This window comes from Vigna umbellata, chromosome 1 (assembly GCF_029865625.1).
Source record: "Vigna umbellata cultivar VRB3 chromosome 1, Vumbellata_1.0, whole genome shotgun sequence".
In the NCBI taxonomy this organism is placed as follows: domain Eukaryota; kingdom Viridiplantae; phylum Streptophyta; class Magnoliopsida; order Fabales; family Fabaceae; genus Vigna; species Vigna umbellata.
In genome coordinates this window covers 63,406,194-63,478,282 of record NC_142165.1, presented here as the reverse complement: position 1 = coordinate 63,478,282, position 72,089 = coordinate 63,406,194, and the positions used below count along the sequence as shown (strand labels likewise).

The following is a 72,089-nucleotide window of genomic DNA, read 5'->3' as shown; positions in this document are numbered from 1 at the left end:
TATTTGCAAATTCAAACCACTTAAACCCCTAATTTATTCATGAATTATTGTTGTTATTGTATCCCTAGTGCAAAACGCGGAAAAGAACGCGACTGATATGTCTCGGTTTCCAGAAAACCGAACTATATGTAAAGACGGTGGCATTTTTGCAATTTAAATAAATTTATAGGCCTCGGTTCCCCTTGAATCAAAGCACAAAGGTCAAATTACCTCGGTTAATTGTCTAACCGAGGCATAATCTTCTGTTATTTCCCACCTAACTCTGAGTCTTCCACTGACAACTTTTTGAAATTAACCAACAACATCGGTTCAATTAAACCCGAGGCAGTTGGGTGATGTATAGGCATCGGGTTTAGTAAAGAACCGAGGCAGTTTTTTATTTTCACCCTCAAAGGAAATTACTTTACTCTGTACTGTACTCTTCTTTTTCCTTTACTCCCGCGAACTCCTTCGCTCCGCTGCATCCAACCTCTCTTTCATCGCCGCCGCTCCATTATCGCCGCTGCTACAGGGTCACCGCTTCGTTGGTGCCTCTACAGTGTTGTCGCGTTGCCTCTTCTCGCAGTTTTCTTCTTCTTCTACGCTCCAATGTCGCTCCTTGTGCTGTCTGCTCTAAGCCGTGCCTCGCCACCATCGGGAGCCACCACCACCTCGTCGTGTGCGACGGCTTCGAGTGCAGCTTCCACCTCGCCTGCGAGTGCGTCGCCTCTGGAGTGAAGAGCAAGCGGTGGCCGTTGGGAGTGAAGAAGCTTCTCGATAACAACTTTTAGGGTTTTAATCCAGATCCAGATCTCGATCCCCTTTCTCCCGCTTTTCTTTTTGCTTCTTAGGTGGTGCTGTTCGTGGACCGCTTGGTGCGGCCCGTGCCAGTGGTGGAGTCGCTGGCCTAGCACCCGCTTGCCGCTTGTTGTCGGGAGCCACTTGCCGTTGACGATTTTCAGAAACTGGGAAATGGGGTTTGAGGCTGGGTTTGAGGCTGGGACGGATTCTATTGTTGAAGCATGAGAATGAGGAGGTTATTGAGTACTTTGAGTGTGCAATTTCAAAAGTATGAATCCCTGGTTTCTTTGATTTGTTTTCCATTTGTTATGTTGGTTTTATATGCTCTGTCATGTATCTGTTACTTTGAACTATTATGAATCCCTGGTGCCTTCAACTCCTAATTATTTTCTGATTTTCTGATGCGGAAGAACTAAACCTTTTGATTCTTTCATCCAAGTGGACTGGAGTTGCTTGTGAACGACAGCTTGTTCCTGACTTGCATACCCAAACCCAATACTGATTATCTTGTTACCTGAGTGAAAATTGCACCTCAATTCTGCCTAAAAAACAGATTCTGGGAGTTGGTTTGTGTTTTGGAATTAGTTGGCTTGGTTGGGACAGGGCTGCTGTATTAAAGGTTTGAGGAAAAGGACCCAGCAGGTTCAGTAGTTTTTTGAATTTTTTTTATTGATTTTTCTAAGGTACTGTCTCGGTTCAAAAGAGGACCGAGGCGAAAATCAATCCCTTTTTGACTCAGTTCACAACCGAGGCATTAAACTTATCCTTTTTACCTCGTCTGTATATGTCTCGGTTGTAGAACCGGTGCCTATAAGCGAAATTAACCGGTGTCATTTCCCTTTATTGCACTAGTGTATTATGAAAATTATGTGCTTAAAAGTTTATGTAAGATTCGGGATTATTCTGGGATGTTTACGGGTGACTGCAATTTTCTAGGACGAAAATTCGGGATTATTCTTTATTTTTATATTTTTGCCTAGGGGCAAAAGAGTCTTTTACCTTTATTTAATTCGTGTAGAAATTAATTAAGGGGTGATTTGGTGTTTAGAAACCCTAGAAACTCTAAATCAAAGAGAGAAAATGGAGGAAGAGAGGACATTGGCGTTTTGGGAGAAGAAGAGAGAGAGCGACGAGAAACTCTTAGTATGAAGGAAGATTGATGGTGTTTTAGGGTTGTACATAAAACTTTATGATTGGCCAAGGTATGGGAAAACTTACCTTTATTTTTTTATGATTGTATGTTATATGTGTTCTTGATTATCTTGACTGGTATTCCTTGTTTTGATACATGTGCATATGATTATAATTATCTGTGGTTATTGTTGGGTAAGAGTTTGTGTATGAATGAGCATATGATTTATGTAATATTTATGATGAGTTTTCCCTATGAATGTATTATGTATGTTTTGTTGGATTATTCCAACAAAGGGTTTAATGCTAAGAGAGAACATAGTTATGATGTTTGGGGATTTCCATGCAAATATATGTTATAAGTGTTGGGTTATTGGACTCCCTTCCTATGTAGAGAATAAGCCTAATAATGTGGACCATTATGTCTTACTTTGTTTAGTGGAGATGGGTCATATTAGTAGGCATATTAGGGTAATTTGAAGAGATGGAAAAACCAAAGTGAAAAAGAAAGAAAGAGAAGAAGCCATTCCCGCATAACATAAAACTTGCACTGGTGTTTTCGTCGTTGTGAAGTCGTTCACCGTTGGATCGGGCTGATTTTTGGACAGTGGGTTCCAAACGCATGGTTCTTCATTCTGAACGTTCGGATCATCAATCAAAGATCTAGTTTGGGAGAAAACAACATCGCATCAGCATCTCTATTTTGGAGAATTTTTATCTTCTTGGTTCTCATTTGTAAGCTTTATGCTTAGTTAGTTTGGCTGATTGAAAACCCTATTTGATGTTTTTATCGGAGACTCTTTTTCACCCTATTATTGGGGGTATAACATCTCAATGATTAGATTTGGACGATTGAAGTGATGTATTATATGTGTTTGAGTATGTTCACATTGGTATGTGATGGATGAATGCATGTATATGTTTCCACGTGATCTAGGGTTGATGTATGTATATTTGAATGCTTGAATCATGTCCAGGATGTGTTTCGATTTGACAATAATCGATTATCATTAGTTATAATCGATTATCTATGCATTGGTTTTGAGTGTGATTTTGGGAATAATCGATTATCCCTTCTTGTGTGATATTTCTGGGTAAATTTCACTGAGATAATCGATTATCTTAAGTGATAATCGATTATCACAGTGCATTTTCGTGAAAAATGGCGAATTTGATGAAGAATGGACGTGAACTAAGCTTGAGGAGCTGTGGAACATGATGATAATCAGAGATTGATGTTAATGGTTATGTTTAGGGTTACTTTGACTTGTGGTTGAGAGCGGAGCCTGAGTGAATGTTGGGATGTACATGAGTATATGATTGGTGAGCATGAGAGTGAAGGATAAGTCTATTTGTTGTACCTCGTAAATCCTGGTTCTATCTGCGAATATGTGCTTCTTTTTACTTTGTGTGCATTGGAAGGAGATTATTTGTAGGGGAGGCTATATATGTCCTATAGGGGAGGCTATAGGTGGGCTGTAGGAGCGGCTACATTCGATGAGGTAGGGTACAAGAGTGATATTGACTCTTTCCATTATGGTATTATGGTATGGTGATGCTCATGGTGTTGTTCTTGACTGGGATAGTCATGGTGGTGGTGTATCTATGATGATGATCATAGTACTTGAGATGCTCCATGTTATGTTATGTTGATAGTGGTGTTACGATAATGGTAATAGTAATTAGTTAGCATGGGTGCTAATGAGTGGATAGACCAGGGTCTATGTATGAGATGTTAGTGATGACATCAAGGGTTAGATATCAAGGATCGATGATCGAGGTTTAAGGATTGGGGATCGAGTAATTCAATATGATATAATTGTTTATGTTAGAGGATTAAGAATCCTATTGTTATTACTACTATGTATGAGGTGTTTGATTATGATTGATATAATCAGAAGGTATGTATCTTGTTGTATGTTTGATTATGGTTGGTATAATAAGAAGATATGTATTTTGTTGTGTGTTTGATTATGGTTGGTATAATAAGAAGATATGTATTTTGTTGTGTGTTTGATTATGGTTGATATCAACATATATGTATCTTCTTGTTATGATTGTTTTATCGGTAGCTTACCCCATACATGTTTGTGTTTGTGTGTTTGTGAATGAAATTATCGGCGATGATCGTATAATGTGTTATACGTGAGCATATAATGTTATAGATGTTCTAGAGGTGTGAGTGACTCGAGAGAGAATGAGGAATAACCTTGGATTCATTTAAAATTATTTTGTTTTACAAGTTAAGACAATATAATTGAAGTATTTCGTTCATTATTTTATTACTCGAAATAATGTAATTGGATAAAGTTTTCTTTTAATATGATAAATTTTGAATTTTACCTATTTTTAATAACCCATGACATCGAGGGATTACATTTATATATTTAAATAATACAAGAATTCATTTTCCATGTCGATTACAAATAATTGTCATAAAATATATTATTTTTTATATCATTTATGAAAGATTCTTCATGCAGTTTTTAAAAAATATCATATTACACCAGTTTGCGTCCCTTTTGTGTTTGTTATAAAAGAATCGAAACAAAAAGTAAATGATTTTAAAAAATATTTTAGTCATTTTTCTACTTGTACACATTATTCCTTGCGGTACAAACAAAATTCAAAGATAGATAAATTAAAATAAAACCTTAGCCATGTATATAATAAATAATTTATTTATTATTTTTAAATAATATAATATATTCAAAATAACTTGTTAACCATCATTTCTAAAACATGGAAATTTCATTAAAAAATAAAATAAAAGAAAAACATAAGAGAATCACATCAAATCCATAATAAAAATACATTGCACATAGGGAAAAAATACTTATTATGAAAAAACTAAGTAAATTCAGTGATGAAAAGTATTAACCAAATGCAACACCAAACAATAGGAAACATAAGTTTAGTAATCAAATTTCTTAGCATATTGTCGCAACCGGAATCGCGACGGGACGACGATCCAAAAAAGGAACGGGTTTTGAAAAGAGATTTGGAGTCGCCACCATAGTTTATTATGGAAAACTACGGAAAAACCTCAAAACGATAAAGCACGGTCCACGAAAACCAAAGATTGGGTTCGGGAGTCGGTTACGCGTGGGGAAGGTGTTAGCACCCCACAACGCCTGCCCTAAGGCAGTACCTTTAACTAAATGCACGAATATGATGTGGTTTTCAAAATGTTTAACTATCCCCTAAAATAAAATTCTAAATAAACAAAACATATTTTTTAGTTTTTTGGGCCCGACAAGGATTGACCTTGCTCCTACGTATTCTCATTCAAAATGAGAAATCAGGGTTACGTAGTTCTTTTAGAAAACTGCTTTGAAAATTGGTTTGAAAATTGTTTAGAAAATTTTGTTTGGAAAATGATTATGGATAAATTTGGATTTTTGGGAAAGTGAACCTGACAAGGACTGGTCTTGCTCCTACGTATCTCCACTTTTGATGGAGAATCAAGGATCACGTAGTTCTGGTTGAAAGACTGTTTGTTTGTTTGAAAATGTTGATGTTTTTAATTTTTGAAGATTTTATGTTTTTTTTATATTTTCGAGAAAAAAAAAAGAAGGTAATGAGTACTAGGTCGACGCGAGCGGTCGCACGAATACTCATACCTTTAGAATGATATTTAAATATTTTTAATTATTTATTTTATTTATTATTTATTTATTTATTTTTTTAAAAAAAAAGAAATAACGATATTAAGCACTAGGACGATGCGAACGATCACACGAGTACTCATACCGTTATCTACTTATTTAGGAAGACTTGAGAGTATTGAGTGCTAGGCTGATGCGGACGATCGCACGAGCACTCATACCCTCGTTTAATATTACGTAACTAAGAGAGAAAAGTATTGAACACTAGGACGATGCGAACGATCACACGAGTGTTCAACCTTTAAACGTATTTTTTTTGAAATTTTATTTAAGAAAAGAAAAGGTTTTTAGCACAAGGACGACGCGAGCGGTCACACGTGTGCTTAACCTTCAAAACGTATTTCTTTTGTAAATTTATTTAAAGAAGAAGGAAAGGTTTTTAGCACAAGGACGACGCGAGCGGTCACACGTGCGCTTAAACCTTAAAATATTTTTGTAATAATTTTTATAAGAAAGAAGAAAAGGTTTTTTAACACAAGGACGACGCGAGCGGTCACACGTGTGCTTAACCTTTAAAACAAATTTTTGTAAATTTCTATTTTATATGTGTATATAAGTAAAATTATTATATATATATTTTGAGATAAGTGGATATTTAAAAGAAATAAACAAAATAAAGTAATAAAATAAAAATGAAATGAAATAAGATAAATAAAAAGGCAAATGAATAATTAAATAATAATAAAAATGGGGGTACCAAAATAAAAATAAAATAATGTCTAACGGTCAGCCGAAAAGCTTGGATAACGAACGGTCCGTGGTAAAGGCCGAACGTACGTTGGGAAAAGACTCAGAGTCACGAGCGCTCGTACGTTGAGAAAAATAGACTGAATGACGAGCGTTCGTTGGGTGATACGACGAACGTACGTTGAGTACAGGAAGGTAGATGACGAGCGTTCATTGGATGATGTGACGAACGGAGGCTGAGAAGAGGAGGGTAGTCTACGAGCGCTCGCTGGGGACGAGCGTTCATTGGGTAGATGAGGTGAGTGGAGGCCGAATGACGAGCACTCGTTTGGGACGAGCGTTCGTTGGGAAAATGAGGTTGGATGGCGCACACTCGTTATGGACGAGCGTTCGTTGGGATGATGAGGCGGGATGACGAACGCTCGTTATGGACGAGCGTTCGTTGGGAAGATGTTGGAAGAGGAGACCGAATGACGAGCGCTCGTTTGGGACTGGCGTTCGTTGGGAAGATGTGGCTGGATGACGAACGCTCGTTATGGACGAGCGTTCGTTGGGAAAATGAGGTTGGATGACGAACGCTCGTTATGGACGAGCGTTCGTTGGGATGATGAGGTTGGATCACGATCGTTCGAAAAAGGACAAAGGTTCCTGGACGTACGCTCAAATTTGGGCCTGGCCCAATTGAATGGTTTCTAACCTAGAATTTCCTAGGGGTTCTACCTTCCCACTCTCACTCACTCCTTCACGCCGGCTTGTGCCCTCTCCAGAGATCCAAGATCTCCTACTCAGCACCACGACTCACTGCCATCTCCGTCAGAGCCGGCCACCGTTGCTTCAACCATAACCACCGCCAGCCATGACACCACTGTCTCCATTCTTTCTCCTTTCAAAAAAAACAGTGATTCTCAGGGAGGGTCTTCCTCCGCGTTACACACCGACGCTACACTCCGTTCGCGGCCACCGCTGCCTCCGATGCCTCACCGCCGCGCCTTATAGCCGGACCAGAGACATCAGCGGCGGCAAACGCTAATGCTGGAAATGCCTTCGCTGCTCGCAGGTATCCTCACGGGTCTCCCTTGTACGCCTGGGATAGAAACGCCGCCACCGGCACCCCCCTTTGCTCGACCCTAACTTCCGCCGGCGGAACTCCCAGCCACCGTTGCCGGCGTGGCAGATGATTGTTCTACCAATTTCCCTTATCTCTGTGTTTAGGTTTTCTCATTTGGTGATTTGAATCTCTTTTGGTGTTGTTTGTTGCCAGAGCAATAAAGACAAATTTTGATTTTTTTAGTTAATGGTGTAGTCAGTGAAGATAGGTGGTGACCGTGAGGTGTTAGTACTGGCCGTGGGTATTAATATGTCTCGTGGCAGTGGGTGAATATGGATGAAAGGAGTTGGAGGTTCAGTGTCAAGAAAGGATGAAGATGGATGCTTAGAGGAAGAGGATAAACGAATGCTACAAGATTCTAAAATGGGGAATGTGGCAGACTCACCATAGCATAAGCAAAATGGCATAAACATAAAAGGCAGTTATACAGTAAACATACATGATCACACAGGGGAGCAAGATGCTTACCTCTCGGAGCTCTAAGGCTGCTGCTTGCTGCGAGAATCCGGTGACTTCCTCTCCTTCCTCCTCTGGCCTTTGTCTTTCTTTTCCAGTGCCAATGGTGGATATGCTTCTGTGACTGGATGATCGCTCCAGCTGAACGTCCCTCGTGTGCTCCCCTTTTCCTCTTTTCTCTCTCTGATCCAACCCTTGCACTCTCGTCTCTTTTTTTTGGGAATAATCTCCCCCTCAGCAAATGGATCCACGAAGATCAAGGCCCCCTTCCCTTTCTGTGCTTTTCTCTTCCGCCACTCCGTATGCGTCAAATTACCTTGTACCAATTTCGTACGCCCCTTACGCCTCTCTGCCACCACTCACTCTCTGCAGAAAACCGTTTTTTTTTGTCCCCTCCAGCACACACACTGTTTTTGTCCCCCAACCCCAAAACATTCTCTCTTTTCTCATATCTTTTCTTCTTTTTTTTTTTTTAACCGTATTAATTATATTAAGCAAAATAAACTTTAAATAGGTAAAACGAAAGATGAAAATAAAATAAAATAAATAAATAAATAAAAAAATTAAAAAAATAAAAAATAAAAATAAAAAAATAAAATAAAATAAAAATATATTAAAATAAAAATAAAGTAATAAAAATGTAAGAAAAATATATATACACATATATGGAGAAAAAAATAAGATAATATATGTAAATAAAACTAGGATAATACAAAAATAATAATAATAATAAAAATAAATAATGAGAAAAGAAATAAATAAATAAATAACAATCAATAAATAAATAAAAGATAAAAAATGAAAATAAAAGATAAAAATAAAACATAAAAATAAGTAAATAATATAATAGACTACAATAAAGCCAAAAATCAATCCGGACGAAATTTGGTATTGACACTTATTAAGAGATTTATCATTTTCTAACTCTCTCACATTCCAAAATTGGTCTTTTAAACTCACTAGTGTTTCTTAAAAGTCTTTACTTTGAAAGATTTAGTATTAACTTCCTTTGGCCTACTCTTACCAGATGTTCTTGTATTTTAAACTGGTTCATTATCCTCCTCAAAATGAGAATATTCTCTCTCATTAAGCATATTAGTCCATGTATAAGTTAATTTCAATTCCTCCACAAAACGAGTTTCCTAATACATCAAAGAATTAGGTGTTAAGACAAGATCATCTAGAAAGACTAGATTGTCTAGCAACTCAAAATTTTGATTTAACAAATATACTTAATGAAAATACTCCTTAGAAAGAAAGAGCGTATGAACATATGGCAACAAAGAACAATGAATCATCTAAACATCTATAAAATGAATCATCTAGATGACTGCTTAACCATAAACTGAAAACCTGGAAGACTTATACTCAAACACAAACATAAGAGTCTTATCACAAGAAATCTTGCAGACAATGTCTATCAAACTACAATCTCAAAGAGGCCATTTAAGAAGAAAAAGATAAACCAGACAATACAACATGTTCTAGGAAGAAGCGTTTGATTAGTAGGAGAAGCCTACAAAAACTTAGTAAGACACCATGCTTAAGATACCTACACATAAGTTTCTAAATCACTCTTGTAAAATAGTAAGCGTGAAAATTCTTCTAAAGAAGAAACAAGTTTTAAAAAGATGATTCAGGATAAGCATTGGCTGAACCAGTGCAAAACTTAAGGATAAGTTCTCAAGCCTTAAAATTAACATGTTTATCCTTGAGGAAAACAAAATATTGAATCTTAACTCTTTGTATCCAATCCGTGTTAATGGAAGAAGAGCTAAAGTAAGTATACTGTCTAATGAACATAAGCTTTAAACAATTAGACATAGTCTTAAACATGAAATCAAGGAGAACGTCTTATAGAAGAAACAATCTAATGAAAAGCATGTCCAATTTTATACTTCAAGAATGCTTTCATTAACAAGTATCTAACACTCTACTTTGTCTGCCAATATTTGAATGTTGTACTAAGCAAGATGAATTTATTACTGACATGACACATGACAAAATGGTTTTGAACAATAAATGATACTTAACATACATAAACATTAAAAAGTATTAAATGCCCATTAACACATGCACTACAAAGTGCTATTTTGCTTGTATGCTTTGTCCTCAATGAATGTGCAAGTCAGAAATATACAATGGATAAATCAGAACCAAAGCACATGTTGGATCAAGGCCTTGAGAGAATTATAGAACATTCTATGAATGTTTCTATTGAAGACTTATGCTTTGATAAGTTGTACAAGCTGCGCATTCAATGAAAAACTCTGATAAAGCACTGTACAAATGCAGAATAGACCTGAGTCTGGCTTAGAAGGTAAAAAGGCTATCACCCTAATCTACTAGGAATCAACTCAACACTCAACGAGAAAATTTTCAAGAAAGCTATAAATAACCAGATGTATGAAGAGAAAACAAGAAGCATAACAAAGTGAATACATTTTCTTGCTCTAATCTCTCTACTCATAATCGTCTGAAGCTTTCAAGTGAAAAGAGAGTGAATCACCATCAATATTTACAGATTATATTGTAATTAAAAACTTATTCTCTTCTAGAGAGTTATCCATCTATATCTTGTTGTACATCTCGCTATGGATTTGTAATAACCAAAAGTGGTTAGAGGACTTATAAACCAGAAGTGGTTCAAATACTTGTAGACCAGGAGTGGTCAGAATACTTGCAAACTAAAAGTGGTGAAAGTTGACTAAGCAGCGTACTAGAAAGATACCAGAATTGTCTAAGGATTCAGCAGTGGTGAGAATACGCATTGTAAACCAGAAGTGGTGAGATTACTTGTGTAATCTTTGAAAAGATTAGTGGAACATCTTAAGAGTTCCTTACACTAGTGTAAAAACAACGTATAACGTCACGCGTTCAACGTCTAACCACTCAATAGCCAACGTTAAAAATGACCGGTGGCAATTTTGTAAATAAATGCAATTATTAAACGTCGCTTAGAATTATAATTCAATGTAAAAGGATATAAAACGTCGAATGTCTCAGCGTTAGACGTCAAAAGGTTAGTGAATTCAATAAAAATTTGAGCAAGATATTGAAAATTCATTAACTTTATCTTAGCGCACGAGACCCTCTTCTCTGCTCAAACTTTTCTCAAACGAAGTTTCACGACAATCACATGCAATCTTTATTTCATTTGATACAAATGCATGTTAATTATCTACTTCAGGTATGATTTTCGTTTGTTTTCACCGATTATTTTCGTGTTCTTGTCCTTAATATGCGCATTCTGTTTTCTCTCTCATTGGTGGCAACACTTTTGAAGGTTAGTTTTCGTTTTCGTTTTGAAGAACTTATTTGTTGAACTTGTTTTTTTTTGTTGAACTTGTTTGTTGTTGTTGTTTGGTTGAACTTGTTTGTTGTTGTTTGGTTGAACTTGTTTGTTGTTGTTGTTTAATGAACTTGTTTGTTTTATGATTGAACTTGTTTGTTGTTTGTTATTGTTATTTGTTGTTGATCCTATATTACCGTTCATAGTTCTGCTTTTCAGGTCTCGTAGAGTTGTAAAAAAATATTACAATTAGTTTTAAAAAAATTGATTAACGTCGTATATTGACAAAATTCGACGTTAAATTAACATCGTATATTGACAAAATTCGACGTTAAATTAACGTCAAAATTTTTAAATTAATGTCTTCTGATATGATGTCGTTTTTGAATTCGACGTGAAAGGCCAAAAATATTCGACGTTGTACGCTGTTTTTGTACTAGGGTTAGAGAGAACTGGACATAACTCAATTGGAGTGAACCAGTATAAAAACACTCATTGTTCATTATTTTGTTTTACAAATCTTTTCTTGAAAGGTTTCTCATAAAACCTAGTGTACTATAAGACGAATCCAATGTAATGAGAGTGACATCCTCCAAAGAAGGCATACAAGTCAAGGAATCAGACTACACTGACACAACACTAGTATAAACATCTAGATTCTTAGCAAAAGAAGTATTACAACACAAATAGATTGACCACCACTAGCTCAGGTTCTAATTGAGCAGCAAATGGTATCACATCATATTGCACCATATATTGAGAAAAAAATCAATATATTTTTTGCAAAAAGGTCTCATTGACGAAAAGAACCAAAAGTAGACCTACCCTGTGGAAAAAATAATTGAGAAGAGTACTTAGATTAGGAGGTAAAGGTGTAATAACCTTTTAAGTGCCATCAAGTGGATGAAGAGATAATCATGCTTATGGAAACCTTAAGTTTTCAAGGACATGCAGTATATTGGTGGATTTTCTTGGTAAGATATAGAATAATAAATAATAAACCTCAAGTAAGGTATTAAAATGAACTTAGGAATGCTCTAAGGAAAAGACATGTACCCTTTGGAAAATGTTTATACACATAGTAATTAATTGGTTTAAACCCTCGGATGGTCCTCATATTTGTATGGGAATCTCAAGTGGGTCCTCATATTTTCAACTGTCTCAATTGAGTCATAATATTTGTAAAATTGTGCCAATTTTGCCATGTCCGTTAAGTTCTCATAAATGGCGTCAAGCCTGCTGATGTGGTAATTACGTGGAAATAAATTTTAAATTATGACATGGAATTTGATAACCCTTGCTGCCACATCATCATCCTCTCCACAAAAATCCTAATTTCCTAACCCTTGTCGTCGTGCCGCAACTATGCCGCCACCATCAATATCCATGTCGCGTTGCCGCAAGGACGCCGCCTAACCCTAATTCGTCCTCCTCCATCAACCTTCATCAGAAACCCTCCTCCGCGCCGCCATTAAGCTTCAACGCGTTATCTTCTTCACGCGAATCACCTGTAGCAACCACACAGTAAAAACCCTAATAGTGACTCTGTAATATTTGCTCCAACATTCATCTTCTTCACCAAGAACCTGAAAACGCAGAAAACCAAATTAAAATCGCAACAAAAACCCTTATGCCTTCATCCATGGCTGAGTTTCGTGAGGACTTGATTCTCATTGTAAAGAACATCACAAAGAATGACGTGATTCCCATTGTAAAGAAATCCAAATTGAACACGTGTAAAAAGATGACTTGATTCTCCGATTTGAATTCTTGATGGAAGATCACCATAAAGTCGAACTCCCACACCCTTTCCCTAGCAACTTCTACAGAGTCCATCAAATTCATCCTCAAAAGCTAGATTCCAATTTCCAACCCTAAAAGAAATAATAAATTAGGGATTGAAAAGGGTCAGGAAAGAGTGAGTTGAAAAAGGAATTAGGGATTTGGAACCTGCCACCCCCAAATTATTGGTCTCCATTTCAAATTCTACTTCCTCCTCCGCCTCCTCTTCGATTCCTATGGAGATGGAAACGGAGGTGTCGTCGAACATGCTAAGAACTTCTCTCTCGTTGACCACTTCCTCCCACTCGAAATCATCATAACTGTCTCTGTTGTCTTCCAATTGAAGCGCATCCAAGCAGAGAGGGATGTTGGAAACGTCATCGTTCACGTTGTACTCTTCCTCAGAGTGCGTGTAGATCCCGAGCACGTTGTCGATGTTTCCATACTGGTAGAGCGATTCGTCGGAGTCAGCCGACGAAGAGCCGATCTCCGACAATTAAGTCGTCGACGGCGGGAAAGCCAAGGTCGATGCCAATTGATGGTCGATAACGTCAAAAAAGGCGTCGTTAGAGAGGAAATCAGTGAGTTGCGATTGTTCAACTCGCTGGTGAAAAAGATCCGTTACGAAATTGACATGATTCTTGCGGTCGGTGAGGGAGAAACGGTTGGGGTGGAATTCAGGGTCAAAATCAAAATCTAAGTGCCAATATGGGAAAGGAATCAGAGTTTGGTCATCGTCGGGTCGACTGATGCGTAATGCGTTCTATCGCGGATTAGTTATTTTCCAACGTTGTACTTAGATATACTTAGATAAAGCAGGTTCATAATTTTGGTAGTTACTGATTTGGCTTTTAGTTAGTACTGTAATTGAGAAACCATAGACCAGTTCCATTTCTGGCGTTTTGGCCGTCTGTACGGGAATGAACATTGGATTCCCATCAGGGGAAACAAAATCTGAAAATTAGTTCCCATTAGCAGTGCTGCCGACGCCTTCGACCGCGACTCGCAGCGGCCGTTGGATGTAGGCTAAGGCAGACGCGCATGAGCGAGGTTCCTCTAGTTCCCTTTGGATTCAAGTGGAGGATGCAAAGACCAATTGGTCTGGTGGGAGAGGCGAAACACTCTAAATAAACCTTTACATTTGGTGCCACATCAAACACTCTTTATTTAAATAACAAATTTCACGTAATATAATACTTATACATCAGCAGATTATGTGCGCACCACGTCAGCTCCTTCTAACGCTGTCTATAAGAACTTAACGGACATGGCAAAATTGGCTCAATTTTACAAATATTATGACCCAATTGAGACAGTTACAAATATGAGTACCTACTTGAGATTCCATACAAATATGAGGACCATCCGAGGGTTTAAACCTAATTAATTAATTAATTGAATGATAGATTATATAGCAACAAACATAAAAATAGAGTTTTTAACAATTAATCTATCTATACTAACAAAAAAAATACTAGATTTAGGACGCATCAACATAAACTCAATTATTCTCTATAAAGGATTGAAAAAGTTATTGTAAATCTTGAGATTGATTATATATTTATAGAGTTTTAGAAATGAAATTAAAAAGCCAGATATAATAGATTATATTAGTTGTTAACCAATCATATTAACATATTTTTTTAAGCTTAATTTTAGCTTTTAGGAAATATTTTGACCAATTATCATAGTTTGTATGTTGTATTGGAGTTCTAATAAGTACCTTGTGTGAAATATTCAAACAAAAACCAATAAACCTAAACAGTAAATGCTTGAATCTTCATCAACAACTTCAAAAATAATCTCTTGAAACGATGAAGGTTTTCTCCAATATCAATAATGGGTTGGGTTTAAGTCAACACTAGTGGTACTACTAGAGGTGTTACAGGGTATGCAACCTATGGTTGTAATTTTAGAGGTAGTTAGGGGTGAGTACATTGGAAACTACACTACTCTTCTAGGAGTTTAGAAATCTCTATAATATGAGATTATGGAATACATTTTGGCCTTTGAGCTTTTTGGGGATGTTAGCTATATGTATGTTTTGCTTAAGTGTGATGCTTTTGTTTTGCTAAGATTTTTATTCTGCTTTGATTGTTCCTTCACTGTTGGAGATAGAAGGAGAAAATATATGAATACTTATGAGACTATAGAGTTCAAGATCTCACACATCTTCCATGATAGAGAATTAATGTGCTAATAAACTTGCTAATTTGTTGATTGATAAAAGGTTTGAGTTCAATTTGTTTAGTTCGTTTTATGTTTTTATTAGTGGTTTTTTTTATGTAGAATATGTATCAACTCCCTCTGTTTTTGGTTATATAGATTTTTGGTAGGGAATTTGCTTTGTATCTTTTGAGCATGGGCTTGGTTTGGTCCCCTTATGTTTTTTGTTCTTGTTTCATTTTAATGTTTCATGTGATATAAATGATTGATGGACTCTTGGGTGTCAACTTAGTTGAGATGTCAAAGTTCATAGAGATGTTTAACATTAGTTCTTTAAAAATAAATTGAAACATTTGTGTTCTACCTTGTATACAAAATACAATGAAAGTTATAACAATTAATACATATTTAGCACAATCTTATTTAAATGTCATCATCAAAACCAACTTCTCTAAACACATCTAGGAAGTATCATTTGACTTTTTCAAAGTTCATCAAATTCATCGTATCTATATAATAGGAGTCAATAAAAGTGACTATCCTTTATATTTACCAATATAATAGTTCTATCCTTTAAAAAATGAGACTATTGTACTGTTTGACCTTCATTTACATTTCCTCTAATTGGTCTTCCCCATATCGCTCTTCCATGGTGGAATCAACAAAATCTTCATCTTGGAAAACACTTGGCAAGTCTATTAATTCACCGTCATGTCCAAGTTGTATAATTTCAAAGAAAACCATCACAAAGAATGTGTTTCCTAATTTTAAATGCATAATACCTTTCCTCATTAAAACAATAAACACAAGGCTTCTAAACTTTACTTCATTGCTATTGCTACTTATGTCAACATTACATTGTTCAAATTGTATAAATTCTTTTATTTCTCTCTCGTACTCAACTATAATGCGTGATGAGTTAATCCAATCTTGATCAATATGTATGTTCTTAAATTGTATAAAACCTCACTTTTTCATTCAAAGGTGTGATCATATCCCATTCAAGAAGATTCACTTTTCTAGTTCAATGGTATATATAATTTTTAAACAATATTTATTAAGTTTCACAATTTTTTTTTATCATTTTGGATCATTTTCTGGTTGTCCCAAATTGAAGCGGTAATCGACCACAATCAAATATGCTTCCAAATATCAATACAAAATATAGTTAGCACAATTTTGTAAATTATGAAAAATGATGATTAAAATATATATGCACAAGAAATTGTTAAAAAAATTAACCTTCTTAAATTATAAAACCAAATCATTCAAGATTTCATACATTCATTATTAGTACTGCCTCTTATTATTTTAACTAAAAATATATACAATTTTTTTTTAAGTTGAAGGTATTACAAAATTTTTGCATTGAATCTAAAATGAAAAACCAAGACTCATGAAAAAGCAACTTAATATCATTATTATACTAAACAAGAATTTCAAACAATAAAAATATAACAATCTAAATAGCAAACAATATACAAACGAATTTAAAAAGGAGAGAGAAAGAAACAAAACTAAGAAAAGTGCTTCAGAAATAGAAGGGAATGCCAAAATGAAACAACGGAGGAATCTAAGATGGTCATGACATTGTGAAACAAAACGGAGTAAGCACCAATGGTCACAACGACACTAAATGAAACGAAGGAGGGGTGAGAGCACTAGGAAACCAAATGAAGGAGGAAGAGAGTGAGAACATTGCAAAACCAAGGGGAGGAGGAAGAAACTCAACACAACACATAATGAAAATGGAGGAAGAGCCAAGCAAAGATGGAGAAGAAAAGGAGGAAGCAATTAGAGTCAGGAAAAGACTAAAAACAAGAGGTGAATGACATTTTTCGAATGCAATAGTGGTGGTAGTTAAGAATGTGTTTCGCGAGAAGGACAAGTGAAAAGAAACGTCCTATTCAATGCACTAGGCAATAGTTAAGTTAAAATGGTTACTTAATATTTGTTAATAATTTTAAAATTCTTACTATATTAACATTTAATATATACAACATTTTCTTAGAAAAGTGTCACCAAGTCCGTTATTAGTTTTATGTTTTTTCACTAGTAAATTTTAAATGAAAGAACTATAGTTAACTTAAAAAAGAAAAAAAATTGAATAAAATGTTAATACGCTTTGAAAATAAAATTATAAAAAGACCTATAGCATGCTATACAGAAATCTTCAAACTCGAAACCTCCTATGTTGTGTTATTATTTATAAACAATATCTTCGAATTAAAGCTAATTACAAATATGTAATTTATAAGAACTATATAAAGTTACTGCTTACTATGGTAATATAAGAGAGTACTGTGGTCAGGGTTACATTTTGCTTCATCCCTATTTATACTCGAGAATATTTAAAAAAAGATTGGATGTATTATTATTGTAACTAAATACCTGTATGCATTATCATATTTTGAGGTTTTATCGGATAGTTGCCGTACACGTACGCCCTGTCATCAATCGTCATGCCAGCATGCAAGTGGCATTATTTTCTCCGAAACTGGTTGCTCATTAGATTGGTGCATCCGTATGTTTTGGCTTTATTTAATGAAGCCAATTCAAGTGAATTTGTACACAAAAAACCACGAATCTAGCTAGCTACAGCTACAAGATATCGATGTGACCAACTCTGACCAAGAGCAAAAATCTTATCACATACAAGGTTTTTCAAGAATCTCATTTTTAACAAACGCTGTTGGACTTGCATATGTGTGCACTTTAGCTCCATCGGAGATATTATTGTAACCTTAAATCACTGCCTAAATTCTACTTATAGTTCCTTATTTTTTACAGTTTTATTTTCTAATCTTTCAAAAAATTTTGTATAACGTTCTCTGCTTTAAAGTAAAACAATCATTATATTAGTTTAAAAATGACCTTTTTATTAAAAGAAGTAAATGAACAAATTAAATAATACATAAAAAGATAACATTGTAACGTATAATATGACCTATTTTATACGATAGGATCTTTTGGGTGACATTACAATGGAGGAAAAATATAACACTGTAGATTTTAATAAATTTTTATTTGATAACAAATCATATGAATTATGAGGTGTCAACTTAGTTATGATGTCAAAGTATATAATGATGCATAACATGATTTTTATAGGAATATCCAACCAAATGATGTTTTTCTTAACACGCGTATAATCAACTAATTTTCTTATGAGATTGCATCTAAAAAATTCATATGTAACTAAAAGCTTTTCAAAACTTGTTTATGCAAAAATCTTCTTTTGAAACTTGTTACAATCACTTACCATGTAATTTAAAGAGGAAAGAGTTACAAATGATTTATTACAATGTGTTTTTATATTGTTTTGTTTGTTAATAAAGACTACATCTAGTTCTCAATCAACATATTTAGTTTAACTAGGCAAACTACTGCTACAAGACATAAATGCGTATTTTTTTTATATCGACTACTTCAATACACTCTATCAATATATCGTTTGTTATTCAAAATGTATGAACAACTTTTCTTTTTCTTGTTGAAGTTGAGTAATTTTTCTTGTCAAAGATTTGTAATGCAAGCAAATCCTTCTTTCTCTGTTTTGTTTTACCTTACAAAGGAAGTTCTTGGTAGAGACATTCAAAGTAAAGATATTCTTTTTATGGCTACTCCTAAGGGTACTTATTTTCCTTCCCATGTTCTTTATGAGATTATGTTTTCCTTTTTGGAAGGGCTAATACAAAATATTTAAGTTTCCTTATCCATTTTTAAATGAACATGGTTTGTCTTATGGCAATGGCTTAATGGATAAAATTCACTTCTTCACTAACTTTTGTTCTAATTATTTTAGTAGGTAGATTCAAAGTACTTTGGGTTTCCAAAAAGAGAGATACCTTCACTTATCTCAGTGATCATAAAGCTAAGTTTCTTAGATCAAGTGTGTATAAAATTAAATTAAAACTTATTTCTTGGTAAGGCAAGATGCTAAGCATGATAGGTAGAGAGTAGAATTGGTCAACTTTGTTATTGTAGGTAGTATTGCTTATGGTTTTCAAATTTATAAATGACATATTTCTCTTGTTAAAGCGGTGGAATGAGACATTAGTAATTATATATGGTCATGTGATATTGCTAAAGAATAACTTGTTTTTTAAAATTGAGCTTTATGCATCTTTCTAAATCTCAAGAGGAGTCTTAGTTTGGTTGATATTTTAGACAGAAATACCTATTTACATGTTTAGGTTGGCTTGGTATTTTATATATAGGTCAATGAATTGGTCACATCATATAAGAGTTAGATATCTTAATAAGAATTTTCATAGACTTGTCATATACATCTCTTTTTTCTTTTGTTTGGATTAGGATTAAGGATTTGTTTTACTTGGGATGATTCTTGGTGAATTATTGATAATAGTTAAAATGTATATTTTGACATGATGCTTGACTTGTAGACAATCCTCTTTCTGAGCTTGTAGATGTCTTTTATAGTGTTTGTCTTATTTTAAAGTTCATGGTTGTTAATGTTTGGAATTTTATCCATTGGTTTATTCCTTCTTCTTTGATTATTATAACATTTCAACATATTCATGATATGGTGATGCATGATGTTAATAACCATTTTGTTTGAATTATGGATGATTATGATATTCTTTACATGAAATAAACCTAGGACCATCTTTTAGACATATAGTTCCATTATTGGGGTTGATTTGGTCTTCTATTATACCTCTACCAAGAATTTGGATTTGTTGAAACTTCTCTATTTAGTCTCAATTTTGTTGAAATTTTCTAAGCTAATTATATATTTTTCGGCATTATTTCCTTTTAATTCTTTTTTTGGATCATATTTGGATTTGGGAGTTAAAATGTTAGTTTTTCATGATTTGTGTTAATAAAGTGTTTTAGACTAGTTTTTAGATTAATTTTTAGATTAGTGAATTATTAGTCATTGTAAGTAGTGAAGTGTAGTTTTTGTTTAGACTAGTTTTACTTTTAGTTCAAAGTTTAAATTTTAGATTTGGGTTTTCGATTTTAGTTTTGTTTTTAGATTTTATTTTTAGAAAGTTTAATGTTGTTTTTACTTTAGTAGAATATGTTTATGTTTGTAGTATATAGTTTTCTTTTCTATTGGTAGATTTTTAGCTCAGTAAATAGTAAAATTTACATTTTGAATTTTAAGTTCTAGAGGTTTGTGATGTGTCTTACCTAATTTTTCCTAAGTCATTGTGTTATGTATATTTTAGCTTTCTTTTTTAATTGTAATATGCATTTTATTATGTGGTAAATCATTTTTGGTACTTTGGAGAATTTAATGGCTAAATAGATGGGAGTTTATGATGCTTACCATGGGATTATGTGAAGTAGAATGACAATTACTGAGGTGAAGTATGCTGAGTCAGACCTATTGCCACACTTGAATTAATGAAGAAGAAGATGCAAAGATGCAAAAGGTGACTTAGAACCTAAGCAAGTTGACAAAATGATTTTTAGTGGCCAGTTAAGAGCTTCAAAGGTTAGAAAAAGTATGGATGAACCATATGGATCAAACCATAAACCCACAAGAAAAAGTATGTGACAAACTGAGTATTTTAGTTCGCTGACATGCTTAGGCTCACCGCATAACTCGTAGCTCGTGCGGGTCAATAACGAATAGTCCCGCATAACCTGATTAATTTAGATTTCTAAAATCAAGTAGCACCAACACAACACGTAAGTATTTTTTTCTAAGCAACTTACTCATTCACATTTATTCTCCAATCCATCCAAAAGTAGCTTGTTCGTTCACTTTCCATCCATCAATAAGTAACTCCCTCGTTTGCATTTCTTCCTTGTTTCACTCTAGTGCAAAGTCATTTCTATTTTCAATATGCTTGTACTTAAAAATTAGACATTATAAAATTATGAATCTTACTTATTTTAAGAAATGAGCTTATACAAGTTATTATTTCTATTCATTCAAGTAATTAAAATTCTTATATGAGTCATGGACTGACCTACAAACTCGTTAGCAAACATTATGCAAGGTGACCTAAATTAATTAATGTACATTTCTTATGCGGGGAGGGCTAACCCAACCTACCTTTTGTAGGCAAAATGTGAGGTGGGCCAAAACATGACAGACCTACCCTCATTGTCATTACTAATTTAATGTAGTTAAAGATAGGTAATAAAGGTTGTTAAATAGTTTTAGGAGGTTTGTATGACTTTCTAACCCCTTCTCCGGTCGTTAATTTTGATGTCGGACCCATCCTAAACCGACATATCTTTTTGTTTTTTTTTAAATAATTTGTTTCTACAATATTACCACACATAAAATACAAAAAATCATTATAACACATCATAAAATTATGTATACTATGAGTTTCGAGCAACGGAGATTGGACACTCGCTGCCACCGCCAAGATTCATCCACTCACGAACAAAACTACATCATAAGCCAAAATTAATCGGTGCAAATGAAATTTAATCGGTGCAAAAAAAATTTAATCGGTGCAAACTAAAGTTAATTAGTGCAAAATAAATTAATTGAAAGGAAAATAATCAAACATATTGATGGAAGCACGTCCAGACATCATGCTAGGACAACTTTCCTCAAATCAAAGTGGCAGCGGAATGAAGAATGAAGCAATGAAGGTTAGTGCATGTAAGGTGTTTAATGAAAGTGTAAATGAAAGTATGGTGTGTGTTTGGAGCCTCTAAACTCATAAAGCCTTCCTACTAAGGAAGGAAGTTAGAGTAAAGTGGCTGAATTATAAATTCAGAGGTGACTTAGGGATATAAGAATTTGAGCAAACAATTCTGCAGCAATTCATTACATCCAAAACTGAGAAATTACATAGACATGACTCTCTTACTTATAGGTAAAGATGAGCCATGTTTCTGACCCAAATTCCCTCCCAAATTCAAATTAAATTCGTGCAAGAAGCTCCAACTAATCAGCTCACGCAAGCCATGCCTTGATCCATGTCAAAATTAAAGATGTGTAAAATGCATCTCGTAGTGGCTGGGCGTGCAGTGGATTGGGCTAGGCAAAATTCCAATTCAGAAGCCATTTTTCTTCACAAGTCTAATCCGGAAGGTAAACTCCCAATCCGGAATTCCACCCATTTCTTCCTAGCTTTTGCTCCTTTGCTTCCCTTGGCTTCTCATGCTTCTTGGGTGGTTCAACCATGATCTCCAAGCTTTATTAGACCCTACAAAACAACATATAAACATATTAAAGAGAATCCTTCTAAGACTCAGAGAAAGAAAATCAAGAGGTTTTAAAAGTCCTTCTTCAACTTCCCTTTCTTACCCTTAGCTTGAGTTGATACTCCTTTGAATAAAAATCCCTTGATGAGTTTCCATCACATACCTTATAGTAGCAATGGCGAACGCGAACAAAGAAAAACCCAAACGAAAATGCGAAAGAAAGTGAGGCTCGCATTCTGAGGTTTTGGAGTTTAAAAGGGCATTTGACGTCGACCCCCTCCAAATTCGACGTCTAATTACTAAAAAAATCCATTTTGGCGCTACTTTTGGGGTATTTTCGCAGCTTATTAACTTCTAGGAAAGGGGATCCGACGTCTAATGTATATTAGACGTCAATCCCTTCTACGTTCGACATCTAATGTCTGAAAAATGACCTTTCAATTATGATTTTGCACCTTAAAATGAGGTATTTTTAGACCTTTTTGACGTCTGACCCTAGGGAACCGACTTCTATAATGACGTTTTATTTACAAAAAAACCATTGGTCATTTTTTAAGTTGGATTTTCTTTTGTTAGACGTTAAACACGTGACATTAAATACTATTTATTCACTAGTGTAAATATAAGTTTTTCAGTTTTATAAGTTACTTAGTTAGTTAGAGTATATAAAGTTAAATTCAAATTTTTAGAACAAAACTTTTACAGTTCTCCTACACTAGACCAAAAAAACTCTCCACATTTTATAGTTTCTAGGTTGTTTTGATGAGGTTCAAGGTGTTCTTGACTACAAAGTGAGCTAGCATTCCAAGAACTTTGGTATTTTGTATTTCTATTCACCTTACTTGAATTTGTGAGCTATTTTTTCTTTATTCTACTTCCTCTCACTCATTTCTACCAATTGATATTTAGTTTCATGATGTTATATTGAATTTTCATGAATCACATATCAAATCCATCATGTTATTCAAGTTTTCTTTTGCTTCTAAATCAGATTTTGATTCTTAAGGTGATTTACACTTAATTTGCGCTTTTGCAACCTACTAATCTCAACTATAGAATCATATTGAGAACTCCAAAAGTGGTCAATACATACCAAGGAATCAGAAATGAACCTTGGCTAAGAAAAGTAAAAAGCATCTATATATCATTCTAAGTGAATTTTCTAGTTTAGAATGCAATTTATTGATTTCTAAACTCAACCACCATATTTATATTTTGATAGTTAATTGAAAATGCAGTTGTTGATTTGACTTCATTTTCATCAATATAAACATGTTCTAATTCATAGAAATCAGTTTGAATGTAGATTTTACAATAATTCTAAAAGTTAGGTAAGTTGGTTATTTTTTGTCACCAAGTGTTCTAGCTTAGGTTTTAATTCTTATTTTTGATTTCTGATGTTAAATTCATGTGTGCTTTTATATTCTGTAGTTTCATGTCATTAGATGTGGTTACGTGTTCAATTTTGATTTTAGGAAGTTATTTCTAGATTTTCCCGTTTTAGGTTGTTAATTCTATTATTTTGAATTTCTAGACTAGGTTAGAATTAAGATTTTCATTTCTAGCATTGTTTTAATTAAATTCCCTTATCCGTTAGTTAATAGGATCATATTAAACATGTTTCCATTTTCATTTGGATAATTCATCCAGTTCTCCACATTAGAATAGGAAATATACAATTTTGCTACACTAGGTTAGTTTGTGAATTTCGTTAACTCTGGTTTAATGTGATTATGTGAATTTGTTATAGTTTCATGTTTCTGTATATTTCTCATTCATAATTTTAGTGATTTAAATGTGTTTCATATATCTACATTGCATATAATTTATTGTAGTATATTGGATTACACAAACTTGGTGTTGAAAAGCCTAAGAGCATTATTTTACTATTAATTCTACCAAATATGTTTTGAACGGTGACTTTGAATATAAAGCACTGGTTAGTTTCTTCACGCATAGTTTATTTAGTTTTTGATGTAGGAAATATTCTTGAGCTTTAGTTTTGCATAAATCATGTTTTTAGTTCTTTGAGACATTTTCTCGAACATTTGTTGCAAATTAGGGTTTCATATATGTATTTTGTCAAACACTTTTTTTTTTTTTTCCATATCACATGCCTAAAACATTTATAACTTTGGATTGATAATTTATTGGTTCCCTATACTTCATTAGGGGAGTATGAGATTTTCTTACTCGTATGCGACTAAAAGAGGTGTTCACATTCTTCATTATAATATTAATATGAATAATCATATCTAGTCTCGTGACATAACTCTTAGTTCTATGTATAGCCTTTCTAGAGTTTTCAAGTAAAGAGAGGATCACTTGTTCTTTTATTTTCCTTATGTGAATAGGTTTTGAAATTGGATTTCTCATGTTTTTCCTTCCTTGTTAATATATTTATGATATGATTGCTTTTTTTTCTACTCATAGTAGCAATATTGTTAAGGATATTAGATTTGCCATTATTACTTACATTGTTTGCATTATTTGGAAATCTACTAATCATGAGAGATTAAAGTAATTTATTCCTTTTCAACTCCGTAATTTAAGCAAGTTAGTTTGTTTATGTCTTATTTGAGATGGGTGATAGAACATATTTTGTACACATATTTATAGAATTATAATATAATGATTGCACCTTTGATTTGTCTTATTTTCAATTTTTAGTTCATTTTCTTTCATTAGTAATAAATTGGGTTCATTAGTAACAATTGTTTTAATTTCATATTTTCTCTCATCTAACATTTTCTCACTATTTTGGTCATGACTTTTCCTCTTCTACTATTTTTTTACGATTGTTAGGCATATTTGCTGTAAATGAACCCTATGCGATTTGCACCTTTTTAGTTGGATATTATGACCAAATTAGGCCTATGATTGCTTTATATTTTTGCAAAATTAGGGTTTATGTTAGAGGTTATTTGAAGCTTAATGCTGTCCCAAAGAAACAGATGATAAGTCCAGACAAGACAAAGCATTAAGAGCTCAAAGTAGTTTTTTTTAGGACCAAACGATAAACATCCGTTAAACGAATGATATTCAAATGGTTTCGATAATAAAAAAGCAAGATAATGAAGATAAATGTAATTATTTATCTAACGTGTTTATTTTTGAAATTGAAAGCCATCAAACTGATAAATTGTTGGTTCTCAAATAAAAACGAATAATCAGATTAAATATTTTATGATGACTCAAGAAAAAGAATTGAATAATAAGCTTTATAAATCCTCCTCAAACATAAGAAGAAATGATTTATGCTAAAAAGCTTTTTACTTTGATATATTGTCTATTTGTGATTATCTAACGTGTTCGTATCAAGATTACTTTTGAAGTAACCAGATGACTTAGTATGCAACGGTTAGAAGATCTAAAAAATTGTCTGATGAAAAAAGATCAAATGACACAAGTTGAAATTCATCAGATATATGTGTAAACTAATGAAGACAAATAAGCCCTTACACTAATTAGAAGATTCAATCATACTATTCAAAGGAACTATAATTAGATGATATATCAAATACTTCTATCAGACGTCTATAAGACCTTAACAGACGTATTTTGTGTTATACTTCCTTATTGTTTATTTGTTCTAATCATTTGTGATTTGATATGATTGTTTGATTAAATTAACAGCTAGAATAATTAAAATATTTCTAGAAAACAAAATCTGAATAAAAATATTTTATTAAAAAATTATTTGTCTTGAATTAAAGCTACTTTAAATGTCAATTTCATTTTTTGCATTAATAAAAATATTTGATTAACTTTTATATATTAGTAAGAGTACTTAATCTATCTTGATTATATTCACATTTTATCTTGTATTTATTGTTGGTAATATACTGACTGATATAATCAGTTTTGAAAAGTTATTATAAAAAGTGACATTTTGAACGTTTGAAAAAAATATAATATCAATACTTTTTTATATGAAGAACTCTCTGTTATCTAGATGGATACAAAAGATAAAAAACTTCACTGCTATCTAAATGGATACAAAAGATCAAAAACTTCAACAAAGGATATATCTCACAAAAAAAAGAAAGAGTTTCAAAGAAGTAATTTTGAAGAAGATATTGAAGAATTATCAGTAATTTTCTTTTAAAGATGATCATTAACATATTGTAAGATCAAATGTCTTTACGCTACAACGGTCATTTGCATTCAGGATTAAAGAAAAACATAATTAAGAGAAGATGGAGAAGAAGAAAGATTATTTTACCATAGAAAAAGTTGTTTTTACCAACAAACTTTGACTGACGACTTGGCAGTCGGTAAATGTCTTTTACCGAAGGATTTACCGACGATCTATGGAATAGTAATTTACGAAGGATTAAGGCCGTCGATAATGGACATGACTCGTTATCGAAGGACAGTGACCATCGGTAAGTGGCTTGAGTCACTACAAAAAAGTTGGGCATTACCGAAGGCCAGAAGCCCTCGGAAACTGCCATAAGCCGTCGATAAAGGGTGTTTACCGAAGGCTTATCGACGGCCAAAAATCCTTCGGTAAATCTCTTGTCGCTAACAATTACCGAGGGCTTTTGCCCTTCGGTAATTACCGAGGGCTTTTGCCCTTCGGTAATTACCGAGGGCCAAAAGCCTTCGGTAATTACCGAGGGCCAAAAGCCTTCGGTAATTACCGAAGGGCAAAAGCCCTCTGTAATTACCGAAGGGCCAAGGCCTTCGGTAATGACCATACGAGGGTATTTACCGAAGGGCAAAAGCCTTCGGTAAATTGCAGAGAAGGGTTCAGAGAAATGGTATTTCTTGTGCAACCCAGACCTGTATATCAAATTTCAATTACAAACAGACCTGCATATCAGTTTTCAAGCACATACAAACATGCATAATGTGCATCTCAAAGATGCAATCAATTATCAATATCCATTGAACATCAATTAATCCAACGAACATCCATTAATGTATAGATAATGTAATTATAGTGCAAATATAAAATAATGTAACAAAAGGATGTTCTAACATCCAAAGTCTGGAAGTAGATATAACTAACATTGAAATCATATCAAGTCAAAAATGTTCTAATATCCAAATGTTTGTGTAACAAGTAATAAGAAAATGAAACTAATAATGTACATAACTATCATCAGAATGATCTTCATCATCCTGCTCCTGTACTGATGGCTGGACTGGTGTGGGTTGGACTGATGAGGGTTGGACTGATGAGGGTTGGACTGATGTGGGCTGCTGAGTGGCAGCAGGTGATGAGGAGGGTCGTGGCTGGGTCGGAGGGATATTTTGTACGTCCTGTGAGGTTTCAGGCAAGACTCTCATGACCAGGGCCTTAAAGTTTGTAAACTCTGCTCTGAGATCAGTGATCTCCTGGTCACGTTGCCGGAGTTCCTGCGTGAGGCGAAGAACGACCTCGTCAGGAGTACTGGTGGAAGAAGAAGGCTGATGCTTCAGAGTACCTCTTCTGGATGCTGTATAGTTTGCAGCAAGCTGTCCCGCACCATACACTCGTCCTTTTTTCTTCCCACCAACGATGTCGATCCAGCACTGTGTCCTACGGATGTCATCATCTGCATTACTGGCATCATCCGGTGTAGGAGCTGACTCATGTTCAGATCTAACCTGTGAAAGTCTCGTAGAAAAGTCTTCCTGTTGAAACATTAAAAGCAATGTCAGGGAACGATAGTATAACATAAATGAAAAATTAGTAATAGTAATAGTGTTATTTGCTTACATGAGTCTTCCGAGATCTTTCATCAACAAATTGATTAGTTCCCTTCCGAACATGAGTCTGTGCAAAGACTTCATCAACATGGACCGCCCGTCCTAGAGCCTGTGCCTGTAACATAATTAAGAATTACAAGCGTACATATGAAATAGAATATACATAACTTATGTATGAAATAAAAAGTTATGTAATGAGATTATACCATACGAATGGCATGCTCATGAATGGTGATCGACCCACCAGTATGCAGGGTGCCACCCCTTTCAGACGCTCTGTTCCTCTGGGCTTTGGCACATTTATTGCGAAACTCTACCGTATTCCAATGAGCCAGTAAAGAGTTCCAAATTTGTTCACCCAGCCAGTAAGGGCGCTGTCCTGCATTGCGGGCATCCCTAAACATCTCTAACAGTCGATGAGATGCTTTCATGTGGAAATTTCTGTGTATATGTCTTTCCAATAGGGAAGTTCCCAAAATATGCTTCTTTTAGTCCAATTATGCCATTCTCCAAACCCTTCTATCCTATTCTGACCAGATTCAGTGACTTTTGGATAGTCTTTCACTCTTTTCCACACGTGTGATCCAGTCAACTTTGGCGGGGGCATATCCGTTTCAACTTGTCCTTTGCGAAATGCCTTTTTGTTTCTTCTAAAGGGGTGATCAATGGGCAAGAACCGTCGATGGCAGTCAAACCAACTACTTTTTCGGCCATGACTCAATTGGAATGACTTTGTATGTTCCATGCAATGTGGACAAGCTAATCGACCATGTGTGCTACAACCAGATAACATGCCGTACGCTGGGAAGTCATTAATAGTCCACATCAAGGCTGCCCTCATAAGGAAATTTTGCCTCCTTGAAACGTCATACGTCCAAACACCATTCCATAACTTCTTCAAATCATCAATCAAAGGCTCCAAGTACACATCAATCAATGATTTGGGATTAGATGGACCTGGTATTATACACGATAAAAACATGTAAGGCTTTGTCATACACATCTCAGGTGGTAGATTGTATGGGGTAACTATCACGGGCCAGCATGAATACGGTGATGCAGACGCCTGAATGTACGGGGTAAACCCATCAGAGCATAGACCAAGTCTGACGTTACGTGGTTCACTAGCAAAGGATGGATGTTTACGATTGAAGTGCTTCCAAGCTTCACCATCAGAAGGATGACGCAAAAATCCCGGAGTTTTGTTACCATCATGCCATGTCATGTGTACTGATGTTTGCATTGAAGTAAACAATCTTTGTAATCTTGGAATTATAGGCAAGTAGAACATGGACTTTAATGGAATTGGTTTTTTTTGCCTCCGTCCAATATGCATTGTCTGATATCGAGGTGAGCCACAAAACTTGCATTCAACCAATAATGCATCATTTTTGCCACTGTCATTATCATAGAATAACATACATCCATTAACACAACAATCAATCTTCTTGACATCCAATCCCAACTTTGAAACACATTTTTTGGCTTGGTAATAGTTCTTCGGCATGAAATTGTTTGGTGGTGTTAAATCTAACATCAATTTTGTATAGAAGTCCACTGCTTGAATGGGAACATTCCAATTAGATTTCCCAGCCATGAGTCTAATGCACACTGACAATTTTGACTAAGATGAACCTTCAAATACAGGTAGATTTACCTCTGTCAGTAAATTGTAAAACCTCTGCGTCGTTTCATTTGGAGGCTCTTCATCATGACTATCGTCTGCTTCTTCAGCATGGTGACGAAGAGCATTGTCGACCATCTCTTGCATATAGGCAAATTGATCTATCTCAGATGTATGTACAATAGTATTCGAACCTGACGCAAGCCGATTTTCAGCTGCAGTGGAGGTCGAAGGAATTTCTTCACCATGAAATGTCCAAACCGTGTAATTAGGCATGAACCCTTTTTGGTAAAGGTGAACTTTTACGACTTCATCTTTCAAAATCCTTGTACATTCGCACTTGATGCATGGACATCGAATCCCTCCATCAAGGGCATAATATTGATATCGTCGGGCCGTCTCCACGAACTCTTCAACTCCGATGACAAAAGATTCCTTCAAACCTCTCCTTCCACTATAACAACGGTCGTACCCTAAAACAGATTGAGTGACAGATTGAGTGTATTGAACCTCAATAGCCACTTGAATATCAAAGTGAATGACAGATTGAGTGTATTGAACCTCAAAGAAACTTCCTAGAGTACCCTAAAACAGTGCAGAAATAGAGTTGTGAGGTTGCAATCAAAGCTAAATAGCCCTGGCAGAGAGGAAAATTTTGGCACTCAAAAATCCATTTTCTCAAATTAAATTGTGCTATCAAGGTGGTTTCTACAGTTTCTAATTTGATACAAATTTTACATGATCAAAAGGATTTCGAAAACTTGTTAATTGAACTGGTTTCTATAGTTGAAGGTCCAGATTTGAACTTCTCAAAGTTGTTCAAAACACATTTCTTCAAATCTTCTTTATATCAGTTCACTTTCTACTTTTCTGGTGCTATATCTGTTTTAGCCAGTTTTCTCTCCAAATTCTATTTAATTCAAAATCAGTTTTGATAGTTCATTAATTTGTTCAGTTTGGAGCATTAGATATTCTTGGTGGTTTGATATAACAGTCCAGGTTTTCACTTGAAGGGTGTCTTACAGCTTGTGCAGCAGATTTTCAAAGTAAAGAATTTAATTCAATCACAGGTTAAGGACCAAATTTCCACGTGATTTTGGAGTTTCAATAAGCAAAATTCATAGAGGAAAACCTTGCAGCAGAGTGCAATTGCTCGTGATTTAAATTCAACCTATGCAGAATTGTTTTGGACAGCTTTGTGAAGACCATTAAGAGTGGCATGAATGTGCTCTACTTGAAGTTTCACGGTTGCATGAGGAGCTAAACAACATAATCAATACTCTGTAGTAGCCAATACTGTTCCAGAAGATTGAATCCTCTTTCAGCAAGGATTGAAGGGCTAAAGCACCAAGAGAGATACAGAAAGAAATTCAAAATCAGTGAATACATGGAGCAGTAGAGTAGTTTATCTTGATCCTATTTGAGTTTTGAACTTGTAATCTGTTTTCTTTTGTTTTCTTGTAAAAGGTCATTAAGAAAATTTGATATAATACATCCTTCTTTCCTAGAGATACTGAATCCTTTGCTCTTAACATATATCTTTCTACATTACAAGAACATGCAAGTGAGTGGTGGAGTCATAGGCAATATAGTGTCAAGAAAGGTAGAAAATCCTCCATTCATGATTGGTATGAGCTAAGAGCTTGCATGAGAAGAAACTTTGTTTCTCCTTCAGCCAAGAGAGACCTACAATTAATGGGACACCTCATTCAAGAGGGAAAAACATTTATGATAGGTCTACATGGTTTCTCTAGAAGGGAAATTGAATTTAAAGAAAAACTTGAGAAACTCTTGGATAACAATAGAAAGAGCGAGACTAGAAGGAGAGAAGAGGAATTGAGAGAAAAGATAGAAGAATACATGAGAAAGACAGAAGAAGAGAAGATAGCACAAGATGAGAGAAGAGAAAAAGAAAAGAGAGAAAAGGAGCATTTGCTACTGTTAGCAAATTCTACTCCTACAATTCAAAGGGAACCAAAAAGGGAAGGTTTCCAATCCTTTAATTCTTCTTCAATTATGTTAAAGTCTTTGCATGATAACTTCTCCTTTAAACCAAAAAGGGAAGGTCTCCAATCCTTTAATTCTTTGCATTCACGTTCAACTACTGTGTTTGTGTGTTTTGGTTTATAAAAGACCAGTCAAGCCTTTATATAGGCTAAAGCAAACAGCTAAAACTGGAAAATGAATCAACAAGATAGGTAACAACTAACTAAGTACCTAAATCAAAGGTATCAACTAACTAAGTACCTATATCACATGCACACATACCATGATATCATCACCAGTTTCATAACAGCATTTATTCTAATATACTTAAACAAAACTGAATCAAATGTCCAGGACTTTAATACATTTAAAACCTTCATACCCTTTAGCAATATGGCCACAACACTACATTTGACACATGCAACATAGCTTGGAATATAAGAAAAAATAGCATTGAACCTAATATGACCATAGCAATCTGTGGTTTCAATCCTTACCAAACATGCATAACAGTAATACAAGCAATGTAATTCCTAAGATGAACTCAAAACACTCTAATAATACAATCTCATTCTTTTATTAATGCAACGACATTTTTATTCAACATTTAACCATAATTCTACACCAATGCTAGCTTCATTCAGAGACAAAGTGCTTACCTCCACGCTACAACCAGCTCCCTGGACGAAGACAACCTCCTAACACCACACTTTTTCCCTACACTACGCTTCACTCCACCTTCAACGCACCACTACAATTGCAATAATTTTCCAATGATATTTAGTGTTAAACAAAATCTCCAATGCGAACCAAAAGCAATACACATATATTCAGGTTAACTCACACATGCATCACAAACAGGGCAGCCACCAAAAGCTACTTAATTTAAAGCAATAATTTGAACCAATTACTCACCTCTACGGTACCGACAACCCTCGAATACCCTCTGTCGCGCAACCCTTCTCACGCAACGAAAGGTACTTTGTCACACAACCCCTGGATTAGCCTCCCTTGGCAACTACAAGCTCTGCCCACGCCGCGAGAACACCTCCTGACGCAGCCAAACCACCGTCGTAAAGAAATAGCAGCTCGACAGGTTGAGAATCATTGACAATGATGGTTTCGGATGGTGAACGACAGAGGGAGGTAGAGATTAGGGCACGGTAGAGTGGAAAGCAAGGACGGGAGTGAAAGATTGGGACAAGCTTTTCGGAAAGTATTTGGGAAAATGGAAGAGGGAAATCCCAAATTCAGATTTCATTAAGTGAATGCATATACCGACGGCCAAAAGCCTTCGGTATATCCTCTGTGTAATACCGAGGGCCAAAAGCCTTCGGTAATGACCAACTTTTATGACCGTCGGAAGATCCTTCGGTATTATCATTTTTACCGAGGGCCAAGTGGCCTTCGGTAATTATCCTTCGGTATTCAATGATTTTGTAGTAGTGAGTGTATGAAATCAGAAATTAAGATTTTCCTCCCTAATTTCATTTCGCGAAAAACACGTCTTCCCCTTCTTCCCTCCTTTGAAAACCCTTCTTCCCCTGTCTCTGGTTTAGAACGGCGTAGGCAATACCGAAGGACGTTTTGGATTTGCTCTCCCTCAATTGTCGTTCACAACCTTCAACCTCCATTGTCGTTCGCTGCGACTATGGTGTTAGTGAAGGTATATTACGCTTTACTTGCCGAACCTCCCCCATAGTGTTGTTCGAGTGTTTCTTCAACCAGTGTGTTGGCGTTGTCGTGACCAGTGACCAGGAAAGAAAGCAAAGGCAAAGGTATGGGTACCTAAATTGAGATTGCATGAATGGATGGTTTGAAACTGATTGTGAAGTATGTAAGGGGTGTGCTCTTATCTTGAAATTCAATTAAAGAAAGAATAACAAAAGCAATGAACCAGTATTATATTGGTTAGGTTTTTTTTTCCATGAAAAAATAATGAACAATTCTGTTGTGGTTTGTTTTGGTACTTTAATCTGTGAATGATGAATTTGAAAACATAAACCATGTACAAGTGCCTCTGCCATTGGTTCTAATCAGTCATAATTAGGCATGAGACATCTAACAATGTGTAGGTTTAGATTACCCTTTTCAGTTTAGTATGAAGGTTGTTTTTAGATTGATAGTATCCAGGATACTAGTCTGAGGTTCCCATTTCTTTTACACCATTTGTGAATCATTCAAAACTTAAGTAGGTTTATATATGGTGAAGGAAACAAAGTCAATTTAGACTTACAACCTAGTATGGAAACTTGGATTCCTAAATTTCAATTACGAGTGCTTAGTTTACCTTCAACAACTAAGAAATATAATCTCTTCCTAGAAAAGAAATTATGATCAAAACAACAGTTTATTAAGATAGTGGTTAGTTTAGTTAAAAATAGTTAGTAAACAAAATCTAAAAACAACAAATGAAATTAATAAAAACAACTATTACTAATCTGAAAATAACATTATAGATTAACCTACAAAGCCTGAAAAAATAACAATTGGCTTAAAACATCAAAGAAAGTTCAAAACAGATAATAAAACTCTAAATGGCAATACTACACCTTTCCAAATCGCTAGAAACAGGAAATTACTCAATATGACTTAAAACAAAACAATCAAAGATGATATCAGCAAAAAGGAGTTAAAAGCAACAATATATGTTTAAAGTAGCAAAGAAAAATGATGTTGTGATGTTTTGGAGTTGCGATGTTTTGGCATAATCATGAATTTATTGAGAACACGTGAATTTTGAGTTGTAGTTTTTATGTATTTATTGTTATCTTACTTGTGAATTTTTGTTACATTATTTATGTTTTTATTGTTATCTTACTTTGGATTCATCATAGAATTGTAATTTAGGTAAAAAGAACCTTAAAACTATCTAGACAACTTCTAATGTACTAGAAATGACAAATAATTGAGTGAACAAGTTATTCTTAAGACAAGTTGTACAAATCACTAGTGAAACCTCAAAAGCTCTACTACAAATGTCAATAGAATGGAAGAACTTTGCAAAGTGCAACAAAGTAGCCTAAGAATGTGAGTTATAGACATCTTAACAAGTTTAAAGTTGTTAAATGAAGCTAAGAAACGTGTGAAATTGGATGAAGTACCTAAAACTAAAAATTGTACTACTTGAAACCTAAAAAAGGTACTAAAGAGGTGACAAATTGAGAATTCATCTAAACTAAGCTAAGAATGTGTACTCTACACATCCTAAGAAGTTTAAAGTTGTTAAATGAAGCTAGGAAACATGTCAAATTGGATCAAGTACCTAAAACTCTAAATTGGAGTACTTGAATAGGAAGAATTTTCTACGAGACTTTCACAAGGTTAGATTCGAACATGGGTCAGCTCCTACACCGGATGCTATGAGTAATGAAGACAACGAAATCTGTAGGACACAATGTTGGATAGATGTCATTGGTGGGAAGAAAAAGGGACGAGTGTACGATGCATGACAACTTGCTGCAAACTACACAGCAACAAGAGGAGGTACTCTGAAGCACCAACCTTTTTCTTCAACCACCACTGCTGACGAGGCCATCGAGTGCGTGACACAGCTACTACAACAATGTGACCAGGAAAATCATGATTTGAGAGACGAATATAGCTCATTGAGAGACGAGTTTACAAACTTTAAGTCCTTGGCCATGAGAGTGTTGCCTAAAGCTTCACACCTTCATTCCACCGTCCCTCCGACCCAGCCACGACCCTCCCTATCACCCGCCGTCCCTCAGGAGCCCATATCAGTCCAGCCCACATCAGTCCAGCTCACATCAATCTAGCCCACACCAGTCCACCCCACAACAGTCTAACCATCTATAGAGCAGCAGGATGATGAAGATCATTTTGATGATGACTATGTAGATTATTAGTTTTATTTTGTTATTGAACGTAGTAGAACATTTGGATGTTAGAACATTATGATTCTGCTGCATTATAATATGCTCATGTCTTTCAAACATTTTACCATTGTTGGTCTAGATGAATATATTATTTTATGTTTTATGGATCACGGTTCATTTATAAATACAAGTTCTTAAATGTTGTTTTATGTTTTATATAATTGATGTTATATTGTTGTTTACTCCTTCAATGATTGGATGATTTTGGGAATCATATTATGGAGGTCTGTTTGTGGTTTAAAAATGTTATGCAAAGTCTGTGTTGTGAACATGTTATGCAGGTTTGTTTAGGTGGATAACAAATACAAATATAACTAAATTCTAGCTGGTTCTTACCGAAGGACTTACCGAAGGCCTTTTCCCTTCGATAATTATCGAAGGCCTATGCCCTTCGATAATTACTGAAAGATGTGACCCTCGATAATTACTGAAGGACAAAGACCGTCGGTAATAGTTAGTGACAAAGAATTTACCAACGGAAGTTTGGCCATCGCTAATCCGACGACTTTTGGCTGTTTCCGATGGACTAGGGCCGTCGATAATGCCTTTGTTTTTGGTAGTATGTTTGGATTTATGAATTGATTTTTTTTAATTGTTTGATTTCTCTTTTGATTTCTAGTTTTATTTTTCAATTTTACTTTTATGTTTTCCAATCCCTAATTTGGATTTGTGTTAAAAATTTAAAATATGATTACAATTTAATATATATTCTTGAAAATTATCAAAAAATTTGAATATGAAAGTAATTAATGTTGAGCGGATAGTATAAGGAATAGCTTTTGAAATTTAATGGAGTAAATTAAAATTTGTAATTACAAAATGATGAGAAAACGGATTAAAATAAAAAATTATAGAACAAAATATTTTGATACGAATTTTTTTTTTAAAGGTGGAATAAATAAATTTATACTTGAGAAATCACCTCAGATTACATGGTTCCAAACATACAAGTCTCCGAAATTTATATATCACATGGTTACGTACATATCACATTAAAATTAAACTTGATAGGTTTTAGTCCACGTATAATTAAAGATAATTTGGGTTTGTAGGTAAGGTTTATCAAGTTATTCATTAAGTTGGAGGAAAAGTTTGAGAAAATTATTTAATATAGTTTGGTAAGAGCTTGGTTATTGTTTAAGTGATATTCTTGCAGCAGTGCAGAAAAGGCTTTTAATGCCTGTTATTTGGAGTTTTTGGCGTTTGATCACTGTCTGGCGTCTTATTGGGAGACGTTAATGGGACATCAGACTCCATGGTCAGGCGTCTATATAGACGACGGACTGTAGGTCGGACGTCTATATGGACATCGTCTGGCTTGCATTGGTGGGACGTCTATATAGACGTCTGACCATGGGATAGTCAATGTTTAACCATCTGGAACGTATGTTGACTTGTAATCCATTAGACGTCAGCATGTGCACTGACAAACGTCAATAGACGTCAGACGGTACCATAATAGACGTCTACTAGGTGTTTTTTTTTAAATTAATTTATTTTTACAATAAAACCACACCTGAAAAGCAGAAAATTATCCCAGCACAGCAAAATATAATATATCTTGAACGTTTCAAGTAAACAAAGTACTAAAAAATAATCCAAAACCTAAATTATCAAAAGTTAAAGTTAAACTAAATGTAAATGTTCAGTAAAATAGGAAATCTTCCTAGGTCCATCTTTGGAGAAGATAAGCTGCCCACTATTGTCTTATCTTCTTAATTGCTTCCTCTAGTATAGGAAATGTACTCTTGAAGCGCTGCAAAATGAAGAAAGATTCATTATGTTTGCATATGTTCAAAGATGAATTTGATTTGTAATGTATTGAAGGTAAGCATCATTACCTCAACCCAATCATCTGTAATGGCAACTCGAATGATGGTCTTAATCCAAGACATGACATAGTAACCAGATTCCCATGAATCTAGCTGCTTGTTACACTAAAATGACAAACTAAATAGGCAAGCATTTAGATCATTCAATAACATAGAAAATGAATTAGAACTATAAATGACTTACAACCTTTGGATACAGAATTTGAACTAGCTGACCTCGGGCTTTACCCACAACTCTATTTACATTGAAAACATAAGGTAATATTCATATAACTATATTATTATAAAAATGAAGGTCAACATGAATTTGAAATATAAAAAGAGAAATACTTACCTTTGAAGCATGGTTTTCAAGTCAGCTTTCATCTTCCTATGCAGCAAACAAAACCATATAATTTTGCATTGTTTGGGAATGATGACCATCAACTTCCAGTGAGACCTATCATGAATCATAAATAGTTAGTAAACTAATTAAGTAAACCTTAATGTACTTTTACATAAAACAACCCATACCCATCAATGTATGGCACAAAGTATATGTCTTTGTTTGACTCAACCATCCATGTTTGCAAAATAATTTTGTTTGGTCTCAATTGTATTACCAAACGGTTGGATGGTCTAAAGTTCAACAAATCCGTACATGGAAGACCGACCTTGGTCCACAATGACTGTGTCCATGTACCTAAAACAACAAAGTTAAGTTATTAGAAACTAAGAATCTAAATATAACTAATATGGAAGACAAAATTAACTAGCTTACATGCGCCATAGTTGAAGGATGGAAATATTCAACATCCTGTCTCCCCCAATGACCTTTAGTGCATCATTAAATGTGATATATACTGACACATGGCACTAGATGCTAAATACTCTCAAATCCTAGTGAAATTCTATTGGTCCTTTGGACAACCTAGGTAATTGTGTCATGAGCTTTGCTAGAGGATCATCCTCCGCTTCAGCCATCTCATCATCTTCATCTATGACTGGCTCATGCATCGGCTACTTCTGAGGACGTATGAACTGAAGATAAAATTTTCAAAGTTATCAATCAATGTTTACAAATTTAACATATAAATACTAATAATAAAAATATTATACATGTGGTGTAGCAATGTGTAACATGATCAATGCTCTAGGCCAGTCTATAAATGTTCTTATGGCCTTCCCCACAAACTGAATTTCTAAAGTGGGTACAAGCACCTACGCTTGCTTGGGGATCCCAAACCTCGTCAATCGTCACACGCATGTGGTGGGGTAATAAGGGAACACCATGAATAGTTTGGCCTCCCTCAAGGACTCGTCCGACAGTCACAATGCATGGAGGATGCCCATCAACCAACAGCTCATACTGACCACTACACTCAGTAGGGTCTACAGTAAAGCACTAGGGTCTACACTCTAGTGCTGACCGAAGGATCTGTGGGAGCTTCAATGGGGAACTCCATGGTGCCCTGTGTCATGGAATGCAACTTCTCTTCAAGCGCTCTTTGAATTTCTTTTTGTTCCTATAGCTGCTCCATGAATTGTTGATCCATAGATCTCATGCTTTGGTTGAGCCTTTCCTCCCACTGAAGATCCATCTTCCTCAGTGCCTCTTGCCTCATGGATTAAGTGTTTTTTGTGTAGGGCCAAAGTAGTCACGAAGACCAATCGCCCCACCAACTCCACGTACACGTCCTAGCTGCTCGGGCTTTTTAATGGTCGTTGTTAGAATGTTGTCCCTACCTTGGCCAACAAATGTTCCCTAAGTCTGCTGCTCAACCAACTCATCCTGCATATAAAAAAAACTTTGTTACATAAAATAAATGCGATGATAAATACACAATCAAACAATGTTTAAAATTTGTACTCACAATTCTTTGTGAGATCAAGGCAACTGAGGAAGATATCATGTTCCCATCAGACTTAGTCCGAGCAGCCTTCCACATCTCGTACCTAGTAGGTGCAGGTGCTAGGTCGGGGAACTCAAGTCCTAAGGCCTCCGCTCCACTCTTTCTCATCTTCTTCTCAAGTAATGCATAACCACCTCGTGATAATACGTGTGGTGCATCATTTAGCCTTTGTCTTTCTTGGGCGGCTAACCTTTTACCCTGTCAAACAATGTATATTCATAAGTGTAAAATCATAATAAAACGCATTTATTAACTAAAGAAATATGTTAAGAAACAAACCTGTCAGTCCTTAGACTCTCTAGATGCATGAAACTACATCCACTCCTCCTCTATTATTCTGTACTTGTCACATGGAGACTCATGTTGTCTGTCTCCAAAGACATATAGACATGTCAGTCTTGTTTTGAAATCCCTCCATCTGATCGCTACATGGGATAACACTTTCCTTCTAATTCGACCAGTGTTTGAAATATCATAACGTTGTTGTTTAAAACAGAGAACATGTTAATGACATAATAAGAACAAAGAAAAAAATATATCAAATTTCTTTTAAGTAAACATACCTGAATGTCCTGCCATAAAAGGTTCGTGTCGACCTTTGGGATGTCATCCCAAGATGCAAGAACGATAGAAACATGGGTTTTTTCTAACACACCCAAATAACTCCTAAACCTATCAACATTTGGCCTTGAAGGCAGACTTGACCGCGAGTCAATGTCAACATGTATCCTCTGCTCCGCAACGCGTCAGGATGTCACATCGGGAAATCGTGTGACAGATCAACCATGTCCGGTCTTTCTTGATCCTGAGGTCGACATACCTGAAAAATATTATTTATGGTCAGTACTACATCAATTATCATAACTAAAACAACATTTAAAGTCACTAAAAAAATATCACAAAACCTATTAGGATATATTTTTCTTCATATCCCTTCATTGTGATCACTCTGAATTGTATGGATGTCATCGGCTACATCATCCACATTGTCTTCAATGGGTCTTGATGCAAAAGATGTTGTCTCAAGTATATAAAGAGAATCTTCATATGATATCCATGCATGTTTTTTCCTTGCAATACCACTGACCATTTTTTATTTGCTCGATCATTTACGTAGAATATTTTTCTTTCTTGACCAACCATAATAAATCGTTCATTAGTGTAATTCATCTTGTTAAGGTCCACCAATGTGAAAGCAAAGTCATCTGTCATGACACCGGAATTGATATCAACCCATTTACACTTGAAAAATGGGACTCTAAAACTGATATAATCAACTTCCCATATTTCTTGTATTATTCCAAAATAACTCATGCATGTTGTGATTGGATTTTTGTCTTTAGAACTAGCAAAGTGCACAACCTCAGCTTGTAGTGTAACCCCACTATTTTGAACTCTACTTTTGTCATCTTCTACCTTTGTCTGAAAAGAAATATTGTTTATATAGTATCCACCATATGTAATGACATCTGTGTTCGGCCCACAAGATAGCCTCAATAGACTTTCAGAAACATTTGGAGTTGATAAATCTTTTTCTTAAACCATTGTAAGAAGGTTTTGACATGTTCATTAAAAGTCCGTTTTTCACTCATTCTTGGGTGTGCTGCCTTTATTTCATTAACATGTTAAAAAATGTAAGGAATCACATCAACAGTATTGTTTAAGATGTACAAATGAGCTTGATCAACTTCTTTTCTAGTAACACTTTCAATTTTCACACCTCGAGCACTCTTACCTTCACATTTTCCTTCATGTCTGCTCTTAGGAAGTCTCACTAGTTCACAACTTGGCATATAACTTGAACAAAATTCAATGGCTTCTTCTGCAACGTATCGCTCTATGATTGAAGCTTCTGGTTGATACTGATTCTTGACATATCCCTTTAAGATCTTCATGTATCTCTCAACAGGGTACATCCACCTTAAGAAAACCAACCCACATATTCGAATTTCTCTAACTAGATGAACAATCAAATGAACCATGATATCAAAAAAAGAAGGTGGAAAATACATCTCCAATTCACACAGTAGTCTTATTCCTTCATTTTCTAATTGATCTAAAACTTGAGGGTCTAGAACTTTCTTGCAAATGACATTAAAGAAGAAACTTAGACGTGCAGAATACCTCTAACAGAAGCATGTAATATGCCTCAAATAACAACTAGTAACAATTGTTACATCAATACATGACAATCGTGAGACTTTAAACCAACTAACTTTAACTCTTGCATAGAAACAAGGTTACTAATATTTGAAGAATAACCTTGTGGAACCTTCACACTTCTTAAAGACTTACAAAAACTTTGTTTTTATATTTTAGAAAGAGTGTGACAAGCTGGTGGTAGATAGATGCATCTTCCAATTAACTGTGGATGTAACTCAGACCGGATTCCCATGTCAGACAAATCCTGTCATGCTTTTATTCCGTCTCTGGTCTTCCCTTTCACGTTTAATAAATTTCCGATGACACTGTCACAAACATTTTTTTCAACATGCATCACATCTATACAATGTCGTACATCAAGTTTACACCAATATGGGAGATTAAAAAATATTGATCGTTTCTTCCAAATGTTTTTCGCAAAGGTCCTTTTCTGATGTTTTCCGAAGACAATGTCAATGTTTTTGACTTCATTATAAACTTCTTCACCATTGCGGGATCTGGACACAACCTCATCCTCAGCACTTCCATTAAATGTTTTTTTCAATCTACGGTAAGGGTGATTACGAGGAAGGAATTTTCGATGTCTTGTATATAACGTCTTTTGACCATGCTTCAATTTAAGGTAACTAGTGTTTTCTTCACAAATGGGACATGCAAATTGACCTTTAACACTATAACCGCTCAAGTTTCCATATGCTAGGAAATAATTTATAGTGAAAAACAACATTGTATGCAAACAAAAAGTTTCTTAAACATCTGAATCGAACACTTCGACCCCTTCTTCCCACAAGATTTTCAAATCATCAATTAAATGTTTCAAGTAAACATTAATGTCATTACCAAGTTGTCTAGGACCTGATATCATCATGGACAACATGACATATTTTCTCTTCATGCACAAGAAAGGAGAAAGATTGTATATCATCGACATAACTTGCCATAAACTGTGTTTGCTACTTAAGTTCCCATAAGGATTCATACCATCAGTTGCAAGTGCACCAAATTCTGGAAATGTTTCAACAATCTTCTTCCATTGTGGTGAATCATCTCAATGTCGAAGAAGATTATCGCTCTTTCTTCCGGCAACGTGCCATTTAAGGTTCTTTGCATCTTTTTTAACAGAGAACATACGTTTCAACCTAGGTATTATAAGCAAATACCACATCACCTTAGCAGGTGCACCATCATTATTTTCATCACTAGTGTCTCTGTCATTTTATTTTTTAAACCGTGATAAACCACATGTTGGACAATACTTTAGCGAATAAAACTCCTTTATGTACAAAACATAATCATTAGAACAAACATGTATCTTTTGATATTTGAAACCCATTGGACATAATATTTTCTTTGCCTCGTAATTACGAATAGGTAGAGTATTATTTTTTGGAAGCATCTCCTTCAACAACTCCAACAACTCTGTGAAACTTTTGTTGGTCCATCCATTCCATTTTTAAACTAAACAACTTCAAAGTTGCAGACAGACGTGTAAAGTTTGAGCATCCTGGATACAGCGGTTGCTTTGAGTCGTTTATAATAGAAGCATACAAATTAACTCTTCCAAAATTATCTTCACCAACATCACATATCATGTCCTTTAAATGACCACTCAACCATTCTTCCACATAATCCGTTCCTCGTGACGTGGTAGATTGATCCGGTACTTCTCCATGCCAAGTCCAAACGGTATAAGTTCTCATTATGCCGAACATGAATAGATGGTCACACATATTGCCTAAGTCTTGGAGTATTTGATTAAGACAACGAACACAAGGAAAAAAATATTTCCCGTTCACAGACTTTGCGTTTTGTTCAACATATTGTAAGAAATCCGAAACACCATTTTCATATTCTTCATTGATGCGACGTTCATTCATCCAGCTTCAATCCATTGTATGTTCGTATAACATACTTAATCAGTTTCAATTTTTGACCTCTCACAAGGTTAGGCCCTACCCGTTACAAAAAATTATTTTTCATAATTTGCTAAGACACGTGCAAAGAAGTCCCACATAATAAATTTCATAAGATTTCAGCAACATTTCGCATTGGTTTCCGAAATACACGAAATGAGAGTCGGTAGGGATGACCACAATCAAATATGCATCCGCAGAACAACACAAATAATCTGAACCGAAATTTTATCATTGTTATCCATAAACTCCAACGTACATGTTATAGCAAATTATTGAAAATAATTTTTCCAAACTGTCCAATCGGACAATTCAAAATTTAATACAAACGATTAAAAGATTAATCTTTTGTGTTAAATTTCAAACGGGAACTAAGTTTCACTCAATGATTTCATACTAATAATCTAACATGCCAATCATAATAACACGACAAATTTTATCACATGCATATTCAAAAGCCAATAACATGCATACCTAAAAGATAATAACAATCATACTCAATAGCCAATAACATGCACACACAAAATCCAATAACATGCATACCTAAAAGATAATAACAATCATACTCAATAGCCAATAACATGCACACACAAAAGCCAATAACATGCATACACAAAAAGTTTTCAACAACAAAGCTAACCTTCTTAGTAGATTAAAAACGCAGTGAACGGAAATGAAGGAGTTCACGCAATAATTAGCGGGCCAAAAATGGTCAAAATCGCCGCCCAAGAACAGGCAAGAAACTGCACCAAAACGCAACGAAAACGCATTTTAATCGGTTCAAATGAAAGATAATTCATCAAAGAGTAATTTAATCGGAGCAAAACTAAGTTTAAATGGTCCAAAAGAGAGAAAACGCACCTGGAAAATGCAAATTGCAGAGAGAAATAAAATGTTTTAGACGTCGGTCCACCTCTATGTCTGACGTCTATATCCATTTGAACGTTGAGGCCCCTCCCAAGCCGACGTTTAAATCATTTTAAAATTAATTTTGGTGTAGACTTTTGGCGTCCAACTTTAGGGGCCCTAGCGTCTAAGGGGGTATTTAGACGTCGGTGCTGACGACCCGACGTGTAAGGGAAATGGAACAATCACTTTTTACCTACGTCTGCAGGCCATTTGGCGTCCGACTCTAGGGGAGTCAACGTCTACTTCGTATTTAGACGTCGGGGGGTTGGGATTGAATGTCTAAGTGGTGAAAAAAAATGACTTTTCGAATTCTGGGCTGACCATTTAGCGTCTGATAGGGTGAATCCGACGTCTAAATACGAATTACATGTCGGGGGCTCTCAAGTCGGACGTGTTAGTCAGCTTAGACGTCAGTCCTCCAAATCGGACGTCTAAATACAAATTTTATTTACGGAAATGTTACTGGTCATTTTTTACGTTGGATATTTGGTGGTCCAACGTCTAAGGGGTGACGTTAAAGGTCATTTCTACACTACTGTGGATTGGTCAAATGGGTTTGATAAATTTTATTATTGGTTTTAGTTTACTCAATGTGGATTGGAAATAGTACGATTTCTTCAACTCTTAGCTCTATAGTACGATTTCTAGTAAGGATGAAATTTCATCTAAGTCATATTTCATGTGTATATATGTGTATATAAGACTATTATATGAGTTAACACTACTAGATTAAACATTTTTTTTTGTTAAGAAAAGAAAATAAAGAAATGTGACTATAATGTACCACCAAATTACACTATTACAATGTTCAAATGTGATCTTGGAATTGCTTCAAGAGCATTTTCCCAAGTCAGTTAGCCAAAAACCAAAATGAAATTTAAGCTACAAAGGTTCCATGATATGACGACTCAAACAAGCTCAAAATAATGCCTAAAACTAGTGCAGGCTTCAAGCGTTGGCTGTTGCTATGTGCTACTCAAAAAAATGTGTGAGTTGAGCTTTTTGTGGTTGGAGATGTTACTGGAACAGCAAACTGCAGCTGTTGGACAGAGGAAAACAGCTGATGTAAAGCCCTCTTTCTTGCTCCAATTTCAATCCCCTAACCACGTCCTAGAAGGCTACCATAGTAGGTGTAGCTTTCTGCCTCTGAATGCCTCAATCAGATTGCACAACTGCTCTAAAATCCACTAGAAACAACATCAACCAGATCTAAGAAATTTGCACCAGTTTCAGCATATTGCACCAGAATTTGCAATCCAAGTTTCTGGAATGGAAAGTTTAGAGGCCAAAAATAGGGAATTCAAATGGAACAACACACAAATAATAGCGTTGAGATTGTTGTTAGGGGGAGCAAAGGTTTAGCTTAACTCACAATCTCAATAATATCTGAGTTTTTTATGATGACAACACATAATTAATAACACATGTATATTCTGTGTTACATGTTCCATATTTACATGTTATATGCTTTTGATCAATGTGTTCAATCTGTTTAAGCATATATGAGAGCATGTTTGTGTTGTTCATTGCATATCACTGTGTTACATATGTGTTTTTATGTGTGAATGCTTGACATATGATGATTGAAAAGGAAAACCATAAGCACTTATGTTGAATTTTAAATGTGTGGCAAAACAACAGTTTTAAGTCGACTTCATTATGTGAGAATTTTTAAAGAGAAAGTTTTTGAAAACTATGCTTAACACTATTGCATAATCGATTGCATGCGTGTTGTATTCGATTAAGTTAGTTATTATTTTGAAATATTGTTAATGCTTGACATAACTATCTAACAGTCATATTTTTTATGGTGTTGACCAAGCATTAAATGTTAGTCGACTGCATTAATTGCCGTGATTACTGTTAACTGTTATAACAAAATTGTTATATTCCAATGCATTAGTAGCTAAGTCGATTAAAATGCGTTTGAGATGAGTTATTCTATAAATTGACGCAGATTTGATTTCTATAAGAACTTTTGTGATTCTAACATTTTCATATCTTTTGCAGAAAGTTGTGATCTTATAGAAAGTAAAGAAAAGCTCCAAGAAACAAGAGTGATCGTGGTGATCAACTACTTATGATTTCTTGAAGAGCAAGATTGCTGTGTTTTTCAAAGGCTGATCAACTTGCACATTTGGGTGTCATTGAGAGATCGGATTCTACAATCTTTTGAAGATTGGTTTGAAGTTCCCTGTTGTGATTGCAGGAAGAAGAGCGTGCGACGTTCTTGACTTTGAGGGTGTCTTAAAGGGTTTAGACAGCAGAAGAGGTGATTCTTGCTGCTGGTCTTGTTGTGTAATGCTATATTTTGATTAAAGGGTTAGAGAGGTGTTTTATATTTTTGGCATGTGGTCGCTATAAAAGCCTTGTTGTAAAAACCTTGATCATTATAGTGCATTGGCTTCCTGTGGTTGGAAGGACACTGGATGTAGGCTTGGCCGAAATAGTATAAAAACACAGTGTTTGAATTTTCTCATCCCTACTCTCTTTATTCAATCGATTACGTTCTGCATTCATTCGATTAAATTTCCGCTGCATTGAAAATCTTTTACCTTGCGATTCAAGAAAAGTATCAAGGCATCATTTTTTGTGCAAAGGATTTTGAAAGATTTTATTTTTACATTTCACCAATTCACCCCCCTCTTGGTGTGAGAAATTGAGCCGTTCTATTTTAACAAATAGCAAGCACTCAAAAGGAACCTAATAAAGGAACTACAGTAGACTAAGAAAGCAAGAAAAGTCGAAATCACAGTTCAGAATCCATTCCAGTTGCAAACTGTTTGATAATTTCCAAAGTGTTTGATGAAATGCCTCAAAGAACTTTAGATTTTGTGTTTTTAACTTTCAAGGCTTGTAAACTGGATTGAACGGTTCTATAAGCTTTTTAACACTTGATTTTGCTTCTTTTAATCATTTATTTTCAATCTAAATCATAGAACCAACTTTTACCAATTCAGATTTGGAATTAATCAAATGAACTTTTCAAACAACACCTAGAAATGCAGAACTGCACCAGAAAAAAGTGGACTAATTTGGTGGTTTTAAACGCAAAAACGAGTGGAAGTTATTCAACAACTCATGTGAGTGACTAAACAACTTTGCTTGATGATTTTAAGCATGTTCAAACTCATAAACAACTCAGAAACTATTTATAACTCCAAATCACTGGTTCACTTCCAATTTAACTCAAAAAGTGATGGTTTAATAGGCAAATCTGCATATAGGCTAAAATTTGACCAAATGAACAGTGCTAGCAACTTTCAAAGATCAATTTAAACTTTTTCAAGCTCTTAAACAGCACAGAAACAACACCAACTGAAATCAAACCTTGCAATAGCCAAATATGTAGTAAAATATACCAACACACCACTAAAATCAGTTTTAATAGAATCAAAAGCTAGAACAGTGATCAAATTGACTCAAGGAAGTGTAAAGGCACAAAACTAAGCTAGAATTGGAAGTCTTAGCTTGACCAAATTCAAAATGGATCCATCAAAGAGTGATAGCACAGTGAAAAGCTGAAATAAAAACTGAAATAGTGGAATGCTAATGTTTGTGCTCAACCAAGCTCTGCAAATTGCATTTGATTGCTTATTATGGTATGCTACACCTTTAGCATCCTTCAATAGCAACAAACAAAGTTGTACAAAGCTTTAGAATCAAATAAACCGAACTGAATAGAGATCCATGAATTGAAACAAAAACAAATTTTTCTACAGCAGAGTTCACACGGTATTGAAATCAGAATTGATTTCTAGTGCTTCAACTTGTATCATCAAGGCTAGAACAAGTTCTCATTGCCTTTATTGCTAGATATATAGCTTGTCAAGCACTTGAACTCAAGCAAAAATGAAAACAAGCACAGTTGAACAGATTAACAAACTGGACAAAAACAACACTACAACCAAAGGTGCACAAGACAATGACAAACTGAAATTTAAATTTAAGGCTAGAAATGGCTCAAGCAATGGATATTCACCGTTTAAAATGATAGAAAAACATGAACACACATAGAAAACAACAAAACAGTAAGCATAAAAATAGAAACAAAAAAATAGCACTAGTAATTTAGAAAGTGACATTAACATTCCAATGAAGAAGATGACATTAATGTTCCAATGAAGACTAGGCTTTTTATGCTGAGAAATCGGGTTCTAAGTAATTTAGAAAGTGACATTAACATTCCAATGAAGAAGATGAATTCTAATATGCATGAAAGTGAAGTAGGTGAGATCTAACCCCAACAACATCATCATCTCATATTATCAACATAATCCATTCATTCTTGTGTCAAGCCTCAATTGATCAATTTGCATTCATATTTGCTTTTGTTGTATTTGCCCTTAAATACCAATAAAATAGATTTTGAGTCTTAATTAATTAAGTTATTACACACTTGTTAAGTAAACACAAGTCTCTTGTGAAACGATACTTGATCTTATAAATTTATATTACTTGATACGATTTGGTACACTTGCCAATGTGTTAACAATACACACTTATAGTAGTATATGATTTCTCTATATGGACATGGGTCCTATTTTTAACTCACAAGGATGAGGCGTTTGATGCCTTTTGCAAACTCTATAAGAGGATAGAAATTGAAAAGAATTTAAATATCATATCTATCTTAAGTGACCATGAAGAAGAATTTGAAAATGAGTTGTTCAAAACTTTCGTGGAAACTCTGGCATTAAGTATAATTTCTCAACTCCAAGGACTCCACAACAAAATGGAGTCGTTGAGAGGAAACATGGATCTTTACAAGAAATGGCCAGAACGATGTTGAATGATTTTAACGTTCCTAAGCACTTCTAGGCAGAAGCGTTTAACACTGCATGCTATCTTCAAAACAAAGTTTACATGAAGGCAATCATCAACAAAATGCCATATGAATTGTGGAAAGACAAAAGGTCCAACATCTCCTACTTCCATCCCTTTGGATGTCAATGCTTCATACTTAACACCAAGGATAGTTTAGGGGAGTTTGACTCTAGGAGTGATGAAGGAATCATGCTTGGCTATACAGAAACATCAAGAGCGTTTAGAGTCTACAACTTTAGAACTCTGAAAGTAGAGGAATTCATTCATTGAAAGTTTAACCATGAGCCTGACCTAAATAAGTCTGAGCTTGACGACTCCTTCTCAAAATTGCAGATAAACAATACATTGTCTAAGGAGGGGAATGCGTTTACATCAGCATAACACTTAACAATCAAGATGAAATTCAACCAGAGAAATCGTTCAATGATACATCAAAAGAAAGGATGAAACCCAACAATCTACATTATTTAATAGTGAAGGATCATCCCTTAGAAAAATCATAGGGAATCTGAATGAGTATTTCAAAACATATCAGGCTCTTATCTCCTAAATAGAGACATCGAATGTCAATCAGGCTCTAGAAGATAACTCTTGGGTGAAAGCTATAAAGGAAGAGCTCGATCAATTCAAGAAAAATGATGTGTAGGAACTCATTGAGTTACGCTAAGGAAAACATGTAGTCGAAGCTAAATGGGTATATCGCAAGAAGTTGGATGAAGATGGAAGAGTCATTCGAAATAAGGCAAGACTAGTTGTAAAAGGCTATTCACAACAAGAAAGGATTAACTACATTGAAACCTATGCTCTGGTAGCAAGGTTAGAAGCCATTCACATTTTTCTGCCATTTGCAGCGTTCAACAAGATTAGATTATATCAAATGGACGTCAAGAGTGCATTTCTAAATGGCGATTGTATGTGGAACAACCTTCGGGCTTTGAATGTCTAATCAATCCAACACATATCTTTAGACTTAACAAAGCTCTATATGGATTAAAACAAGCCCTAGAGCTTCGTACGAGAGGTTAAGTCTCTTCTTTATCAAGAATGGTTTCATGGGAGGCAAGTAGCCACCATGTTATTCAGGAAGAATGTCAATAAAGACTTCATTATAATTAAAATATATGTTGAAGAAATTATCTTTGATGCTACTAATGAGGAGTTATTCCAAGACTTCTTCCTCATGATGCAAGATGAATTTGAAATGAGCATGATGGGTGAGCTAAAGTTCTTTCTCAGACTTCAAATCAAGTAAGAAAAAGACACAATTTATATCCATCAGACTAAATTGTTGATAGGGGGAGCAATATAAGTGCTAAACCCAATCCCTGATGTGTTTGGTTTTTGATGATGACAACACATTGATGATGACAACACATATATGTTTTCATGACAGCACCAAAATGTTTCTTTATGACTCTTTATGAATTGATACATATGTTGTTATGTAAATGTTTCTTTATGATTAATACATATGATGATTGTTGACTAGTCTACATACTTAATGTGTTCATAATTGTGTTTATATCTTCTGTATGCATAATCATTTTTTCATGTGATAAAACCACAAGCACAAAGCAACTCTGCACTACCCAGGTGTTTTCTATTCTGATCAGGTTTTGTTTTACAATCAAAAGGATTTTTGTTTCCATGTGCATGGGCGAGGAAGAAGAACATGAGGTTCTTGGTACTTTGAGAAGGGTCTCAAAGGGTTGCTGCAGTTAAGAGGATTGTTCTTTTGCAGGTTGTATTTGCTATATTAGATTGGTTTAGTTAGAGAGATATTTTACATTTGAGAAGTGGTCTTTGTAAATCCTTGTTGTAAAAACTAAAATCTTTATAGTGGAAATTCTTTCAATCTCATGCTGATTGAAAGAGACTAGATGTAGGCATTGAGGTTGAACCAAAATAAAAAGACTGTGTTTGTCTTCTTTCTCTATCTCTCTACTGCTTTATTATTCATAATTGTGTTGTGCACATTTAAAGATCATCTTAATTTTCCAGAAAGATTCAAAAAGAAATATATTTTACTATATACCAATTCACCCCCCTCTTAGTAAGAGAAACAAGCCATTTCTTTTCTTACATAAATACATCAAGGAGCTGCTGAAAAAGTTCAAATTGGATTAAGCAAAGGAGATAAAAACTCCAATGCATCCAACAAATAACGTACTTAGAAACCACATCTGTCATTAAACCAAAATAATGTGCAGTAAAACTTGTCTATTTTAGGTTGTAAATTTGATTTTCATTTTGAAACCTATTTTTTGTGATTGAGCATTGATGAATCAATATTTTATACTATTCACTTAGTTTTCCTCACCTTATTGTCTTAGCGAATTGTGCTTAATTCTTAATTATTATCTCATTTTCACTATTTGGGCTTAATTTGACTAATAATTTTTATTTTAATTAATTTGAATTATTTGGACTTAATTATTCCAATTATTATTTGCAGGACAATATTGGAAACATATTTTGGGACAACAAGAGTGTGGCCACGTCAATAATTGGGATTGATTTCGTTTTGTAATTTTAATTATGTTAGTTTTGGACATATTTGACTTTTGGGCCTATTTTTGATCAAATTTTAGGAGAAGCGCATTATAAGGGCAAAATTGTAATTTGAGGGTTTTGAAACCCCAAATCAGATTTGAAAGCACCCCCTCCCCTCCTTTTCATTTTTACGTTTTCTTTTAGGGTTTTGAGCATTGGAGCATTTTTCTTCTTCTACTTTGCTGCAATGTGCTATTTTATTTCGTTTTAATGGAAGAGTGAACTATTTGGGTTGGTGGTTATGGATATTGCTTTGCATCCTTGAGATTTCTGGATTATGTTGATGGAGTCGTTCTTGCCTTGCATGAGGTCAATTTAGTTTGTATTCGCAATTGGGTATACGCTTAGTTGCTTAATTGATGTTTGATTTTCGCTTAGTTGCTTAATTGATGTTTGATTTTCGCTTAGTTAATTGAACTGTTGGGTGCAAATTTAATTGGACTCGTGCAATGTGTTTGCTTAATTCATGTATTTGAAGACCAGATTAACCTTCTCTTAGTTGGTTAATTTGTGTTGGATTAGGGGTGAGAGTAGTGTTTAATTATGTTAATTTGTGATAGGAAGCATTGCAGTTGATGTAGATACCAACCCATTTTGAATCTGTGTTAAATTTCGTGTTTCATTTAATTCATTTTCGTTCATAAATTATCCACAAAAATACCCCCACAAAGTGTTCGACCTAATTCCTGAACCATAATTTGGTTCTTGAGAGACGACCTAGGAGTCATTTCTTAGTCTATACTGCACTTAATTGAGCATTAAATTTGTATCGGGTACGACCTCGATCAAGCATTTTAACTCATTTATAAGTCATTTTAGAACTACATGTGGATTCATTTAGATATCTCTACATGCCATTTAAAAGTTTGGACCAAAACTCCACGATAGAAGTAGAAAAATATTCCAAACCTAGGTCTGCTTTCATGAAACTAGAGTCCATGTTAGGTCTACCGTTTTAGGTTCAATTTAATAGATCATTGCTTCTTAGTCCTTTAGCTTTGATCTTGTGGTAACTCCTTTGTTTGAATTACCTATTTATAACGTCTAGTGGGTGATGTTTCTTTATGAGTTGTTGGTTCTCTTCCTTCTTGTGGAGCATTTCGTGTGTTGCCTTGCATATCGTTTGACGCATCTTCCTTTGTTACATTTGATGTGTATCGTCTACTAGAGCCTCTATTGATGCATTTGGTCTTTATATTTTTTGTACCAGCATGTCAAAACCAATGGAGTCTTCTAGCTTTGATAATTTCTTATTAGGTTTTCTAGAGTTATACACTCTATACGCCTTACACGTATTTGAATAGTCAAGTAAGATTACTTTTATAATCAAACTTTTCTAGATTAGTTTTTGTATTTAAAATAAAACATTGAATTCCAAAATGATGAAAATAAGAAATGTTGGACTTTTCAATTTTTTCACAATTCAGAGAGAATTTTTTTTTATAAAGGGTGTAATGTAATTTTCTTTTTTAAATAGCATGCTGTATTAATTCTTTCTACCTACTAAATGTTTTGTGTGGAGTTTGCATTTAGCATTGTTCTTGCTATTGGAAAACTTGATTTTTTCTTTCAATAACCATATTTTGTTAAGATGTAATTAGAGTGGAAAAATTATGTTTTATTCCAAAACTTTCTAATAATTCACAAAAGTTTTAATTTTAAAATTCTCTACCATAATTACTTATAACAAAAAAAATTAAGAGTTGTTTTTTATTTTGAACTTGTTTTAAAACTTTACTAAAAACTTTAAAAAGACTCATCATTGTGGCATAAGAATTTTACCCAAGGTTTTTTAACCATTCTCTGCTAAACAGAAAAATGGAGTCCTAATGTATGAAACTAAACTTATTTTAAAAAAAAAATCTATTCATTTTGTATTCTTTAATACTTTTTAACTTATTATTAAAATATATCAAGTTATTTTAACAGTAATTTTAAGTGTCACTCTTTATTATTAAGTTTATTCTTTTAATTTAATGTTTTTAAAATTAACTCACATTTAATCTGTGTTTAACATAACAACATCCGTCAAAACTATTTGGAAAATCGTTTAACTCCACTTAAAAAAATTGTTCGAAAATATACTAACATAAACTTATCCCCACTCTGTTAAAAAAACAATATCTCTTCCTACTAAATCAACATAGCAGTTAACAATAGAAAAGAGAAAAAAAGAAGTAACATGATAATAGATTCTCTGTTTCATAGTTTTGTCCAATTTTAATTGCTGTATTTTTGTTCAGTTTTTACCATCATATATGTTTGAGAAATGATGATTTTTGTGTAACATAAAGGGTTTGACTCCTTTTGACTTTGTTGCCTCCTACCTAGTGCCTATTGGGCATGGAGAGTTGGAATTCAGTCTGAGTGTTGGAGCAGATAATTGTATTATGAAAATTAAAATCACTGCATACATCTGCAATCTGCCATATTCCACCTTTGCATGAGTGCTTATGCAACAAGTTGCCTTCCAATGATGCTCCAAGATCCTCAACATGCTAATGCTACTACTCCTTATCCTACCTTCCATGCATGTTAAATCAACCCTACTTTTCTTCTTCATTCATGATTAATATTAATATCAATGACATCACATAAACAATCCATCAAATTTATGTCTATTATGTCATTAATAAATGTAAAATTACGATTTCAAAAACTAAGATTGACCTAAATACATGTAAATTTCTTTAAAGTAAACAGATTAAAAGTTTTGTTTTGAGAAATTAAAGGGTTAGTTTAGTTTTACTGTAATGATAGCAATAATAGTTTCTTCTGCATTAAAGTTAAAATAAATTACTAATTTGTAGTTTAAATGCTTAGACTGTTAATTTAGTTTTAAAAAGTTGAAATATATATTTTAATCACTATAGATGTGAAAAGTCCTTTAAATTAGGTTGATTAGGTTTTTGAAAGGTTGAAATATTTATTTAGGTTTCTGAAATGGTAAAAAGTCTTAAAATTTACCTGGTTAATTTTTATAATTATTATATTGGAAACATTAAAGAATTGAATTATACTTATTTGCCCTTCAAAGTTATTAATTGTAGAAATTATTAACAGTCATTTTCAAATCAAAAAGGGAAAATAATGGCACGAGGGCAGCTGTAGAAAAAAACACTAAAGGTAATCCTGATGGTATTTTCACATTAATTATATTTCCTTCTTCCATCCTAGACACCAAAATATGTGATATCACATTCACATGTGTTTATAAATGCTTGACTAGATATAAATAAATGATTAATAAATATATATAAAGCAAAATGCCATCAACTGTGAAACCTTCCCCTCTCTCTTTTTCTCTCCCTAGAAAAGATAAATCATCTGACACAGGAACACACTCTCTTTCTCCTCCTTAAAAAACACCCAAAAACAATGGCGCTTCTGTCTTCTTTCTTTCAAGCATAGAAAGAGAAAAATAACAGTAGTAGCACGACCACAGTCGCCAGCTCCCAAACTGCTACTCATTTTCCATTAACTTGGAAAAACAAATCCCGACCCTTTTTTTTTTCTTTCTTTTTTTAATCTATAAAAGGAGGTGTGTTACACACTGTTTTCTTGTCCCCTCCGCGAAAAAGGAGCGAGTACCTAAGCTTGTGGTAGTTTTCAGTTGCAAGTTTGTTTCGGTTTTCTATCTGCTGTAGAGTGCATGCTTGTGTTGATTCAGAGTTCATTTTGCTCTCTTTTTTTTTTCGGGTTTGCCTGAGATCCGGTACCCTTTGGGATTTGTAGCTCCTTTTGCTGAGATCTGTTTGCTTTTGGAGTTTCTTTGCTTGTTTGGTTGCTGGGTAGCGATTGGTTTTTCGTGTTGTTGCCAAATTTGTTGGTGATATAAAAAGAAAAGAAAGAAAAGATACTGGTGAGTTACTTGTTCTTGGTGCTTCAAGCTCTGTAGGATGAAGTTTTCCGTTGAAGATTGGAACTTGGGGTGGTGGGGGTTGAGGAGGATTGCAAGCGAATGAAGGGTAGGAGTAGAATAAATGCTTTTTGTAGTGAGACTGGTATTGGATGAAAATTGAAAAGGTGAGGATTTCTGAGTTTATTAGTATGTCTATTTGATGGTTGAAGGAATTTTATATCTTGGGTGGTCGAGTTTTGTTTAGATTCAAATTTCTTTTGGTTGTTGAAGGAGTAAAGGTGAAAGAAGAATGGTATTGTGGGGTAAGAAAGAAGAGAAAACAGGGATTGTTGTTTGGTTTGGAGTGAAGGTTGTGGGAATTTTGTTGCTACTAAATTGCTCTACTTAAGAGTTTGCTTAAGATCATTGCTTTTTGGGACTGCGTCTAAGGTTTGAGATTGCTGAAACTTTACTGAAATGAAACTTTCATCAGCAGGTTTTAGTCCTCCACCCCAAGAAGGTACGTGTAAATCTTCTTGTTTTTGTTTCGTTTCCTCTCTCTTTGTATTCTCCATTTCTATTTTTAAGAACTTGTTATTTCTTCCTCATTTCCATGGAATTTGTGCTCAATAAGTACAGTTTTATGTCTAGCATGGTGGTGGGACTCCCTTTTATTTTTTTTAGGAGGGGATTTGGAAATTTTACCCCTTTTGGATGCAGTTTATATTCTTTCTGATGTAGCTAAGAGATCATAGAAGGAATTCGGTTTAATTTGCTGAGCATCTTCCACTTTTCGTTTGATATTTTGAGATCTTGGCTCTGTCAACAACGTGCCAAAATCCATTTTGTCCTTTCAGACATTTAGGGAGCAGTTATGAACTTTAACTACCATATTCATGACATTGGGATGGGTTTTTGCAGGAGAAAAGCGAGTTCTAGATTCAGAACTTTGGCATGCATGTGCTGGTCCACTTGTTTCTTTACCAGCTGTTGGAAGCCGTGTAGTATATTTTCCACAAGGTCACAGTGAACAGGTGAGTTGGATTGTAGCATCCACAGAGAAATCCTTATGGGTGTTATCTAGATTTGATGTTACTATGGTATGCTAAAATTAATAAAACGAATCGTCTGCCTCGGACATGAAGATGATGTTTTGGTTGCTCGTCTTCTAAATTGTGACTCAAATTGGTTCTTTTGTCTTGTCTCTTTAGTGTATATGACCGTGTGGGCTGCTAATCTAAGGGCTGGGTTACTATAGTGACTCTTTTGTATACTAATGCTTAACTCACTCTTGAGCATAATTCTTTAGTCTTAAACTGTTGCAGTTTAATGAATTAGCTCTTAGAAATTAGAAATATAATATCTCCAACTACCCTGAGACTATCCGCAATTGAACGTTTTACATTTTATAACATCTGTCTTTTTCTGCATAAGCTACATGAATAACCAGTATCATCATTTTTCTGCTTAGGTTGCTGTGTCTACCAACAGGGAGGTGGATGGCCATATACCAAATTATCCAAGCTTACCGCCTCAGCTTATATGTCAACTTCATAACGTGACTATGCATGTAAGGATTATTTATTTATTTGTTCTTTTACCATAATAATATTGTTTATCTTGGTTACCTTGTTTCTCCCAATGCTGATTACTGCACTCTATTTTCTTTTAACTATTTGTTCATTTCTTTTGTATTCAGGCAGATAATGAGACTGATGAAGTATATGCTCAGATGACTTTGCAACCTCTGAGTCCTGTATGATTCTCTTTCTTAACTGATAACTTCTTGTGTGGTTTTTATGTTTATATTCTAATACAATCTTTTTACTATGGGGTGTTTTCAGCAAGAGCAGAAAGAGGCATACCTTCCAGCGGAGTTAGGCACTCCAAGTAAACAGCCAACAAACTACTTTTGCAAAATTCTGACTGCCAGTGACACCAGCACTCATGGTGGATTTTCTGTTCCTCGTAGGGCAGCTGAAAAAGTTTTTCCTCCTTTGGTAAAATATTAGTGTTATGCTCTAAAACTTTTAACTTGTTCATAAAATCTCTGAATTTCTTAACTTTGTAATTTTGACCCACAGGACTTTTCACAACAGCCTCCCGCTCAAGAGTTAATTGCAAGGGATTTGCATGGTAATGAATGGAAATTCAGACATATCTTCCGAGGTGGGTTGTAAAATCTTATATGTCTTCATTGCAAATGTAGGAGTTGATTTTTTGTTTAAATAATTAATATGTTTTTACATCAGTATGTTTCTTATTCTGTTGTATTTTTCTTGCCTGTTGCTAAAATTAAGTTCTCTTTCCGTTTGTAGTGTTTGAATTTGGTGTGTTTTCTTTCTGCAGGTCAGCCTAAAAGGCATCTACTTACAACTGGATGGAGTGTCTTTGTGAGTGCTAAAAGGCTTGTTGCTGGTGATTCAGTTCTGTTTATCTGGTAAGTAATTTATTGCTCCTCTCTTTCCAAGTTTTTTTTTTCATGTGTTAAAATTGGCCTTTGACAGTAATGTTTGGTTGGCTCATTTGCCTCCCTGAACCAAGCCATATGATTCTTATGTCATTTGGCCATTCAAAAGAATATAGGATTTTTTTTTTATTGATGTGTGTTATTGAAATAATATAGATAAAGAACAATAAATAGAGGAGCACTCTCTCCTCCAAGGGTTTCCTCTTCACAAGGAGCTAATGCTCAACCTACGAAATTAACATCCTTTTCTCTTGTCTCCTTCCCCCATTTATATCTAACTAACACCTCAACTAACTGACTAATTAGTATTATAATTCTTAATTAATTTGGCTTCTCCTTATATCCTAACAACACACTCCTCCTAAATGAGCTTAATCTGATGGCTCATCGTCATCACCATGATCTTCATTTGCCATTCCTATTGATACTCTCCTGCCGTAGGAGGGGAACCCACTGGCAACTGCAAGCAAATTCGAGGCTTGGGTGGTAGTGGGGATTTTGGTGGATTTTGTATAACAGCCTCTGAACCTTCCTTCTGGATTGGCTCCATTAATTAGCAAGTTGTTATCTACAGATGCAGTGAAGTTTCATGCTAAAGGCTTGACTAGTAAGTTGAAATTCCAATATTCCAATACCATTGTTGTTCTGACCAACCATCTTCATTATCAAATCTTGGTCCAACAACTATTAATTATTCATATTATGGAAATCTGAATTTGGGAAAAAAATTATTCTTGGTTGCAACTCCACCTTCAACTTCCTTATTAGTTGACTCACAGTCAGGATATCAAGAAATTATCCATACAGCCCATAATTTCCACTGTCTTTATTGATGCATTCACTTCTTCCTCCATCATAATCTTTGTTTCTCTTGTTAATATCACTTCATTTTTGGTTTCTTATGCACTACAAAGGGTGTGGTTCTTGATTACTGAACCTTTTTTACTTTTGCTTTCTGCTTTCTACCATCACACTTAAAAATGCTACTCTTTGAATCAGTTTCCCCTTCTATATACTTCCAACAAAGAGATGGGTAGTTCCACCTTTCTTGTCCAAGAACTTGCTTCTGCTTCAAAGCATTTTGGCTCACTTCCCTCAATTCTATTTTGTCTTGTTCAGTCAAATGTGGATCGCCCTCTTCACTCAACATCTTGTGCAGCAATAGTTTGGGCTCTAAATTGTTGATTCTATCTTTCAAGAACATTGGGGAAGTCTCCATTTCTTTGCTGCAAGATTCCATCTCAGTTTGCACTTCTTGCTTCCTGGCATTCAATCTTTCGAAGATGTGGCTACAATAGCTATCTTTGAATCTTTTTTTTAAGCTGTGTAAATTGATTCCCAATCTGAATCTGTTATCTTGACACCAATTATAGAAGCAAAGCATTGTCACGTCATCCATGTTCATGAATGCACTGCATCTTATCAAATGAATGAATATCTTGCACTTCAAAGAATTTTTCAGCCCTTGCAATCCAACCAATTGGATCTGGCCCCAAAACGCTGGCAGCTTTCTTATGACCCAAATTTGTGCTTCCTCCATGTTTGATGCCGGCTCTCCCTTAAAGACCCTTCAGGTCAGACCAGTTTGTTAGGAACCCAGAGTTTAAAAGATAAAGGAAGATTTATTGAATAGAATGAAAAGAACATGAAATAGGAGAGCACTCTATCCTTGAAGGGCTTCCCCTTAACAAAGCTAATCCCAATCTACAAAATTAACATCCTTTTCTCTCCTCTCGTTCCCCTACTTATATCTAACGAACACCTCAAATAACTAAATAATCTTCTAACTATCTTAACTAATTTCTGTTATCCGGATATCCTAACAATAATACGTTTCATGTTTTATAATATTTTGATCAGTTTCTATTTTGAGCCAGGGGTCCTTAATTGAGTTTCTGTTGACGTATGGTCCTGATTATTGTGATGGTTCAGGCTTTATAGGAGTTGTTGCTTCTTATTTCTTCTAGCTACTTGCTTTTTAATCCAGACTTGAATGATACTATGCCCAGCATAGTTACTTTTTTATTAATTATCTGATAATTGGTCTAATTGAAGTGTATTTTCTTCAGGAATGAAAAGAATCAATTGCTTCTTGGCATTCGGCGTGCTAATCGTCCTCAACCTGTGATGCCTTCATCAGTCTTGTCCAGTGATAGTATGCACTTGGGGCTTCTTGCTGCTGCAGCTCATGCAGCTGCGACTAACAGCCGTTTCACCATCTTTTATAACCCAAGGTACAACTGCCCTACATTTGTAGACTTTCATGTGATGATATATTTACTTAAATTGACAATTTTTTTTCTTTTTAATTCAGAGCTAGCCCATCGGAATTTGTTATACCTTTAGCGAAGTATGTTAAAGCTGTATATCATACTCGTGTGTCTGTCGGTATGCGCTTCAGGATGCTGTTTGAAACAGAGGAATCTAGTATTCGTCGGTATGTTTTTGTAACTTATTGAAAATGATAGATGAACTGCTTTGTTATTTTCTATATTCTGGTAATGTAGAGTATGCAATATGATTTAAAAAAAATACATGGTTTAAATTTGTAAAATTTCAATAAGCATAAGCTGCAACCCGTATTTGTAGAAATATTCTTGGCTTGTTAGGAATGATGACTATGCTTTTCTCTTTTGAGGTGCTTTTAGTTGCTCATTCTTCTGTAGGCATAATTGGGATGCTGAATATTCTACGAGACTAGGAACTATAGAAACATTAATCTGGTGACTATGGATTTACGTCATAAATATTGGATTAATGATTTTCATTGGTTATTCGAATAAAGAACTTGATGTGGAGCTTTATTCTAACGGTTGCTATGTACGTAAGATTTTCTCTAAAATAAGTTGTAATTCATATCTTGTTTCCAATGACATGAAATATAGGTGAATGGCATTATAAAGTTTGATTCTTTATTGATACTTAAATCAAATGCAGTGCATACATATATAATTCAAGTATTCAGAGATGGTGTAAATTAATTGCTTTGATATCACTTTTCCTTCTTTTTATTTTTTTCAATGATGGTCTATAATTTGTTATAATGAGATGAAGTGGAAACATGAATACGAATGAATGATTATTTTGACCCTCAAAAATGCTCTATTATGTATAAAGTTGTTAAAATAATATTCATTGACATTAATAAGGTCAATCAGTTTGTAGAGTTGGTGTTCATACGTGTTTGTACAAATTTGTTTATTTATCTATATGTTCACGCAGATACATGGGCACAATAACTGGAATTAGTGACCTGGACTCTGTTCGGTGGCCAAATTCTCATTGGCGCTCAGTCAAGGTTTGTCTAGAATTTATCAGATATTTCATTTATGTGATATAGTTATATAAAGATCGATAATATCTTGCTTTAAAAACAGTTTATGTCTCATTAGGGGTTGAGGAAGGATTTTAAAATGGTTTTTTCTTGAGATGCAGGTTGGCTGGGATGAATCCACAGCAGGAGAGAGGCAACCCCGGGTTTCTTTATGGGAAATTGAGCCATTAACTACATTTCCAATGTATCCATCTCCATTCCCCCTTAGGCTCAAGAGACCATGGCCTCCAGGAATGCCTTCATTCAATGGTATGCTTCTTGCCAAATATTAGTGAACTATGTGATGACCTGATTTATTTTCAACTTACAAAGCAGTTTTACATTTCTAAGTCAATTTCATTTATGTATCAACGGATTGACTCTCCCCTATGGATCGTAGCAGGCTTGAAGGATGATGATTTTGGTTTAAATTCTTCACTAATGTGGCTTCGAGACTCAGACAGAGGTCTTCCATCTCTTAATTTTCCGGGAATTGGTGTTAGTCCTTGGATGCAGCCAAGGCTTGATCCCTCAATGGTGAACTATCAAACAGACGTGTACCAAGCTATGGCTGCCGCTGCACTTCAGGATATGTGGAGTTCAGATCCTTCCAAACAACATCCTACTTCCTTACTTCAATTTCAGCAACCACAGAACTTCCTGAATAGGACTTCTCCCACAGTGCAGACTCAGATCTTGCAGCAATCTCAATCTCAGCAATCGTTTCCAAATAGTCAAGAAATACCACATCCATCTCAATCTCAGGCTCAGACTCTAACACATTTTCAGCAGCATTTGCAGCATCAGCATTCATTCAATAATCAGAATCAGCATCATCTTCTACAGCAGCAACAACAGCAGCAACAATCACAACAACCGCAGCAGCAACAACAGCAACTGCAGCAGCAACAAGTGATTGATCATCAGCAGATTTCAAGTGCTGTCTCTACAATGTCTCAGTTTGTTTCAGCACCTCAATCCCAATCGCCACCCATGCAAGCTATCTCTTCACTGGGACATCAGCAGAGTTTTTCTGATTCAAACGGGAACCCTGTAACTAATGCTATTGTTTCTCCCCTGCATAGTATTTTGGGTTCATTTCCCCAGGATGAAACATCTCACCTTCTCAATCTTCCTAGAACCTCATGGGTTCCTGTTCAACCTTCAACTGCATGGCCACCCTCCAAACGTGTTGCAGTGGATCCTCTCCTTCCTTCTGGGGCATCTCAATGTGTTCTGCCTCAAGTGGAACAGTTAGGGCAACCACAGAGTACCATGGCTCAAAATGCAATTACATTGCCACCCTTTCCTAGTAGAGAGTGTGCTATAGAAGGAAGCAGTGATCCGCAAAATCATATTTTGTTTGGAGTAAATATAGAGCCCTCATCACTGCTAATGCATAATGGGTTGTCAAGCCTCAAGGGAGTTAGCAGCAACTGTGGCCCACCAACTATACCTTTCCAATCATCTAATTACCTGAACACCACAAGCACTGATTCTTCAATGAATCCTGGAATGGCACACAATATTGGTGAGTCGGGCTTCCTGCAAACCCCAGAAAATGGAGGGCAAGGAAACCCACCGATCAAAACCTTTGTAAAGGTGAGATTTTCCCATGGGTGTATTTTCTTCAAAATTAAATGTTATATATTTTCTCTTGCTATATTTTTGTGATTCACAATAAAAGTGGCCTATTAATAGTTTTGATTTTTATATTGCATATATATTTTTTGACAGGTTTATAAGTCAGGGTCCTTTGGAAGATCATTGGATATTACAAAATTTACCAGCTACCATGAGCTACGCGGTGAGCTTGCTCGCATGTTTGGCCTTGAAGGTGAGTTGGAGGACCCTGTGAGATCAGGCTGGCAGCTTGTATTCGTTGACCAAGAGAATGATGTTCTTCTCCTCGGTGATGGCCCATGGCCGTAAGTATTCTTGGTTTCTTTTATTTCTAAATGAAATCCCATGGCACTTTAGAATATCTGCATAGACAATTCTCATTGTTTGCCATGTGTTTTTATCCCTAGTGGTGATAGCTTGTATATTCTGGATTTCATTTCTCTTTAGTTTTTGTGAAAGCAAATGACCTATTGACCAGGTTCTTTTCTCACACCTTTAATATCGTACATGTTTTTGGTGGAACAGGGAATTTGTAAATAGTGTAGGGTGCATCAAGATACTTTCCCCTCAGGAAGTGCAGCAAATGGGCAACAATGGCCTTGAGCTTCTTAACTCAGTCCCAATCCAAAGGCTCTCTAGTGGCGTGTGTGATGACTATGCAGGCCATGAGGACCCAAGAAGTATTAGCACTGGGATAACAACTGTGGGTTCTTTAAACTACTGATATGACAGTCAATACCATGAATCTCTTTTCTCACTTGTATTATTACTCCTTCTCCACCCTTTGTCAATGGCAATGGTGGGAAGTACTGCCTAGTTGTAGTTTATAGGCTACCTGTTAGCCTTTTGTTTTTGTTTTCATGTTTTTGCTTCTTAGGACCATTTATAAGCTAAACATGTAACTATATGGCATCTTGTCAATGTGCTATCTACAATATGTTGATTACTTGATCGTTTAGAAGCTCAACTCAACGCATAAAGAGTGAATATAGCTCTCTTTCCCTATCTGAGGATAATTAATTATTACTTTTACCTTTGACTTTGATCATTGGGGCATGTGTATATTACCAAGAGTTTTTACTTGATAGGTGAAGGTAAATACTAGACTTCACTGCAAAATCTTATCAATTATGTAGATCCAGTGGAGGATAATAGAGGAAATTGGAGTGTTGGACTTATCGAACTTTTTGACATCTAAACATCTTGGGAACTGTTGATGTGACACTTAAAACATGAAGAGGACACCAAAACCATGTGATGTGTCTCTCTTAACATAAAAGGACTGTGAACAGATCACTTTGTGCTTCCATTAATGTGAAAGTGGCCTGTTTTGTATTCTTCTTGGTTTTGGCCATGCACCCTTTTCACTTTACTTGTGATGGATATGATTCATGAATGGCAAAACTGAAAGCTGTGTATTTGTCCATTTTAAACTCGATTATTCCTCCACGTACCAAGTATTTGGAATCTGGAATCTGAAACCTAAAAGCATCCAAGTTTTGTGCCACCACTAAGGTATCCTTTCTTTGAGAGCTTGACAAATTGTTTTCTTAATGGTGGTGGTTGGTTCATTGCTACTTTCAAATCACTTACCTAACTACGAGGGACACCAACAGTGCTAATTGCTCCAGCTAAATATAACTCAATAAATCTTCACTTATAAAGTATAGTTTTGGTTAAAGATATTATATGTACACATCCTACACAGCTATATCCTAACTGATGGGAGGAGGCAAAAGAGAAAGTCTATGTATACATATTGACTCCATTTTCAGAAAGTTGTAAGCATATTATAGTAATATTATTCATAATAACTATTAAATGTTGTGGTAGGTTATCAACGAATTCACAGTTTTTCTAATAATTTCAGTGACTTGCCGTGTACAAATTTGTGCATTGTCATTTTCAACATGCCAGGTGTATTAACTAGAAATACAAAATTTACCTTAATTTTTTTAAAGCTGTTCATACAATTTATTACCATTTGATAGGTAAATGTTGCCTAAAATTTAAGATAATATTTTTACAATTGGGCAGGCGGACCACAACTTCTCAAATTTGTATTATTTTTAATAAATTTTTCAGTAATACTTTTGAATTTATTACCAAAAATCATCTATAAAATGTTTATTGAGCAGTTCTTGATGATTTAAAACTGTTGCATAGACATGACATTTGCAAATGAAAATAATATTCTCCTTAATATTATAGATACACTAGTACATAAATCACTTTAGACGTCCGTTATTTTGGGCTTCTTACGTCCGACCCGTGTCGGACGTCTATAAGGGTGACGTTGATGGGACGTCCGACTTGTTTAGTCGGACGTCTATATAGACGTCCGACTTGACGTCCGACTTGTTCAGGTCGGACGTCTAAGACCCTCGAACGAGTTTGGCCTCTATAGTTCATTGGATGTCTCTGTATACACTGACTGATGTCTATAGACGTCCAATGTTGCATTAACAGACGTCTAGGGGGTATTTTTTTTTCAAAATTTATTTATTTTTGCAATAAAACAACACTTGAAAAGCATAAAATTGTCCCAAAACATTGTAATATTATATATCAACTCGTTTGAAGTTAACAAAGTAGTAAAAAACAATCCAAAACCTAAACTATCAAAAGTTAAAGTTAAACTAAATCTAAATATGTTGAACAACAATAATAAATCTTCCTATCTATGTCCATTTTTGCAGAAGATAAGTTATCCACTCTTATCTTATCTTCTTAATTGCGTCCTCTGGTATAGAAGATGTACTCTTGAAGCATTGCAAAATGAAGAAAGATGCATTATGTACCTATCTTACAACAAAGTTAAGTTGTTAGAAACTAAGAATCTAAATAAGTTAAGCATCATTACCTCATTCCAGTCATTTGTAATGACAGCTCGAATGATGGTCTTAATCCAAGACATGACATAGTACCCACATTCCCATCAATCTAGCTGCTTGTTACACTAAAATGACCAACTAAATAGTCAAACATTTAGATCATTCAATAACTAGTAAAATAAATTAGAACTATACATGACTTACAACCTTTGGATACAGAACGGATACTAGCTGACCTCGATTTTTACCCATTACTCTATTTAAATTGAAAACACAAGGTAATATTAATATAACTATATTTATCATAAAATGCGAAGGTCAAAATGAATTTGAAACATAAAAAGAGAAACACTTACCCTTGAAGCATGTTTCTTAAGTCATTTTTCATCTTCCTGTGCAGCGAACAAAACCATATAATTTTACATTGTTTGGGAATGATGAGCATCAACTGCCAATGAGACCTATCATGATTCATAAGTAGTTAGTAAACTAATTAAGAAAACTTTAATGAAATTTTACATCAAGCAACCCATAACCATCAATGTATGGCATAAAGTATATGTCTTTGTTTGACTTAGCCATCCATGTTTCCAAATACTTTTGTTTCCTTTCAATTGTGTTATCAGAAGGTTGGATGGTCTGAGGTTCAACAAATCCGTACATGAAAGACCGACCTTGGTCCACAATGACTGTGTCCATGTACCTAAAACAACAAAGTTAAGTTGTTAGAAACTAAGAATGTAAAGTTTAATATGGAAGACAAAATTAACTATCTTACATGCACCATAGTTAAAGGATGGAAATATTCAACATCCTGTCTCCCCCAATGATCTCTAGTGTATCATTGAATGTGATATATACTAGGACATGGGGGGATGCCAAATACTCTATTATCCTAGTACACTTCTATTGGTCCTCTGTTCAACTTGGGTAATTTTGTCATGAGCTTTGCTAGAGGATCATCCTCCGCTTCAGCCAAGTTATCATCTTCATCTATGACTGACTGATGGATCGGCTGCTTGTGGGGATGTATGAACTGAACATAAAAATTTCAAAGTTATCAATAAATATTTTTAAATTTAACATACAAAGACTAATAATAAAATATTATACCTATGGTGTAGCAATGTGTGACATGATCAATGCTCTAGGCCAGGCTATAAATGTTCCTATGGCCTCCCCCACAAAATGAATTTCTGAAGTGGGTACAGGCACTTGAGCCTGGGGATCCTGAACCTCGTCAATCGTCACACGCACGTGCTGAGGTAATAGGGGAACACCATGAACAGTGCTGCGTCATGGAATGCAACTTCTCTTCAAGCGCTCTTTGAATTTCTTTTTGTTCTTGTAGTTGCTTTATGAATCGTTGCTCCATTGATCTCATGCCTTCGTTGAGCCTTTCCTCGCACTGAAGATCCATCTTCCTCAATGCCTCCTGACTCATGGATTGAGTGGTTTTTTTTGCAGGGCCAAAGTAGTCACGAAGATCAATCGTCCTAGGAACTCCACGTACACGTCCTGCGTGCTCGGGCTTTCCAATGGCCGTTGTTAGAATGTCGTCCCTACCTTGGCCAACAAATGTTCCTTGAGTTTGCTGCTCAACCAACTCATCCTACATATAAAAAAAACTTTGTAAGAAGGAAAATGCGATGATAAATACACAATTAAACAATGCTTTGGTTTAAACTTACAATTTTTTGTGAGATCAAGATAGCTGAGGAAGATGTCATTCTCCCATCAAATTTAGTACGAGCAGCCTTCCATAGCTCGTACCTAGCAGGTGTAGGTGCTAGGTCGAGGGACTCAAGTCCTAAGGCCTCCGCTCGAGTCTTCCTCATCTTCTTCTCAAGTTTTGCATAACCACCTCGTGATAACACGTGTGGTGCATCATTTAATCTTTACCTTTCTTGAACGGCTAACCTTTTATCCTGTGAAACCATGTATATTCATAAGTGTAAAATCATAAGAAATTGCATTAACAGTAGACTTTGTAGATGTTAAGAGACAAACCTGCCAGTTGACAGACTCTCTAGATGCATGAAACTGCATCCACTCCTCCTGTGTGAAATTGTAGTGTTCCCATGGACTCTCATGTTGTCTGCCTCCAAAGACATATACACGTGTCAGTGAAATCCCTCCATCTGGTCGCTACATGGGACAACACTTTCTTTCTAAGCTGAGCAGTGTTTGGAATTTCATAATTTTGCTGTTTAAAATAAAGAACATGTTAATGACATAAACCTATAAGAGAAAAAAGTATATCAAATTTCTTTTAAGTATACATACCTGAATATCTAGCCATAAAAGGTTCTTGTCGACCTTTGGGACGTCCTCCAAAGAATTAAGAAGGATAGACACATGGGTTTTTGCTAACACACCCAGATAATTCCTAAACCTATCAGCATTTGGCCTTGATGGCACACCTGATCTGGGGTCAATGTCAACATGTCTCCTTTGTCCATCAACGCGTTGGGATGTCAATTCTGGCAATTGTGTGACAGATCGACGACGTCCTGATCCTGAGGTCGACATACCTTCAAAATATATACAAGGTTAGTACTACATCAAATATGACGAATAAGACAACATTTAAAGTCACTAAAAAAAATATCACAACCTATTAAGATATTGTTTTCTCCCAGGTCCATTCATTGTGATCACTACGAATTACGTGGATGTCATCGGCTACGTCATCGACCTTGTCTTCAATGGGTCTTGATGCAACAGATGTTGTCTCAAGTATATCAAGAGAATCTTCATCATCATAGTCGTGCATTTTTTTTCCCTCCAAAACCACTGATTTATCCCTTTAAGATCTTCATGTATCTTTCAATAGGGTACATCCACCTTAAGAAAACCGGTCCACATATTCGAATTTCTCTTACTAGATGAATAATCAAATGAACCATGATATCAAAAAAAGGTGGAAAATACATCTCCAATTCACACAGTATTCTTATTCCTCCATTTTCCAATTGATCTAAACCTCTAGGGTTAACAACTTTCTTGCCAATGACATTAAAGAACAAACTACGACATGTCAGAATACCTCTAACAAAAGCAGGTAATATGCCTCGAATAACAACTGGTAACAATTGTTGCATCAATACATGACAATTGTGAGACTTTAAACCAACTAACTTTAACTCTTGTATAGCAACAAGCTTACTAATATTTGAAGAATAACCTTGTGGAACCTTCACACTTCTTAAAGAGTTACAAAAACTTTGTTTTTCTTTTTTAGAAAGAGTGTGACATGCTAGGGGAAGATAGGTGCGTCTTCCAATTGACTGTGGATGTAACTCATAACGGATTCCTATGTTAGCCAAATATTGTCGTGCTTTTATTCCGTCTTTTGTCTTCCCTTTCACGTTTAATAAAGTTCCGATGACACTGTCACAAACATTTTTTTCCAGTGCATGACATCTATACAATGTCTAACATCAAGTTTACACCACTACGAAAGATTAAAAAATATTGATAGTTTCTTCCAAATGTTTTTCGCAAAGGTACTTTTATGATGTTTTTCGAAGACAATGTCAATGTTTTTGACTTCGTTGTACACTTCTTCACCATTGCGGGGTCTGCACACAACCTCATCCTTAGCACATCCATTAAATGCTTTTTTCAATCTACGATAAGGGTGATTACAAGGAAGGAATTTTCGATGTCTTGTATATACTGTCTTTTGACCATGCTTCAGCTGAAGGTAACTAGTGTTTTCTTCACAAATGGGACATGCAAAATGACCTTTTACACTATAACCGCTTAAGTTTTCATATGCTGGGAAATCATTTATAGTACAAAACAACATTGCACACAAACGAAAAGTTTCTTGAACATTAGAATCGAACACTTTGACCCCTTCTTCCCACAACATTTTCAAATCATCAATTAAAGGTTTGAAGTAAACATCAATGTCATTTCCAGGTTGTCTACGACCCGATATCATCATGGAGCACATCACATATTTTCTCTTCATGCACAACAATGGAGAAAGATTTTATATCATCAACATAACTGGTTATGAACTGTGTTTGCTACTTAAGTTCCCATAAGGATTCATACCATCAGTTGCAAGTGCAAGTCTTAAGTGTCTTGGATCTGCACCAAATTCTGGAAATGTTTCATCAATCTTCTTCCATTGTGGTGAATCAGTTGGGTGTTGATAACGGTTGAAAAATCGTTATTTTTATACTTAAATTTGATATTAAAAACACCCTTTCTGACTTAGAAACTTGCTTTAACTCATGTTTTTGCTTTAGTTTTGTGAATAAGAGAGTTGAATGTGAATTTAATGGTTTTGTGCTAGATTCCCTTGATTTTGTAGGCTATTGGAATGATTTGAAAGAAGAGTTAAAGTACCGAATGGTTGGAATTCAGAAAAGTCAACTAGAATGCAGAACAATCAACCAGAGTGCAGAAAAGTCAACAAGAGTGCAAAAAAGTAGCATTGAGCGCCAGTCTGGGCTGAGCGCCAGTTTAGTGCCGCAGTTACCGCTGAGCGGCCTTTTGGGCGCTGAGCGCCAGTTTCATGGGTTTGGACCTGTTTTCTGCTATTTTTTAGTTCTATTTAAGGACTTGCACGTCCTAGGGATTGTGTCTTTTGATGGCTTGAGCACAGAAACACACTTTTCACCCCTTGGGGGTAGATTTGGGGATGCAGGAGTCTCCTCTTCTCTTTCTAGGGTTTTTCTATCTCTTTCATTCTTTCATTCCATTGTTCATATAGTTTCTCCATGATAATGGGGAACTAAACGTTATTTGTTGTTGGGAAAGATGTAACCTCTTAAACTCTCATGTATGGAATTGATTATATTATAAATGTTTTACTTCATTAATTGTTAGGGTTTTTCAATATCATCCATCCACCCTTGTGTTTAGCCTCAACTGATGAAATTTTCATTCATGTTTATTTTTATTGCATTTGCATTCAAAACCCCCAAAATTTGTTCTTTAGAGTCTTAATTAGTTGAGTAATCACATAATTGTTTAGTGCCGTGAGTCTCTTGGGAAATGATACTTGGTCTTACCATTTATTATTACTTGATACGATTCGGTATACTTGCCGAAGTGTTAACAAGTTTTTAGCGCCGTTGCCGGGGACTCGTGGTATAACTATTCTATTTGTGTGATTCTTAACCGATTAGACTTTATCTTTTCTTTTTATCTTTTTATCTTTTTATCTTTTTATCTTTTTATCTTTTTATCTTTTCATCTTTTCATCTTTTCATCTTTTCATCTTTTCATCTTTTCATCTTTTCATCTTTTCATCTTTTCATCTTTTCATCTTTTCATCTTTTCATCTTTTCATCTTTTTATCTTTCCATCTTTTTATCTTTTTATCTTTTTTATTTTTATTTTTATTTTTTTCATCTTTTTATCTTTTCACTTTTTTATCTTTTTATCTTTTCTATCTGTTTGTGCTAATTGGGTGCTCTAGTGTAGTGTTCTTTAGTGTTTGCAGGATAAAATTCAAAAATTTGTACTAGGAGCACAAGATCATCAAGAGAAGAAGGTCGAAGAAGGTCGTAGGGCGCTGAGCGCCATCCTTCAAGTGTCATGTTCACCAAGTTTTGTGCATGAAGTGGTTAAAAATATCAAAGAGAATGAAGTTATTGAGATTGAGGCTCCTTATTCAAGGAGGGTAAAGATGGTGAACAAGGAGATGTAGATAAGTTGGTGTGATGAAAGCAAAAGGAACACCAATATCATAGATGCAGATTGTGCTTAATGGTGTCAGGCTCGTGACGTTAAACAAGCGCTTATTGGGAGGCAACCCAATTTCTGACTTTTTCTTTTGGATTTGAATTTGCTTTGCAGGAATTACAACATCTATAGATGGATGTTGGACAACATCTACTGAGGGATGCTAGGAGGACTCAGATGACAACATCTACTGATGGATGCTACTATGATGAGGGTGATGGATGCTATGTGATTAAGTGTCTACTAATGGATGCTACTGAAGGCGTCTTCTGGTGGATGCCGATGAAGATGAGAAAGATTAACATCTACTGATGGATGCTGATGAGAAGGATTCACATCTACTAATAGATGCAGGAAGATTCAGATGAGAGAGCATCTACTGATGGATGCTTCTGAGAGCATCTACTGATGGATGTTACTGACAGCATCTACTAATGGATGCTACTGGATCAGAATTTTAATGTTTTTGCTTTATTTGAATTTTGTTTTATTTTTATTTTTGCTTATGTACTTGGTTTAATGAGTTGTGTACAATGGTTTGGTATGATGTGATAAACTGTTGTTTGTGATGAGTAATACTCTTGTGTTTGTTCTATTGTTCTATGATGCATATTGAGTTATTGATTGTTGAGGCTTTTTAAGCATAGATGGTGGTTGGTCATAGTATTGTTAGAAACAGATGCATGATTTCAATTGTGATTAATATGCTGGGTAGGATGTTTATCAAATTATGGAACTTGAGTTAACCCGTGAGATATTGGACTCTAGAGTGTTTGATTGATTGA

At 35.0% G+C, this 72,089-nt stretch overlaps 2 protein-coding genes and 2 pseudogenes across 3 annotated transcripts in view; 1 reads left to right on the top strand and 3 right to left on the bottom strand.

Moving 5' to 3' along the window:
* Nucleotides 1-12,568: 12,568 nt before the first annotated feature.
* Nucleotides 12,569-13,796, bottom strand: LOC148206016 (uncharacterized; annotated as a pseudogene).
* Nucleotides 13,797-38,389: 24,593 nt separating this feature from the next.
* On the bottom strand, nucleotides 38,390-39,928 carry LOC148206015 (uncharacterized; annotated as a pseudogene).
* A 14,872-nt stretch (nucleotides 39,929-54,800) lies between these two features.
* On the top strand, nucleotides 54,801-63,766 carry LOC124842943 (auxin response factor 6-like). 2 transcript variants are annotated; one of them, XM_047319560.2, is made up of 14 exons: nucleotides 54,801-55,875; nucleotides 56,277-56,389; nucleotides 56,827-56,925; nucleotides 57,055-57,111; nucleotides 57,200-57,355; nucleotides 57,440-57,524; nucleotides 57,705-57,795; nucleotides 59,895-60,059; nucleotides 60,140-60,262; nucleotides 61,048-61,123; nucleotides 61,261-61,408; nucleotides 61,539-62,740; nucleotides 62,876-63,066; nucleotides 63,287-63,766. In XM_047319560.2, the coding sequence occupies exons 1-14, from the start codon at nucleotides 55,833-55,835 to the stop codon at nucleotides 63,483-63,485; spliced, it is 2,748 nt and encodes a 915-aa protein (XP_047175516.1). In that variant the 5' UTR covers nucleotides 54,801-55,832; the 3' UTR covers nucleotides 63,486-63,766. The 2 variants fall into 2 exon arrangements, with proteins under 2 accessions (XP_047175516.1, XP_047175517.1); XM_047319561.2 differs by having other exon boundaries at nucleotides 54,802-55,875; nucleotides 61,542-62,740.
* A 4,449-nt stretch (nucleotides 63,767-68,215) lies between these two features.
* Nucleotides 68,216-72,089, bottom strand: part of LOC148206014 (uncharacterized) — a 6,808-nt gene continuing 2,934 nt past the window's right edge. Inside the window, exon 2 of the mRNA XM_088106199.1 lies at nucleotides 68,216-68,284. Coding sequence (XP_087962325.1) covers nucleotides 68,216-68,284 — 69 coding nt within the window. The remainder of the gene's footprint in view (nucleotides 68,285-72,089) is intronic.

What these genes read in the sequence shown, in the direction of transcription:
- LOC124842943 (XM_047319560.2), top strand. Translation starts at nt 55,833, where the DNA reads ATGAAACTTTCATCAGCAGGTTTTAGTCCTCCACCCCAAGAAG. An exon ending in GAGGAATCTAGTATTCGTCG is followed by an intron (nt 60,263 to 61,047) that starts GTATGTTTTTGT and finishes ATGTTCACGCAG; the next exon opens with ATACATGGGCACAATAACTG. An exon ending in CGATCAAAACCTTTGTAAAG is followed by an intron (nt 62,741 to 62,875) that starts GTGAGATTTTCC and finishes ATTTTTTGACAG; the next exon opens with GTTTATAAGTCAGGGTCCTT.